The 72,089-nt window shown below is 30.4% G+C and overlaps 1 protein-coding gene and 1 long non-coding RNA gene across 2 annotated transcripts; one reads left to right on the forward strand and one right to left on the reverse strand.

Annotated features, from left to right (window-relative positions):
• Window positions 1-26,255: 26,255 nt before the first annotated feature.
• Window positions 26,256-29,361, forward strand: LOC100244203 (laccase-15-like). The gene is made up of 6 exons (XM_002264666.4): window positions 26,256-26,453; window positions 26,705-26,856; window positions 27,119-27,363; window positions 27,455-27,583; window positions 27,895-28,845; window positions 28,977-29,361. Exons 1-6 carry the CDS (start codon window positions 26,352-26,354, stop codon window positions 29,105-29,107), a joined length of 1,710 nt encoding a protein of 569 aa, XP_002264702.2. The 5' UTR covers window positions 26,256-26,351; the 3' UTR covers window positions 29,108-29,361.
• Window positions 29,362-30,666: 1,305 nt separating this feature from the next.
• LOC104877943 (uncharacterized) lies at window positions 30,667-33,115 on the reverse strand. The gene is made up of 3 exons (XR_784894.3): window positions 32,981-33,115; window positions 32,114-32,300; window positions 30,667-30,951 (listed from the first exon to the last, which is right to left on the reverse strand). It is a non-coding gene; the product is annotated as an uncharacterized LOC104877943 (long non-coding RNA).
• Between the last annotated feature and the right edge of the window lie 38,974 nt (window positions 33,116-72,089).

Here is a 72,089-nt window from a genome sequence, read left to right on the forward strand (position 1 = left end):
TTTGCCATGGAAGTCTTGATTTGACAACTTTTGACCATTCCAATTTTATTCATCATGATAAAATATCATGTTGTGAAAAAGGTCATGAAATGATTTGTTTAATTTTTACTTTTACAACTCAAAATATTTTGCAAATAAGAAAATTTTAATGAAGTCTTTCACAATTGAGATAAAATCAGTTTTTTTCTACTTATTTATTTCAAATTAAAATAAGCACTTTTTTTTCCTAAATTTAAAATAATTGATATATAATTTATATTTTTACCTCCTATTTTAGTAACAATATCACAAGACCACACCAAGATAAAGGAAAAGGAAAAAAATAAAAAATAAAAAATAAAAAATCTTCCATTTCCATTGCATGGGGACAAATTGAGTTTAACTGCACACTGAAGGAACACCAAGTCTATTTTTAGTGATTTAATTACTTTTCAGCCCTCATTTTTTTTTTTTTTTATTTTACATTAGAGCAAACCCTTTCCTGCTTCCTTAATTTAAATAACTAGTAAAAACAAATCATTTTAAATTTTTTTGTTTTTTAAATGTAAGTTAAAAAAACTATTTAGAAATTATTTTTAAGTGTTTTTTTGGATTTTTAAAAGTGATTTTCAAATGTATATATATATAAATTTTATTTGGATTGACTTTTAAGAGTTAGATCAAAGTTTTTATACCTATTTAATTATTATTTTTTTAAAACTTATAAGTTAAAAAAAAAGGTTTCATGTAGAAGTCATAAAAATGTTATTTCTTATAAGAATTTTATAATTCTATTTTTGTTTATATAAGAAATTATTTCATGTTTAATAAAAGTTTTACAATATCAATATTTCCCCTTAAAAATTATTACTTTAATTTTGATTTTAATTTTCAATTAAAGCAAAAAATATGAAGTTATCCTGAATTTTACCTTACCATCCACCTAATTAATTTTTATAAGAAAGTGTTACTTTTTAATATTTAGAAGGGATTTTATTTATTTATTTTTAAATCATTCCCAAATGAAATTTATAAGAAACAAAGAAAAAGTTTGCTCCAATATTAGAAAGAAATACAATTTTTAAAACATGGATTGAGGCGATTATAGAACTTTGTTACATATTTAAAATTAGGATCTCCTAATTTCTTACAACTCCAATCTCCAATATCCATTCTTTATCTAAAATCCAACATAAGGAATGGTTGTCTACTCATAATACAGGACATGAAATATAATTTGTTTTAGGCAACATCAAATTCAATGCATTAAAATCAAAGAGCAAGTGAGGATCTGGATTTCTCCCTATGCATGGTATTTGATAGTGGTCCATATGAAATTCATTTCTAGTTAAAGCATTTTTATTATATAAATTTAGATATGTTTGCTTTTTTATTGAATAAAAAAAGCTAAAATATTTTTTTTTCTATTCAACTAAAAGTAACTTGTTGATATCAACCAACATAACTAAACTAAGCCTATTAATAATAAGTTCACTTTAGTTATGTTGGTTGATATCAACAAGTTACTTTTAGTTGAATAAAAAAAAATCAAATATTTTGATTTTTTCTATTCAATCAAAAAAATAAATAATAATACAATAACCTTTTTATTTCAATAATACAATAATACAATTATTATTATTATGGCTTAAAACCGGCCTATCATTTGAGCAAACACACACACACACACACACACACACACACACATATATATATATAAAGCCAATATTTATTTTAGGCTATGGAATAAATCTTTCATGCAATCATTTCAATGATTCCTTTAAATAACAACAATAGATATTGTAAACACCCAGAAGCTCAAATGCTGCCTCCGCCATCCGACATGCCACCATGTTGAAGCTGCAAAGAATTAACATGCCAAAGATTTCATTATTTATTTTTTTTTGTTCAAAAAAAGTGTAGAATATTTTAAAGTTGTAGATTTCATTATTTATTTTTTATTCCAAAAAATTGTAGAATATTGTAAAGTTGTAGAATATTGTGTTTGGGATTATTATATAATTTGTCAATTTCTTGGATTGTTAAAAGTCTACAAAGATAATGTTGTAGAATAATATTTGAGATATGCAATGGTGGAATTTGCCATGGAAGTCTTGATTTGACAACTTTTGTCCATTCCAATTTTATTCAACATGATAAAATATCATGCTGTATTAGAAAAGTTTGAAATTATCTTTCATTTGACATCTTTTACTTATCCATATTTTATTCCAATTCCATACAAGGTTAGGTATGATAGTAATAATTTAAAAAATTATAAATGATATAGTTTAGAGTAATTGGATTATTCAAATATTTTAAAACTAGACTATGATCTAAATGGATACTTGTGAAAAAGGTCATGAAATGGTTTGTTTAATTTTTACTTTTACAACTCAAAATATTTTGCAAATAAGAAATTTTTTTTGAAGTCTTACACAATTGAGATAAAATCAGTTTTTTTTTCTATTTATTTATTTCAAATTAAAATAAGCACTTTTTTCTAAATTTAAAATAATGGATGTATAATTTATATTTTTACCTCCTATTTTAGTAACAATATCACAAGACTACACCAACATAAAGGAAAAGGAAAAAAATAAAAAAATAAAATATTGTCCATTTCCATTGCATGGGGACAAATTGAGTCTAACCGCACACCAAAGGAACTCCAAGTCTATTTTTTAGTGATTTAATTACTTTTCTCTCATTTTTTTTACATCAGAGTAAATTCTTTCTCGCTTCCTGAAATTTAAATAACTAGTAAAAACTAATCATTTTTTATTTTTTATTTTTTAAATGTAAGTTAAAAAAAGTTTTGGAAAGTATTTTCAAGTGATTTTTTGGATTTTTAAAAGTGATTTTCAAATATATATATATATATATATATATATATATATAAATTTTATTTGGATTGACTTTTAAGAGTTAAATAAAAGTTTTTATACCTATTTAATTATTTTTAAAAAAACTTATAACTTAAAAAAAAAAGGTTTCATGTAGAAGTCATAAAAATTTTATTTCTTATAAGAATTTTATAATTCTATTTTTGTTTATATAAGAAGTTCTAAATGGTCTCTAAATGATCAAATGGACCATAAGAAGCGATATGGGGTAGCCAGAGGATAAGATATACCAAATTTTCTTAAAGATGTATTTAGGGTTTAAAAGTCCATTTTGGGGTGAGGAATAGCCTCCAATCACTTCCCGAGGATCCCTAAATGAACAAATGGACCTTGGGAAAGGAGATAGGGTCCCGATAGCTTGAGAATTTGATGTAACAAATTTTTTTAAGGATGTACTTAAGGTTTCAAAGTCCATTCCGAGATTAGAAACGACCTCCATTCACTTCTCAAGAGTCCCCAAAGTATCAAATAGACTATGGGAAGGGATATAAGGGTTTCGGTAGCCCAAGGATCAAATGTACCAAATTTTCTTTAGGATATACCTTGGGTTCTAATGTCTGATCCAAGGTGAAGAACAACCTATAATTCATTCTCGAGGATCCCTAAAGGAATATATGAACCATGAGAATTGAGATAAGGGTCTTGGTTCTCTTAAGAATGGATGTACCTAGGATTCCAAAGTTCATTCTGGGGTAGGCAAGGACCTCTAATCACTTATCAAGGGTCCCAAAGGAATATATAGACCATGACAAGGATGATAGGGGTCTCGATTCCCCTAGGTATGGATTTACCTATTTTTCTTATGGATGTACTTATTTTTTATAAAATTAATATGAAAGGTTAAACACAATTTTTTTTATGAAAATATATTTTCTTTTATATTTTATTTTAATTAAAAATTAAAGATTTTAAACAAACAAAATGTTAGATCCAAAATCAAATTAAAATCATAAGAAAAGAGATAAAAGCACAATAACTTATTCTGATTTTGATGTGATAAATTTAAAATAAAAATTTTAAAAATAATATAAATAATAAAATAGTATTATAAAGATATTTTTACTTTTACATGTGATAGAATTTACAAAATAAATAAATCTTTTGTTTAGCATTAATATAAAAAAATCTTATATCATAAACCTCTAAATAATAAAATAAAATATTTAAATTTAAACCTTAATTTATTAAATATATTCATATAATTAATATTTAAAATCATCAAGTACATTATTTGTGGGATAATATTTTCATTTTTTTCCATTATACATATATTTTATTTTATTTGTTATATTAACTATTTATTATACATTATCATTTTAAGTATAATATGTCCAAAAAATTATAATTGTAATAAATAAATATAGAGAAATTAGAGAGTGAAAAAAATTAAAATTAAAGAAGTTTTATGACAAAATATATGAGCTTATTAAAAAGAATATCAAAGGAAAAAAAATAGTAGTGAAAAATATAATAGGTGACTAAGGATTATGGTGGTAAAAGAGGGGGAAAAAAAGAAAGAAAGAAAAAAGAAAAAAGTGGAAATGTGGCAAGTGGTAAGTGAGACATGTGAGAGAGTTGATGTGAGAGAAATAAGAAAAATAAATTATTCATGTACTTGTCAATAGGTGGTATTAAAGTGATGTGTGTTTTGTCATTTACTTTCAAGAGTAATTATGAAACAAATCTGAAAGCACTATTGAAATACATGAATAGGCAATATTTTTTCTCATCTTACATTAAAATTAAAAAGGTAAAAGCAAAGTTCTAAAAATCTCATTTATTTATTTTATTGGTGATGTATGGTTACATGATTTCCCCTTTAAAATTTAGGAATTAAAATTTTAAAAATTAAAAATTAGAATTTATAGATTAAAAATTAGACTAAAAATAAAATTGAAAATTTAAAGTAAGGAATTTAAAACTTAAAATAAATATTTTATTAAACAATGTATGCAAGTAAAATAATAATAATAATAATAATAATCCTTAACAAATTAGTATGTACAACAATTACTACTTTTATGGCATAATTTATGATTTTATTCTTAATAACAAATCACTTTTGAAAAATTAGTTATTAATAATTAAAAATAATAAATACATAATTAGATTATTTAAAAATAAAATAATCAATTATTAATTAAAATGTGGTTGGATACTTTACACACAAAAACTTTTTATGTATATAATATATTACTATTATATAGTGTATTTTTTATTTTGTAAAATAGTAATGTATTACTTATGCATATAGTACAACATATTATACAATATAATATTTAACTTACAATATATATTTATTAAAAATATATGATATCTTTATATAGACAAATTATATTTGGAATTCTACATCAATGAAATGTCTTTAGAGAAACTATATACATATGTCAATATTAAAAATTTTAAAAAAACTAAGCAATAATTTAAAAATATTCCTACTAGTTTAAACTAGGTAATTAAATATTAGTATAAATTTACTTTTTGAGTGAACAAGCTTAGGGGTTACAATTTGTGTTGGTGGGTCATATGTGTGTTATGTCAAACTTGACACGAATAATAATTTGATTAAAAACGTAAACCTAAAATACTACATAATTACTAAACAAGTAACATATCGTATAACTCATTTGTCCCATTTAATAATTAGGTTGAGTTAGGTCTTGTGTTAATTTATATGATTAATATATTTATAACTCAATTAACCTATTTATTTAAAATCAAATTAAAAATGTGTTAAATATGAGTTAAATATTTTAAAAAGTATAATTAAACTAATCAACATAATTATTAAATGAATTAATTGATGTCCAATCTTGTTATGCATGTTGACTCAAAGACTACCTATATATATATATACCCATTTTCAATATATTTTCATATTTAAATATTCTATATATATATATATATATATACATATATTAATAAATTTAAAATATTAATAAATTTATATAAAATGAATAAATAATATTACAAATATTATTAATTTTTAATTATATATATATTTTAAAATTATTTTTAATTTTAATAAAATATAAATTATGTATTTATGATGTCACCAGTTCGGTCACTAGTCTGACCAGTGAACTATGAATCGATAATTTTTCTAATTCAATGTCTAATTCGGTTTTGAAAACATTGGGATTGACCAAATTCAATAAATAATTATTTATTGGGTTTGTTTTTGGGTACCAAGTGGACTGAGCCAACCTACTAAATAAAAATAAGGGAGAAATTTTTGGAAGCTTTAAAACTACTCTAAAACTATTATAAAAATATAAACAATGTGAATCTCCAACTTTCTCCCCATGAGAAAATAAAAAGGAAAATAATTCTTTCTTGGAGAAAGTCACCTCTTGAAAATGAGGGTCAAGATTTTTATGCCATGATTGTATTTTATTTTTAATCATGGAGAACATTTTGGCCCATTACTAATGGCCGGTACGCCCACAGTAGCAAATAGTGTATCTTTGATGGATTATGATTATATAGCGCTGACTTTTCTACATATATTGACTAATCTTGATAAAGGTACTGTATATATGCGAGGTCAAAATTTTAAAAATATTCTACATATATTTTAAATTTGTTCTAAAATACTGTGTTTGATTAATTTCTTGGTCAATTCTCAAAGTCAAACTTGTATTTTGAATTAGAAAATTCAAGAGATTCTAAGAAACTCATCTTCTATGGTACACAGCCTGATTGAAGCTGAGCTGTGAGAAATTTTCACAATTATTAGAATTCTTCAGGCATTTGGTTTATTTAAATTTTGGTGAGTAATCAAATATCATACACAACCTGCTCTAAACCTACGATATTTTGCCCGATGACTCGAACCTTGATCTTCACACACTTTCGATGGAGAGGAAAAGAGGGTGAAGGTTATGACTCTCTATCTCTCTAGATGATGGAAGACAAAAAGTTATGGAAACCCTAGCCCCTAGAGGGTATTTATAGGGTTCCTAAGTGGGCTTAACTTACTTGAGCCCACATGCACTTGGGTAACTAAATCTAGCCCAAAATGGGTCCTAATTGATTAATTAACCCAATAGGGCCTACTAATTAAACAATTAACCCAATCTAGAGACCTTGTTCACTTATCCCTATACAACTTTACTTAATTACCAAAACGTCCTTATGCACAAAAGTGAACCTAGAGCCAATCTGACCCTCATAACCCATGCCAACAAGGTAAATGAGCTCAGAGCGGGGACCATTGGGACCCATAGGAATACTAGCTCCCTTAGAATCTAATTCTAAAGTTGATTCAACATCCTACTATAGAGAATCAACTGAACTCCAGTATCCTATGTAAATAACAATGAGACACCAAGTGCTTGGGTCTATGATTTGCTATCCATTGTGTTCAGTCTTCCTATGAGCTGGTGTCCATAGTCTAACTAGGTGAAATCTATTAGCCTTTCAAGACCTTTACCATCCTTAAGTTACGGATCCTCCCATTGTATGTTCAATTTACATATCTTAACTCTCAAAGAGTTTATGTCAAGTTTTACTTAAGGAACTACTATGACCATAGTTTCCATGAACACACCTCCTTATGATAACCAAAGGGGACACACTGTCTCGATCCTAAAAGATATCATGGTGCCTCTATTGAGAATACCTATTGCTACCGGCTTCCATCAGTAGTGACCTAATCCATAGGGAATATATGATCAGCTTATGTTCTTACCCGTAGATCAAAGTCATTACTAACTTTAGCACAAGCTTAATATTCTCTCAAGGTTGAGAGACAACATAATGAAGCAGCTTGGTGAGGTCATGACTACTTGATAGCCTTAAGTCGTGACTCACTATAGGTCTTGTCCAATATGTAACCATACACACTAATGCACTCACCATGGAAAAACCATCCCGATAGCCAAGACTAGTCTAATCCCTCCAATTAGGAGGTGGTGCCCTTCTAATGGGTTGCTTAGACCCATGAACCAGTTGTGAACAAGTCATCTACTTGTAAGGAACCCATGACTTAGATCTTCTATGAAGCTCCTAATGTACCTAAGTCACATACAATGCAAAAGATGTAGGCAAGAATGCTCATAAAGTATAATACATGGAATAAGGATCGATAAAAGTGAAACTGGAACATCGTTAAATAAATAATGAATTCCAAATTTATTACATCATGCCATGCTTTTAAGGGCTATATCCTAACATTCTCCCACTAGCCCTCAAAACATCATGCCTATAAAGCATGTTAGACACTCATTTGAAACCTGTGTTATCCTTGTGACCATCAAAGACTCTCCCTGACAATGTCTTGGTGAAGAGATCCACTAGGTTCTTCACAAAAGGTATCTTGTCAACCATCATGTCACCCTTTAAACTATCTCAACACTTTGGAGCACAAACACAATCTCTCATTCTCCTAAGGTACTTGAGTAAATGCTTGACTGTTGTCCAATGTTTTGCAACTAGATTAGACTGATATCTACTCACCATACCCACTGCAAAAAAAATATTTGGCCTAGTACATAGCATCAAATACATAAGACTACCCACTACAGAGGCATAAAGTATTAACTACATGCACTCATTCTTCTCAAGTGTTTTAGCACACACTGATTTAGAGAAAGGGGAATTCTATGCTTAAAAGGTAACAAACCTTTCTTGGAATCCCACATCACACACTTGACCAAAATCTTATCTATGTAGGTAGCTTGAGATAGTGTTAGAAGAGCTTGAAGAACCTTGACTTCCATATGAACACCCTTCCACTCTTTGAGAATCTTCTTACCCATCCCAAAAGAATCTAGTAAGATCTCTAAGATAACATGAATCCTAGTGTTCATAATAGTCTTAAGGGCAAGTTGTTTAGTTGACTTGCCCTTATCACCAAATAACCTTTGCAACTTTGAAGAGAATATCATAGACTACGACAATAGACATGTGTTTCTTTTGCAACACATTATCTAAAGACCCAAGTATGAGAGACTTAGTCTTTTGATCCGTCTTATGCCACCTTTGATATGTTTCTCTTACTTGATGATAGGTTTGTTCAAAGGAAATAACAAACTCTACCAAAAACAGCTTCTATGCAACTAATACTATATCCAGATTATTTCTAATTTAAAATTAGGTCCAATTTAAACAAAAGATAAAATGTGATAGATTAAAGACATGATATCCATAATAAAAATAATAATTCCATGCATTAATAAAAGGAATTGAGCATTTAAGGCAAATTGGTAATTAATTTAGCAAAACTGTAGTGCTCTCAAACTATATGTATCTATGCAAGGTAACCTAGTATCATAAGAATCAAGCTTACTTTAGGCAGGTTATGACTCTTATTACTAGGTAGAGACCCTCTCTAATTAATCAACCTGCCTTAAACTTCCAAAGGTTATCCTAAGGCATTGATCAACATACCTTTATGTTGAGCCCTTAGCCCATGCAAGTGGGACCACTTTAGGTGATTCTACCACTTCATTTCTAAGTTAAATGAGTAATCAAGATCCTTAACATCAATGTTACGAAGTGAAGAGTTCTATCTTTAGGATTGGCCACTCTTACTATAAACATATATAGTCTTGTCCATAAAGGATAGTCCATATCCCTTGATTCCTTGGGCCACCCCATCTTTAGGATGGAAATCAAGATGGGCTCTTGCCTATGGCCCGCTCCCACTTAATATTTTGGAAGAGAGACTTTAAGATAATTTTAAAATAATCCATCTTAAAATAAATTATCTATCATGAAAATTTCCAAAACTTTTATTTATTACTTGAATTGGGACTCCTATGCCAATTAAGGATATCTTTCATATTCCTTATCCTTGAACTTTCATTTTCAAACTAAACGATTTTCTCTTTCTCTCAAGGAGGAAAAGCCTGGAGGACCAATGTACGTGTCATTCTCCTTCTCTCTAGGGGAGAGGGGGAAGGGGGGGGAGGAGAGAGAGAGAGAGAGAGAGAGAGAGAGAGAGCTTAGAAAACTATCTAACCCAAAAAAAAAAGTCCCAAAAGGAATTTGAAATTCCAAATGACAACAACCAATTTGTTAACTAAATAATAATGGAAATAAAACTCATGAAAATTTATTCTTTTAAGAAAATCCAAAATTACCATTTTAATTTATTTTATTTGAAACAATATCTTGGTAAGCTATCTTAATCATGAATTATCTATCATATATTTTTCCAAAAATAATTTATTTCTTTATTTTAGAATCTTGTGCTAAATAGAAATAATTTTATTTCAAAAAAACCTGAAAAAAAAAAAAAAAACTTCTTCCTTAAAATAAAAAGATTCTTAGAGATCTAAAATCTAAAAAGATTTATTTAAAAAAAAATCTCTAAAAGTTTAATTTTGAAAATGAAGTAGGTTCCTTATTTATTTCCAACTTGTCTTTACCTAAAATAAAAATTTCCTAAGTCCTAGCACATTCCAATTTAATAAATTATCTAAAAAAAAAAGTATAAAAGACATGAAAGAAAATTAAATAAATAATTCTCATGGCCTTAGGGATCTTGTTGCAAAATTGGTATCTAAAACTTGGATAGAATCCAAATTATCAAAATAGCCCTGCAACCAAAAATAGGGTTAGTAAAAAAAGAAAAACCCAACGGGCCTAATTGCCACTAAAAGAGCCCAAAAAGAGGCCCAAAAAATGAGCCCAAACAACCAAAAATAATTTGGCTTGAACTCCATCTCGTAATTACATGCCCTTTGTGCAACTTAGCTTCAATCAACCAAATCTCCCTTGTTTCTTCAACTCCAAATTGAAATCCGTTTGAAGTATTGGATTTCTGACTTCTTAAGCTTCAAAACCATATGTGGTTTGCCTCAAAAAGCTCATGGGAGGTAGCCCCAATTTTGAGTTGAAGTCAACATCATTGTGCTTCCATGCTCATTGTGCAACCTAGTTTCAATCGACTACAACTCCCTCATTTCAACTCCGAATTGCGATTCATTTTGAAATTTGTTTCAACTATGGAAAACCTTTTCAATAGTGATCATACTCAAATCCATCATATTACTACTATCTATTGCAGTGTGTCTCATTTGTAAGACATAACAACCAAACATTTTCATAGCAAATAGCCTTGTGTGTATAAAAAGACACAAGAAAGCATAGTGATGCTCAAAGATCTTACAGGTAGATGAAAATCTACTCATTAGATATGATGTAGGGATATTGTCATCAGTCAAGAACTAATAGTCTACTCAATTCTGGATGAAAATCTAGAGGAAGATGCAATATATTCTTCGGGTTATGATCCTTCAGGATTACAAGAATAGGAGAATTGCACCATGTCACCTACATGGATGAGCATTTGGTCAAGTATATGATGCAAAACTCTAAGAAGGTTTGTTACTATTTAGTTTTAGACTTGTCTTTCTTATGATCAATGACCTTAGACATCTATGGAGAGAGATCACATTAAGGCGATATCCAATGCCTCTATAATGAATTGCCTTAAATATGCGATGTTATGTGATAGACCAGATATTTGCTTTGTTGTATGAATAATGAGTGGATATTAGTCCATTTCCTTATTAGAGCTTTGGCCAGATGTCAAACATATACTCTAGTATCTTTGGAAAATAAGGAATTATATGTTGTGATCCTTTGCGATGAGTTAGTACTCATTTCATACTAGGAAATTGGACTTCGGTCTGATAAGGACTCTTATAAGTCTACCTCTAGGTATGTGTACACTCGAAGTGGGGTTTTTCTTTTTTGTTGTTTTTATAGCAACAAAGAAAGCCTTTTGGCTTATTGGTATTTCCCTTGGCTATATCATCTAAGATCCTGTTATGTGATAACAACGGGACAATGGCATGGTCTAAAGAATTGAAGTATCACCAGAAGAGGAAACACATAAATAAGAAGTGTTACTTTATAATGAGATAGTATAAAGATGTGATGAGACATGGAACAAAAATTTTTCTATGATGCCTAGTTTGCTTTTAGGGCTAGTGGGAGTTTGTTAGGATTGAGCCTTTGAAAGCAAGATATGATGTAACAAAGTTAGACTTAACCATCCCTTTGCTATCCTTTTAGTGTACTAACAATGATTTGAGCATTTAGTCCATGTCTCTTACATTGTACATGACTTGGGTGCATTAGCAGTTGCACAAAAGATACAAGTCATGGGTTCCTTGCAAGTAGATAAGTTGTCCACCGCTGGTTCATGGATTTGGGCAATCTAGTAGAGACTCTAGTGCATCACCTCCTAATTGGAGGGGTGACTTGTCTTGGCCATCTGGATGGATTTCCTATGGTGAGTGCACTAGTGTATGTGATGAATATTAGACAAGGCCTACAGTCAATCATGACACAAGGTTATCGATTATCATGATTTACCAAGTTACCATACTGCATGGACTTTTAACCTTAAAAGGATATTCAGTATATTCCAAAATAAATAGGAGGGTTTAACATTTGGGTGAGACCCTAAAGTGGTTATATATCCATATGGATTGGGTCATTATTGATAAAGGTTGATGGTAATAGGAATTCACAATATAGGCACCATGATATCTCATGGGATTGAGACAATGTGTTCCTTTGGGTGATCGAAAGAAATATGATCATGAAATATGTGGCCATAATAATTCCTTTAGTGGAATTTGACATATTATCTTTAGAGTAAGAGTATGTCAATTGATCACATAATAAGTGGGATCTATAACTCAAGGATTTAAGAGGTAATCTTGAAAGGTAATAATACTACCTTGTTAAATTACAGACACCAGTTCATGGAGAGTCTGCATGTAGTGGATAATAGGTCATGAACCTGAGCACTTAGTGTCTTGTTATTATTTACATAGGATACTGGAGTTTAGTTGATTTTTTATAGTGGGATGTTGAATCAAATTCAAAATTTGATTATGAGGGAGCCAATACTTATATGGATCCTAGTGATCCTCACTCTGAGCTCATATACCTTGTTAGAATGCATTATGAGGGTCAGATTAGCTCTAGGTTCACTTTTGTGCATAAGGGTGTTTTGGTAATTTTTCAAGGTTGCATAAGGGTAAGTGAATAAGGTCTTTGGATTGGGCTAATTTATTAATTAGTAAGCCCTATTAGGTTAATTAATCAATTAGGACCCATTTTGGGATAGATTAAGTGACCTAAGCCCGACCATATAGGCTCAAGTCACTTAAGCCTAGTTAGGTTCCCTATAAATACCCTATATGGATTAAGGTTTCTATAGCTTTTGCCTCTCACCATTCAAAGAGAAAGAGAGTCATAGCCTCCACCCGCCTTTCCTTCTCATTGTTTTCCAAGAACAAGGTTAAGTCATTGGGCGAAAGATCATAGGTTTACAAGACTTCTAACAACTTCAGGATCGTCTTCAACACTTGGAATTTAAGGTTTGGGAACCTCAAAACCTAAAGGTTAGTTCTTTAACCCTAAAATATTAATTTTTAAAAAAATGGTATTGCTTCTGTTGCTTAGATCTAAGATGCCAACAGTGGGTAGAACAAAGAAAATATATTTTTCCTAATTATCAAAACATTTTTTAAATATTTATGTGTATAAAATAAATTTCAAGAAGTCTAGAATGAAGGAAGAAAAGTCAAAATAATTTTTCAAAGTCATTTAGCAATTTGAAAATACAAAAAACAATTTGGGTATCCAGAATTGGGAAAAAACTGAACCTACCAAAAGATTAATTCATAATTTCCATTAAAAATATGATTTTTGATTCAATCAAACTTCTAAAATGAGGTTAATGAAGTTCATAATATCATCAACCACAAGAAAATTTTTAGGAATATCATAAATTATCCAAATCAAAATTTTATTCCAAAGATGCAACAAATCCAACAAGTTAACAATAAAAGGTTTTTGAAAAATAATTTTATGAAGGGGTTAGTCACCAAATCCTCATTTGTTATACACAAATTTAGGTTATGGATTCCCAACCTTGCATGAGAATTGACAAACTCATCAAAGCCAAGAATTGTCCCATTCGTTTGGGACCACAAGCTTGGATTCATATTTCACTAAAAATCACAATTTTTATTGAAAATAAAAGAAAGGTGTAAATATATTAAAACATGGTTGTATAGTTTTTAAGAAAATGATTTTTTTTTTTTAACCCTAAGGATTATAGAAGAAGTTTTTTAAATCCATTTTAATAAATAAAATTTTGGGAAAAGACTTTCTTTTTAAAAGAGAAAATAACATTAGAAAGTGATAATTTATAGCAACCTAAACTAGGTGAGAGTAGAGGCCAATCATCATGAGTTTCCAAGGGCCTAAAAAACAATCAAATTAAATGAAGGATCAGTAAAGCAACAAGCAAAGCATTTTATATTAGACAAACTAACAAGATATCGATTCATGAACTAACTACTAGGATCTTAAAAACATATAAATTAAGATAAGGATGATTAGGAACTAACATTAATGATTTTAAAATAAAAACTAAAAAAAAATGGGATAAATTCAGCTAAGAAACTAAAATTATAGAAGTACCTAAATTAATTAAAATGAGTTTGACTAAATTAAAGTAAACTAAAAACATGAACTTTCAAACATAGAATAACTAAAATTATAAAAGTACTTAAACTAATTAAAATGAGCTAGACTAAGTCAAAGCAAACTAAAAACATGAACTTTCAAGCATAAAATTAATTTTATTAATGAACCTAAACTTATGAAAGTGTCTAAACTATATAGGATGACTCAAAACTAAGATTAATAAAACTAACTAAGATTAATAATTCCCACTTTCAATCTAGTGGAATCAAAACAAATACAAAGAAAACTAACTTGCAAACTGAAAATTAAGAATTGAAAAAAAAAAAAAAACCTAACTTACCTTCTCCAAATGATGTGTGCACCTATGGTAAATCTTGAAGTGACAACTTTCTAGTTCTTCTCCAATATGCATGGTTGTGTGTGGGGCTATGGATGAGCTGCTATTATTCATGGCTATAAGTGATCCTCCATGTGCATTTGTATTCTCCCTAATCGACAACGTGTGAAGATCCTCCTCTCCTTAGGATGAAATGTGTGTTGTGGGGAGCGAACCCCCTTCTCAAGGAACACATGGCTGTCAACTCTCCTTCAATGGTAGACTATGCCCTCCCCTCTCCATGGAACCGTGTGGTCTTTTTTTTTTTTTCTTCTCCAAACCGGACTCCATTCTCAAAGTGGTCCTCACTTTTTATGCTACATCCTCATCCAAAAGAAAGAATCCCTTTTCTTTTTAGAAAGTGGCCCCTTGCATCCTATGTGTGCTATAAGTTTCTTTTTTAAAATAAAAAATAAATAATCATGAATAACTTTCCTTTAATAGTTTAAAGCCCTATCATATGGCAGCCTACACTTTTTTTTAGAAAAGAAACCTGTATCTATGTTGCATAAATGTCTCCTTTTGTGTAGACTGTGCATTTTGTAGAAGGTCAATGGGTGCATGTTGTTCACATGTAGGTTGTAGGTTGTATCACTTGAACTAAAAAAGAATCTCCTAAGTTTCTTGATCTCCATCCTATTATTGGGGCAGTCGTGTACGCTAAGGGATCTTCTCCAAAGTATACATTCAAATCTCATGCAAAATTAAAATAAAGTTTAAAATTAGTAAAAGTTATGAAATTGAAAATTAAAGCAAATTAAAATTATGCAATTAAAAATTAAAGGTCAATTGTATGCATATTTAAGATCAAGCATCAATTCAAGCAATTAAAAGTCATAACATTAGTCTCACATAAATTTTCTAAAATAAATAAATAAATAAAAAATAAATAAAAGAAATTTAACGCATGCAATCAAAATCCAAATATTAATCTTAATGTAATAGATAATAAGAAAATCAATGCATTGAACTCACATAACTAAAGATTGATACTCACCCCATGCATTCAAATATTGAAATCAAGTCAAGAACTCACCTAAACCTAAAACCTAGAAATCAAACTCAAGAAAACCAACCTAAGTGAAGTGTCCAAGTGATCCTAGTATAAAAAAGATCTAAGTGACCCTATCTTGGAAAAAAAATCTAAGTGAAGTCTAACCTAAAAACTAACTTGAGAAGTTGTCAAAGTCACATTGTGAGTCCAAATGAGCCCCTCAACAAAGTGTCCCAAAAGGTAGCTTAGGGAAAAAAATTCATATGAGTTTTAATGGGTCTCTAAGGGACAACCATAGGGTAAGAGAGAAGCTTAGGAAAACATAAAGTATCAGATGTGTTAGGAGGACAAAATGAGGGGTCTACAAATATGCACCTTTTATGAAAACCCTACAAACATAATATCAAATATAAAAGATATAGATAATGAGGCATAAGATTTGTATGTGAAAAACCCCCACAAACTTTGGAGAAAAAAACCCACAAGGTCTAAGACCTACCAATCTAAATCCACTATTCAAAATCAAGTTACACAAATTTACTTGGCTGCTTTATCCTAAAGACTTACTCTTCAACACCTACAACTTAATCCACGTTTGTGACGTAGCAACTTCCTGTTGCTCCCTAGTAGATCTTTTTGCCACTTCGAAGGGATTATGGTCTTCAACCCACAATTTAAAGATTCAAATCCTTGAATGAGAAATCATGAATTATATAGCAATTTAAGCTTTCTATCAAGGAGTCCCTCTTTTTAAGAATGAAAGGTTTTTAATCTCTAAGATCTCTTCAATCTTCGATCCCTAACCCTTAAGGGGTTATTAAGAAAGTATTTATAATCCAAAGAGTTTCAGTAACTTAAGTTTTCAAACTAGAGTTCAAGTGAAATTCATCCAAAATTTGTGTCTAAACTCGAAAGGACTGTTATGATTGCTTGAGTAGACTTAGACTACTTGAGTCATCCTTACCACTTGAGTAGTCTAACTGGTTGATCGGTCCTTTCCACTTGAGCAGCCCCTACTTCTTTTAAAAAATCATTTTAAAACATTTTAAGTCCAAAAATGATACTAAACCTTTTATACCTTAAAGAAGCCTTATATGCAACAAGTCAAACCTTTTTAAATATACGTATGACTTCTTGGTTGGACGAACAACCACCCTTGATCTTCAATGGGGAGCAAGCCATTATCTAAAAAGACTTCTATGATGAAACATAAAGTAAACAAAATTGCCAACATATAAATAAGACTCAATGTCCTAATAGAAAGCATTAGAACTTTCCTTATTTACTCATTTTGAGTGAAGAGACTTCAAGTGGGTGAAGTATTTGAAAGGATTGTGAGTGCCCATTGAAGACCATGAATCCAAATATAAAGCTTGAAGGCTTAGGTTGAAGGTCTTTGATAGTGGAATCCTCACTTACTTAGGAGGTTAAAAAGAATGGATATAGGTGGAGTTTTGAACCACAATAAAAGAGTTTGCATATATCTTCTCTTTATCTTTTACTTAATTATTGCCTTAATTAATATCTCTTATTCTTTTTGTTATTAATTGGTTGCTTTTGAAAAAATAAAATAAAAAATATAACACCTAATTCATCTCTTCCCACATTCCCCCCTCCCCCCCTTTAGTGATTTGCTTAATCAAATTGGTCATTTTCACAATTATTATTAGATACAAATGTGTTATGGAGAATGGTGGGTATGATTGGTAGTTGGAAAATGACTTTTCAAGAAGGTAGATGGGTTGGTGGTGAAAATGATGAAAGGTTGAAGAGGATATGGCATCAGGTACAAATGTGGTGAGCCATTGTTTGCGATGGTGGTTTTCTCTCTTTTTAAAAATTGGGTTTTTTTTTTTCAAACTTGCAATGGTGCTTAACTAGGTGAGGGTTTGAGAATTTTTTTTTTTTCATCTTTTTTTCCCAAAAAACACTCCACACAATTCCATCTATGTCATATATGCTACAAAAATACAATATGCTACTACAATGCATTTAATGCACTTCAACATGCCATGAGTTTTATATTATTTAAAATTTATAAATTAAAAAATTAAAAAATTAAACATTAAAATTTACAAATTTTTAAAAGAAGATTAAAATTAAAATTTAAAATTTATGATTTTTGTATTATTTAAAATTGGGATAATCATGCTTTGGTACATCACCAATTAAAAAATATGGTTTTTAAAACTGTGGTTTTACTATTTCAATTTTAATGTAAAATGGAATTTTTTTTATACCAATTCATGCACTCCAATAGTGCTTTTGAATTTGTTCCAAAATTACCCTCAAAAGTTGAGGGCAAGTACACTTACCACATTAAATGTTGTTGTCAAGTACACCAATAACTATTTTTTTCTTTGTATTATCGCATAAAACTTCTTCAATTTTATATTTTTTTAACTCTCTAATATCTCCATATTTATTGATTTTAATTATTTTTTGGACATATTAACTTTAAAATAATAATATATAATAAATAGTTAATATAACAAGTTATATAAAAACATAAATATATAATGGCCAAAAATGAAAATATTATTCCACAAATAATATACTTGATGATTTTAAATATTAATTATAGTAATACTTTTAATAAATCAAGGATTAAATTTAAAAAATATATTTTATTATTTATAGGTTTATGATATAAGATTTGTTATATTAATGCTAAATAAAAGATTTATATATTTTATAAACCATATCACACATCAAAGTAAAAATATATTTGTAATACTATTTTATTGTTTATATTATATATATATATATTTTTTATTTTAAATTTATCATATCAAAATCATAGTAAGTGATGATTCTTTTATCTTTTTTTCTTATGGTTTTAACTTGATCATGGATCTAATTTTTTGTTTCATTAAAATCTTTAATTTTTAATTAAAAGAAAATATAATTTTTCATTAAAAAAAAATTGTAGTTAACCTTTTATATTAATTTCATAAAAAAATAGATACATCCATAAGAAAAATAGGTGCATCCATTCCTAAGGGAACAAGGATCCCTATCTCCTTTATCACGGTCTATATATTCCTTTGGGAACCTTCGATAAGTGATTGGAGGTCCTTCCTTATCCCAAAACGAATGTTGAAACCCTAGGTACATCCTTAACAAAAATAGGTACATCCAATCCTAGGGAAATCAAAACCCCTATCTCTCTTCTCATGGTCCATATATTCTTTTGGAGACCTTTAGGAAAGGATTGGAGGTTGTTTCCCATCTCGGAATGGAGTTTGGAATCCTACGTATAACCATAAGAAAATTTGGTACATCCAATCCTTGGGCTACCAGGACCCATATATCCATTCCCATGGTCCATTTGATCTTTTGAGGACCCTTAGAAAGTGATTGCAAGTCGTTCCCTACCTTAGAATAGACTTTGGAACCCTAGATATATCCTTATATAAATTTAGTACATCCAATCCTCCGGCTAATTATACCCCTATCTCTCTTCCCAAGGTCATTTTGCTCATTGAGGGACCAATAGGAAGTAATTGGAGGTTATTTCTCACCCCAAAACAGACTTTTGAACCTTAGATACATCTTTAATAAATTTTGGTATATCTAATCATCAGGAAGTGATTAAAGGTCATTCCCCACCTTGAAACTAACATTGGAACCCTAATTACATCCATAAGAAAAATTAGTATATCCAATCATCAGGCTATTAGGACCCTTATGCCATTTCATCATTTGAGGACCATTGAGAAGTTATTGGAGGCCATTCCCCACCTGTAAATAGACTTTGGAACCCTAGGTACATCCTTAAGAAAATTCGGTACATCCAATCCTTGGGCTATTGGGACCCTTATCTCCCTTCCCATGGTCCATTTGTTCCCTTAGGAACTCTTAGGAAGTCATTATATGTCATTTCCTACCTTAGAACAAATGGAGGTCATTTATTCATTTGGAGACCTCGGGAAGTGATTGGAGGTTGTTCCTGACCTCAGAATGGACTTTGGCACCCTTGATACATCCTTTACAAAATTTGGTACATCCTTAAAAAAATTTGGTACATCCAAGCCTTGAGCTATAAGGATCGCTATCTTATTACCCATGATCTATTTATTCCTTTAGGGATCTTTGGGAAGTGATTGGAGGTTGATCCCTACTCTGAAATGGACTTTTAAACCCCAGGTACATCTTTAAGAAAATTTGGTACATCCAATCTTTAAGCTAAAGGGACACCTATATCACTTCCCATGGTCTATTTATCCTTTAGAGACCGACCCTCGAAAAGTGAATGGTGGTTGTTCCCCTTACCAGAATAGACTTTGACACCTTTGGTACATCCTTTACAAAATTTGGTACATCCTTCACAGAATTTGGTACATCCTTAAAAAAATTTTGGTACATCCAATTCTTGAATTATCGAGACCCCTATCTTATTAGCCATGGTTCGTTTATTCCTTTAAGGATCTTTGGGAAGTAATTGGAGGTTGCTCCTTACTTCGAAATGAACTTTGGAACCTTAGGTACATCCTTAAAAAAATTTGTTACATCTAATCCTTGAGCTAACGGGACACCTATCTCCTTTCCTATGGTCCATTGATTCATTTGGAGACTCTTAGAAAGTGATTGGAGGTCGTTCTCAACCTTGGAATGGATTTTGGCACCCTTGGAACATGCTTTAAAAAATTTGGTACATCCAATCCTTAAGCTATTAGGACCCTTATTTGATTACCCATGGTCCATTTCTTCCTTTAGAGATCTTTGGGAAGTGATTGGAGGTTCTTCCCTATTCCAAAACGGACTTTGGAATCCTAGGTACATCCTTAAGAAAATTTGATACATCCAATCCTTGGGCTAATGAGACACCTATCTCCCTTCACATGGTCCATTTATTCCTTTGGAGACCCTCGAGAAGTGATTGGAGGTCGTTCCTCACCTCGGAACGGACTTTGGCATCCTTGGTATATTCTTTATAAAATTTGGTATTTCATTTACAAACTTTGTAACATTCTTCACAAAATTTGGTACATCCAATCCTTGAGCTATCAGGACCCCTATCTTATTACCCATGGTTGGTTTGTTCATTTAAAGACCATTGAGAAGTGATTGGAGGTTGTTCTCTACCCTAAAATGGACTTCAGAACCCAATGTACATTCTTATGAGGAAAGGATGAACATCCTTGATTTTACTTTTTTTTTTTTAATACACACACACACACACATCAATAAACTAGGCATGTTTGTAAATATTTCCAATAATACATATATTCATCACAAAAATACTTTCAACATTTATAGAATAAGCATAAATTATTTTATTCTCACAGTTAGACCTCATTAGGTATTTAGTTTTTTAAATATATATTTTTAAATAACCCTGTCAAAACTAATTACTTATAACAATTGTCATGGTCACATATATAGTCATCATATATTAACGTCTCATTCAGATTATGAACAATCCAAGTTTGTTTCATTAACATTTTATGGTGTGACATTAATGTGCTAAATATTGAAATGTATTGTCTATACCAAACATCACACAATGCATTTACTTTTATTTATTTATTTGTTAGGAACTTATTTGATATGTAATATAAGTTCAGGCTCTACCTCTGAATACATGGGTTGACCACTATTTTCCTCACTGTCCATATTCTAAGGTTATAACGTCCATATTCAAAGGCCTACCTATTAAACAATGGGTCAACCTTTGTTCTGCCTACCACCCACATAAAACAAAACCAATATTAAAAACACGATGGGATTGCCTATGAACAACACCTTTATTTTTGTTACTAATCACTTCAAATAAAACTAATATCATGACTAAGGGTTATAAGCTAAAAAGGGTCAGCCCCTACATGAAAAGGTCGTCCACTATTATGCCTAGTGTTAACAATCTGTTTTTCATATAAGGCTCGACCTCTTTCTTCCATAATGCCCACAAAAATTCAACCCTTCTTTTCTACAACTATATTCCTTCATTTTTCAATTCAGCTATAATCCATTTGGAATTGACAAATTGTTTTAAGAAAACTATTCAAATGATTCATAATATAATACCATTAAAAGTGACAATAATTCCATTTGTTATTCATTTTCATCTGGTCATGAATAAACACAATTTGTTTTCCCTTGATGATTATAAATTGTGACTCAACCACCTCATTTCAATCAACAACATCAAACCATTACATAACCATAAAAATACAAAAAGTTTCTAAAGGTGTACCCAAGGTTCCACAATTCATTCCAGAGTAGGGAACAACCTCCAATTACTTTCTAAGTGTTCCCAAATGAATAAATGGACCATGAGAATGGAGATAGGTGTCCCAATAACTCGAGGATTGGATGTACCAAATTTTCTTAAGGATGTCCCTAGGGTTCCAAAGTTCGTTCCAGAGTGGAGAATGACCTCCAATCACTTCCCAAAGATTCTTAAAGGAATAAACAGACCATGGGCAATAAGATAGAGGTCTTAGTTGCTCAAGAATTAGATGTACCAAATTTTTTTAAGAATGTACCAAATTTTATGAAGATGTACCAAATTTTGTGAAGAATGTACCAAATTTTGTATATGATGTACCAAGGGTGCCAAAGTCTATTCCGAGGTGGGGAACGACCTTCAATCACTTCTTAAGGATCTCCAAAGGAATAAATGGACCCTGAGAAGGGAGATAAGTGTCCCGTTATCCCAAGGATTTCCAAAGTTTGTTTCGGAGTAGGGAACGACCTCTAATCACTTCCAAAGATCTCTAAAGGAATAAACGAACCATGAGTAATAAGATAGGGGTCCTAATAGGTCAAGGATTAGATGTACCAAATTTTTTTAAGGATGTACGAATTTTTGTGAATGATGTACCAAATTTTGTAAAGGATGTACTATGGGAGTCAAAGTTCGTTTTAAGGTGGGGAATGACCTCTAATCACTTTTCGAGGTCTCCAAATGAATAAATGGACCATGGGAAAAGAGATAGGTGTCCCGTTAGCTCAAGGATTGAATGTAACAAATTTTCTTAAGGATGTACCTAGGATTCGAAAGTTTGTTTCAAAGTAACAAATCTTACATGTCTTGAATTATTTGTTGTTATTATTTATATAAAAAAAATATAACATATTACGATATAAATATTAATTGCTTAAATAATTTACCTTTTTATTATTTCATAACAATACTATTATTACGTTACAAAACGTTTAAATTTAAATAAATCTGTATTGTAGTATTTCATTTTATGAATCTGTAATTATTTTATTATTATTAATAGAAATAAAATATTACAGTATAAATATTAAGTCTCAAAAAATACATATGTTATTTCACAATATAAATCATCTAGTTATTTATCAATATTACTTATTAATATCACAATTTAATAATGATAAAATTACTCAATTTGTCAAGAAATAATACAACCACTTAATGAAACCATTTTACAAGCAAATATATATATATATAAAAAGTTGTAACTTTTAGTCACCAAAAATTATAATTAGTGACAAATACTTTTCTGAGAAAATAGGTTTTTTCTATCAGAAAAGTGTTTGTGCCAAAAAAATGACGATGCCAAAATTTTCCCATCATGTCTTTTAGTGATGAAATTTTTAAATTCGTTAGAAATTTTTTAAAAAAAATTTGCACCACTGACAACATCTAAAATTCCATCAATAAAAGTTACTTTTAGCGATAAAAGTATAATTCACCCCTAAATTCCATTGATTTCTCCACATTATTAAAATTTGAAAAGATAAAATAGAGAGGAAAAAGAAACAAGAGAAAGGTATATAGAGAAGTTTGGTTTGAAGGGTTAGAAAGAAGAAACTTTTTTTATTTGCTTCATTATGAAATTTAAGGTAAGTTCTTCATGTATGATTTTCTTTTTAGATTCTTTTACCTTTCTTTAACCACGAGATTAATAGGAAGAAGAATTGAGGAAATGAGGAAAGTGGTTGTGGCAAAGAAATAATAAAGTTATAATAAGATTTGGGTTGTGGGTAGGAGATAAGTAAAAATAGTAGTAAATTAATAAATAATTACCTACTTCCTACCATGAAAAAAAGAAGAAGGAATATTAACATTAATAATTCAACAAAACCCATTAATGTAATTATGAGAAGTGAAAATGATAATAATAATATGGTTAATAAAAAATTTAATTCAAAAAATAGAACTTTAGAAAAGGGTTTGGAATTAAAGTAAGTTTTACAAAAAAATTAGGAAGTCATTAATTTAGATAATTAATCTTTAATGATTATTTTTTATTTATGTTTATATTAGGTGTAGATTAAGTCTTTCAGGATTTTGAATGATTTCTTCAAGGTAATGGTTAATAGTATAGTAAACCATTTTATAATTTCTTAATTTTTTTCATCTATTTTTAAACTATCAAAATGTTTAAGTTCCTTAAAGTGGATCAAATAATATTTTACTAAAAATGTTATGATTTGTTCCTTAGTTTATAAAATAAATTGGGAATATCATATGATTTGTTTATTGTTATGCAAATGAATTTTATCATTTAATTTATTACATTGGTTTAAGAGAGAAGTTGTTGACCTGCGTTACCTTTGGTGAGGATAGTGATATAATGTAACTCTAGCTAATAAGGGTGTTATTAGCCTTTGGTATATCATTGATTATAAATCATTTTGTCCATTGCTAAAAGGCACAAAGTGAGACTAGCCACCTAATGCAAGTTCTACTATTTGGGCACAATGTTATTATCAATGAGTCGGAGTAAAATGTTTGTTTATAATTTTTTTAATATAATTTAAGTATGTAAAGTATATTATTTAATTCTATCTTTAAATTGAAAGTGCATAATTTTTTGAACAAAATGAATTTAATTATTGAATTAAATGAACTCCTACTAATTGATTTTTTATTTTTTATTTATAAAGATGTGATATCTCCTAAGATTTAACTTTGTACTATACTTGATCTTCCTTATTGACCAATTTTCTTAATTGAGTTTTAAGTTCACTCTTATCTATTATTCCACTTTTGAAGTATCTTAGTGAGGGGAAATCGAGATAAGAAGGGTTTCCTTTGAAAACAACTTTACAATTAATTATTTAGGAGTTTTAAATCAAGATTGATTTTAGTATTGATTTCTAAAACTCTTTAAAGTGTTTGGGATGATCTTCCAATTTATTATTTAAAACTCTTTGTATATGGTACAATAAACCAAATAAGGAAGTTTGAATTATTTCTTATTTTACTTTTCTTTTCTTTTCTTTTTTTCCTTTTTTTAGATAATAGTTTTTATAAGCCGGCTATATATTGTATTTGTTATGAAAAAAGTTATTTTTAAATCTATAATTATTTATTATTATTTAAAAAAAAAAAAGTGGAGAAACACAAATTTGAAAATAAGGAGAAAATAATCTTCATTTTCAAGAAATGTTTCTTGTTAAGGTAAAAATAGAAATTCAAAATAGTTTAACCAAACATTGCATAAATATGTATAATATGGAGAAAAAAATTATATTAAAGCTCCACAAATAGTAGGGAATTTATTTCAAAGGTTTAAAAGGAAATGTGAGAAAAAAAATAGTGTGAAAAAATAGGAGTAAAAAAGTGAAAAAAATTAAAAGAAGTTTTTAAATTAACTTGATCAAATTTTCACGTCTCAAATTTTATTCATCATTTTTTCTGTTTATAAATAATTTTAAAATATATACATCTTTGCATAATTTATTTATATAATGATTTTTCATTATATATGGTACAATAAACCAAACAAGGAAGTTTGAATTATTTCTTATTTGTTCTGAAAAAAGTTATTTTTAAATCTATAATTATTTATTATTATTATTATTATTTTTTAAAAAGTGGAGATTTGATGTTTGAAAATGTCTGAATGTTCTCTTATCCGTTTAAACTAATTTATATGTTGAATGATTTGAATGTCTGGATTGACCCTCCAACCGGACAAGGAATTTTCGATCCGGTTCCTATAATTGAATGATTGTTTCTTTCCTATAATGGAATCCTATATTCCTTCTGAAAGCAGCGTTGACTTTTCCCTTCCTACCAAATACAAAGAGAAAATCTTGACTAATCTTGATAAAGGTACTGTATATATGCGAGGTCAAAGTTTTAAAAGTATTCTACATGTATTTGAAATTTATTCTAAAATAATATGTTTGATTAATTTCTTGGTCAATTCTCAAAGTCAAACTTGTACGATACACAACCTGATTGAAGCTGATCATACACAACCTGCTTTCTGAAGAACATTCAAATTACTTCTCTTATATTGATACGCGGCGAGGAATTGTTGTACCCCAGGAAAATCATCTTTCATGTATTTTGAATTAGAAAATTCAAGAGATTCTAAGAAACTCGTCTTCAGGAATTTGGTTTATTTAAATTTTGGTAAGTGGTCAGATATCATACACAACCTGCTCTTTGAAGTGGTCCTGGAAGAACTTTCAAAACCAATACACATTCAAATTACTTCTCTTATATTGATACGCGGCGAGGAATGGTTGTACCCCAGGAAACCAGCTGTTCAGCTTTCACCTCCAGCCTCTATAAATACCTTTAAGAATTCATCTATTCATGTCAGAGAGAAGATAAGTCGTGCTTATTAGAAATAGTAAGAAAATTGAAGCAGTTGTGTTTAGGACAAGAGAAGAGGCTTTTATTCCAAAGAAGATGTGGCTGATCATGAAGGTTTTCCTCTTGCAAATTTTAGTGTTTCTACTTTTTGGTGGTGGCATCCATTGCCAAGCTTCAACTCGTCGGCTTACTTTTGTGGTAAATACTATATATGATTATGGCCTTAACGCCACCTTTTGATCATAATATTTAGGGAGCAGTGTGGCTCTCATTTTCCACCGTTATGACCCTCATGGGGTCTTCGGGTACCCTGGTGTCATTGAGTCCTTCATGCATGCTATCAATTTCTAATTGGTTATACACTTGCATGAATGGATCGATGCAACTATTCATGCATGTAATATTTCTTTTGGGATGAGGTTGCATGGTTAACTTTTAATTGGTTGCAGGTGAAGGAGGCTTCATATACAAGGCTTTGTAGCACCAAGAACATCTTAACAGTAAATGGACAATTTCCAGGACCAACTATATATGCTAAGAAAGGAGAGACGATCATCGTCAACGTTTATAACAGGGGAAAAGAAAATATCACCATTCACTGGTAAGTCCTATGCATGTCTCGGAGAAAGATAGCAGTGGGCAACATGCTTGCATGACATACATTCTTTTATTTCTAAGAGGGGGCTGCAATGTATTGCTTTGCAAATAAAGTTAAATCTAAAATAATATTTTAGGGTTATTTGCATCAGTTCCATTGAAATATAGTTGATGCCTCTTGTTACTATGATAATATGTTGCTACATGCCATCTTTTGTTAGTCTAAAAATTAGTACTAGTTTTAATGTATAGTTATCGTTTTGCAGGCATGGGGTGAACATGCCTAGATATCCATGGACAGATGGTCCCGAGTATATCACACAATGCCCAATTCAACCAGGGTCAAAGTTTAGCCAGAAGATCATCCTTTCCTCTGAGGAAGGCACTCTATGGTGGCATGCTCATAGTGACTGGACTCGAGCCACCGTTCATGGAGCTATAATCGTCTATCCCAAGAATGGAACCAAGTATCCTTTTCCCAAACCTAACGCAGAAATTCCCATCATATTAGGTATAAGTGTAGTTGCTTTTAAAGGTTAATTTACATATCATGAATTAACCAACAAAGCAAAATCTAAATTATTGGAGTTGTTGAAATGCAGGACAATGGTGGAAGAGTGATGTGAATGCGGTTCGAGATGAAGGGCTTGCAACTGGAGCTGACCCCAATGCCTCTGATTCTTTATTGATAAATGGACAACCCGGTGATCTATATCCATGCTCAAAATCAGGTATAAAGTTTAACTTCCCATTTTAAAATTGTACACTGATCTCATTTTCTTGTATGTTAACCATATTACTTTTTCTTATTAACATCAACATATTTAAAACTTAATGCTAAGAAAGAGGAATATAGCTATGAGGATGGTAGAGCCATGATTTAACACATGAGCAAAAGCCAATCCAAATATAATTTTGAACTATGGAGCCAAATTTACACCCCTAATAAATCAATCACTTCATAATTGGTGGATCCTCATGGAAAGTTTTTCCTTTTCTTTTCTCTAGTCGTAAGTATACAACTTTCCTTTTCTAATTGCAGACACATTCAAGCTAACGGTGGATCATGGAAAGACATATCTACTTCGCATAATCAATGCTGCCCTGCACGAGGCTCTCTTCTTCTCAATTGCCAAGCATAAAATGACAGTGGTTGGAACAGATGGTAGCTACATGAAACCATTGACACAAGATTATATCACAATATATCCTGGCCAAACCTTCGATGTCTTACTAGAAGCTAACCAACACCCGGATCACTATTACATGGCGGCTAAAACTTATTCCATTGCCCCAGCAGCTCAAAATTTTTATGATAACACAACCACCACAGCTATTGTACAGTACAAGGGATACTACACTCCATCTTCACCTCCCTCCTTGCCTCATTTTCCTGCATACAATGACACAAATGCATCGGTTCAGGTCATGGCTGGCCTCCGAAGCTTAGCAAATGCAGAACATCCTTCCAATGTCCCGTTGAGCCCGAGCACTAAACTGATTTACACTGTTTCTGTAAACTCGTTCCTATGCCCCAATAATTCATGTGCAGGGCCCAATGGGACGCGATTCTCCGCGAGTATAAACAACATAAGCTTCCAATCCCCTACAATTGACATACTACAAGCTTACTATTATAACATCAGTGGTGTATATGGAGATAAATTTCCTAGCGTTCCACCACTGGTGTTCGATTTTACAGCTGATTATCTTCCATTAGAGTATCAAACGCCGGAAAACGGAACAGAAGTAAGGGTGCTTGAGTATAACTCCACAGTGGAGATTGTTTTTCAAGGGACAAACTTGGTTGCAGGGACACACCACCCCATGCATCTCCATGGATACAGTTTCTACCTTGTTGGATGGGGATTTGGGAATTTCGATAAAAATAAGGACCCTTTGCGCTATAATCTAGTGGATCCTCCCCTTCAGAGTACCATCTCTGTTCCTACGAATGGTTGGGCTGCAATCAGATTCGAGGCATCCAACCCTGGTATGTTTCAAGCACTCATGTCCTCTATTAAAAAAAAACCCTTGAAATTGCCAACCTGCATACCAAGGGAATAATTTTTCTTAATATTGCAATAAATTAGGTTTAATGTTGGTATATTTTCTCTGTTGCAGGGGTGTGGTTCATGCACTGCCATGTAGAACGCCATCTGACTTGGGGCATGGAAACTGCGTTCATAGTGAAAAATGGTAAACACCCAAAAGCTCAAATGTTGCCTCCACCATCCGACATGCCACCATGTTGAAGCTACAAAGAATTAACATGCCAAAGATTTCACTGATTGTTTCCATTATTCAGATTTCATTGATTGTTTCCATTATTCAGATTTCATTATTTATTTTTTTGTTCAAAAAAATTGTAGAATATTGTAAAGTTGTAGATTTCATTATTTATTTTTTGTTCAAAAAAATTGTTGACTTAGGATTCCTCTTGTATTAAAATAAAAAGAATAATGTAAAGTTCTAGAATATTGTGTATGGGATTATTATATAATTTGTCAATTTCTTGGATTGTTAAAAGTCTACAAAGATAATGTTGTAGAATAATCTTTGAGATATGCAATGGTGTAATTTGCCATGGAAGTCTTGATTTGACAACTTTTGACCATTCCAATTTTATTCAACATGATAAAATATCATGTTGTGAAAAAGGTCATGAAATGATTTGTTTAATTTTTACTTTTACAACCCAAAATATTTTGTAAATAAGAAAATTTTAATGAAGTCTCACAATTGAGATAAAATCAATTTTTTTTCTACTTATTTATTTCAAATTAAAATAAGCACTTTTTTTTTCCTAAATTTAAAATAATTGATATATAATTTATATTTTTACCTCCTATTTTAGTAACAATATCACAAGACTACACCAAGATAAAGGAAAAGGAAAACAAAAAACAAAAAATCTTCCATTTCCATTGCATGGGGACAAATTGAGTCTAACCACACACTAAAAGAACTCCAAGTCTATTTTTAGTGATTTAATTACTTTTCAACCCCTTTTTTTTTTAACATTAGAGCAAACTCTTTCCTCTTTCCTGCTTCCTTAATTTAAATAACTAGTAAAAACAAATCATTTTATTTTTTTTTTGTTTTTTAAATGTAAGTTAAAAAAAATATTTAGAAATTATTTTTAAGTGATTTTTTGGATTTTTAAAAGTGACTTTCAAATATATATATATAAATTTTATTTGGATTGACTTTTAAGAGTTAAATAAAAGTTTTTATACCAATTTAATTATTTTTTAAAAAACTTATAACTTTAAAAAAAAAAGGTTTCATGTAAAAGTCATAAAAATGTTATTTCTTATAAGAATTTTATAATTCTATTTTTGTTTATAAAAGAAATTCTTTCATGTTTAATAAAACTCTTACAATATCAATATTTCCCCTTAAAACACTACTAAAAAAAAGGCTTTCCTTGATGGTGTTTGACCATTATGGTAAGGGTTATATGTCATTATAGCATTCTGATTCTATATGTCATCTATCCGAGTGTCAAGATTGAGGTATAAGCAATCTTGACATATGTATATTTCATTACTTATCATATGTCATGATATCTCTAACATATGTTAAGTTATGAACCACATATGTCTTGGTGGGCACCATATATGTTAAGGATAGGTACCACATATGTCATGATTGCTTCCATATATCTCAAATTTGAGTATCATGTATGTCAAGGTTGGGAATAAGTACAATTGTCAAGGTTCCCCTAGAAAAATTTTAAAATTATTTTTTAATATGAAAAATTGAACCTGTTGCCATGTATAATCAATTTGATATTATTTAAGAACGATAATGACAATCAAATTATCATGATTTTATATATAATAAAAACATATTTAATATACATTTGATTATTAATTAAAGCACAAATCAATTAACTTGTTTAAAGTTGTCCCCAATTTCTCTATATAGAAGAAACTCATATAATATACAACGAAATTAAAAACACACTATAAGACAATATACATAAACTTAAATTAAGTTGTTCATGTATATATCTACAACCAAGCCTCTTGCCTCCGTCTTGAAGCATTACTTTATAGGAAAGCCTTAAATTTCCAACACCCAAACTCCGAATCTGTAGCAGAAAATGTAAAGCATATTAACAAATTAAAAAGAAAAATGTATAATGCGGAGCAATCAAATATCAAGCTTTATGAAGAATTTTAATAACAAGCTAGCCACTACACCTTTATTAGACAATAATAGATTATTTCTTAATAACACAGGTAAACAAACCAACTCTCAAATATTAAACTATTGACATATGCATAATAAGCAATGGAACTTTATAGCAGTTGTAATGGCCTTCCTAGTAAGAACACTCCCACATGAGTTGGATAGAGACTATGACATAATAACTCTAAATTCTCTCTCTCCATCCTATATTAATATAATACTAACCACTAAAAATTAAGTAATCAGTTAAAACTAAGAAAAATGTTTTTAAATGTAATTATAGTTTTTAAATATAATTATAATTACATATCATGGTGGACAACATATTTTCTACCCTCTACATGCAAAGCCAACGTGTTGTTATTAAATATTAAAACAACTCATTGCATCATTTTCAATGGAATTGTACTATTCTTAAAATTAACTAAAAAATAAGTGAATTGAAAAAATAAAAAATAATTTTTTTAACAAATACTGAAAGACTATGCTCACCCTTTCAGTATTTTTCCCATTATATGTTAAACTCTCAAACACTATTAAACTTTATATGATAAAATTGAAAGTGTCTTATTGTATTATTTTAAATATCAATTTAGATTAATTAAAACCAAACTTATTTGACATGAAGGACACGCCAAAGTGCACAATTTAATAAAAAAAAATAGTGTCTTTTTATTAATATATTTGAATATAAAAAGAAGTAACATTATTATAGTGACTTAAAATTTTACCTATATATATATATATATATCAAATAATTAATTACTAAGAGAAATTAATAATATATTAAAAAATGAAACATAAAAGGAAGAAAGCTTACAAGTTGCAAGACACGAGTTGGTATGAAATCTATGGATTTAAGTGAAAGGTCGTGGCTTTTCCTAGTAACTAAATATTTTCAACCATCACACAATCCATACTTTTTCCTCAATAAATCTCAAAGCAAACTTCCAAGTTTAATGTAGGCGAAACCAAAATCAATGATGTCCCACATGACCAAAAGAGGAAAATAGATTATTAGAATTTAACAAACAAGAACAAATAAAAACATGAAATATTACCATTTCCGCACCTTCATTTGATCGATTGCAAGAGGCAAAGACCCATTCAAAGCCACAAAATTAAGTGCCTAGGGAAAAAGAACCCATTTGATTTGAAACCCAACAAGCATGCAGTGTTTGAAATATCGAAAAATTTCGGCGATATTTCTCCGAAATTTTGCTTATCGGCCGGCTCGTCACCGATTATCTGTAGATGGAAATTTTGGTAATTTTCGGGAATATCGGTATTTTTACCCATTTTTCGGGAAATTTCCCGACATTTCCTACCAGTCCAGCCCACGCACAGGATACAAAATCTGTCCAATTTTTATTTTTTATTTTTTTTAAATCAAATAAGATGCTATTTGGTAATCTGATCATGATTTGCCGGCAAAGGTTGCGTTTTTCAGCCTTGGATTTAGGGTTCGTGAAATTTAAATCCAGTGGCAAAAATAAGATGCTATTTGGTAATCTGATTTGCAGACAAAGGTTGTGTTTTTCAACCTGGCTCAAAAATCATGGATTTAGGGTTCGTGAAATTTAAATCCAGTAGCAAAAATAAGATGCTATTTGGTAATCTGATCATGATTTGCAGGCGAAGGTTGTGTTTTTCCGCCTGGCTCAAAAATCGTGGATCTAGGGTTCGTGAAATTTAAATCCAGTGGCATAAAAGCAAAGAGACCCCTAGAACAGATCCAGAAAACACAGGGAGCAAAAAAAAAAAAAAAGCAATTTTTTTTGTTTTGCTTGGGGGTTTTGCATGGATTTTCTCGGAAATCAAACGAGGATGAATTTTCCCGAAAATCAAATGGGGGAGAGATTTTCTTTGGGAATCAAACGGGGGTTGAAAAAAAAAATTAAAACAAAATAACATGATTAGATTAGTACCTGTGAGGATTGAGAGTGGCAGAGGAAATAAGGCATTTTTAGGGATTCTCTCGTCTGGACGGCAACTTCAAACAAGGGCTTCTCGGTGCCTCGAGTGACAGAAGTGGGTGGCCCTTTTGAGTTTTAGATTTAGTAGAGATAAAATGTATCATAATTCTCATTAATCCTATTCTAAAAAATTACTATCACTTTTATTTTTAATTTTTTTTATATTTATCCTTTTAATTTTGAATATTTTTATTTTAAAATATTAAAAATATAAATTTATTTAAAAAAAACTAAAATATAAATAATAATGATAATTATAAAGTTTTAATATTTTGTAAATTAAAATTAATTTGATATAATAAATAATACGAATATGAATGTAAGAAACCTTAAAAATTATTACTTTAATTTTGATTTTAATTTTCAATTAAAGCAAAAAATATGAAGCTATCCTGAATTTGACCTTACCATCTACCTAATTAATTTTTATAAGAAAGTGTTACTTTTTAATATTTAGAAGGGTTTTTATTTATTTATTTTTAAATCATTCCCAAATGAAATTTATAAGAAACAAAGAAAAAGTTTGCTCTAATATTAGAAAGAAATACAAATTTTAAAACATGGATTGAAGCGATTATAGAACTTTGTTACATATTTAAAATTAGGATCTCCTAATTTCTTACAACTCCAATCTCCAATATCCATTATTTATCTAAAATCTAACATAAGGAATGTCTACTCATAATACGGGACATGAAATATAATTTGTTTTAGCCAACATCAAATTCAATGCATTAAAATCAAAGAGCAAGTGAGGATCCAGATTTCTCCCTATGCATGGTATTTTACAATGGTCCATATGAAATTCATTTCTAGTTAAAGCATTTTTATATAAAATTTTAGATGTGTTTGCTTTTTTATTGAATAAAAAAAGCTAAAATATATATTTTTTTCTATTTAGTTAAAAATAACCTATTGATATCAACCAACATAACTAAACTAAGCCTATTAAGAATAAGTTCACTTTAGTTATGTTGGTTGATATCAACATGTTACTTTTAGTTGAATAAAAAAAAATCAAATATTTTAATTTTTTCTATTCAATTAAAAAAATAAACATCATCTTAGTGTTAGAAATATCCCCTGTATTTCAAATCAAAATTAAAGAACAACAACCTTTTCATTTCAATAATACAATAATACAGTTATTATTATTATAGCTTAAAATCAGCCTATCATTTGAGCAAACACATGTATACATATATATATATATATACATACATACATACATACACATATATATAATGCCAATATCATCATTTTAGGCTATGGAATAAATCTTTCATGCAAACATTTCAATGATTCCTTTAAATAACAGAAATAAATATTTAATTTACAAATTTTATGCAGAGATAGGATATATATATATATATATATATATATATATATATATATATATATATATATATATATATATATATATATATATATATATATATAAACTCCTCTAGCAAGCCTAATGATTAAAACCTAAATAATAATATTTTTAATACTTAAACTATATTCATTATTAATATTTGGTTTTAATTTTACCTTTTTGCTTTATTTTATATTAAGTCCCTATTTTTAGGTTTAATATGTTTTTTTTTAGTATTTTCCTCTTAATTTTTACATATGTATATCAAATGTTGGAAGATGCCTTTTTATATAATTGGATACCATTTTTTATTTATTTATTTATTGCACAATTACCATATATTCCCCACCCTATGATTGTCGTATGGTTCTATGGACCTCGCATTTCAGTTCATGCATTTTCCACTCGATGGTAAGCTCGATCTTTATTCGAAAATGATTTTTATTTATTAAAAAAATATGACTTGGAGTCGCCACTTATTTTTGTTTTATTTTTAAAAGGGTAAACAAAATAAGAAAGAAAACCCTAAGTGTGACTCCTTATTTTGGAAAAGGTGGTCTATGAAAAACCGAATCGGGTTCGGGGGTCAGGTTACTTATCAGGAAGGTACGGTAAAGACCGTAGCACCACTCTAAGTCCCTAAAGTCGGATATCTACTAATAAAATGAAGCCGACGTGACGATCAATAAGAAAACCAACGGATACTCAAATCGACCATGCACACATGAGAATCAAAACATGCATAGAGAATGACCAAAATGGGAAGGGATGCATACCTGGGCCACGAACGAGTAATGCGCTATCATAAAAATGGGGTCAATGTATAATAAAGAGCACAAAACATATCACATGCGTCATCAAATAGAAATTAAAACTGTTTGAGGGAAAACTGGATTTTTGAAATTTATTTGAAAATTGGAGTTTTAAAGATTATTTGAAAATTGGATTTTTAGAAATTAAATATAAGAATGAGAATTTTAGTAATTGAATTTGAAAGGAATTGGAGTTTCAGAGAACTAAATTTGGGAATCGGAATTTTGAAGAATTATTTAAATACGGAATTTTAATAAACAAATAAGTGAATAAATAAATGAGTAAATAATAATAATGATGAAATAATAAAGATTTGGTAAATAATTGCGAAAAATAGAATTTTAGAGATGGGAGATTGAATTTAAAGATTGAGATTTTGAGAAATTATTTGGAGATGAGATTTTTAAATATATGAATAAGTGAATAAATAAATGAACGGGATAATAATAATAACGAAAATAATCATTAAACAACTGAATGTGAATAGTGGAATTTTTTAGATTGAAAATTAAATTCGGAAAACGGAATTTTGAAAAATTGAACTTTAATTATTGGAATTTGTAAAATAAATGAATGGAATAATAATAATAATAATAATAATGAGAATAATATTTAAATGAATGAATGTGAATAGTGGAATATTTGAGATTGAAAATGAAATTCGACAGTCAGATTTTTCAAGAATTGAACTTTAATAATTTAAATTTTTAAAAGAAATAAATAAATAAATATGGAATGATAATAATAACAAAAATAATGTTTAAACGAATGAATGTGAATAGTGAAATTTTTTAGATTGAAAATGAAATTCGAAAGTCAGATTTTTTTGAATAATTAAACTTGAATGATCGAAATTTTTAAAAGAAATAAATAAATAAATATGGAATAATAATAATACTAACAAAAATAATGTTTAAACGAATGAACGTGAATAATGGAATTTTTGAAATATTGGAACTGAAAATTTGAATTTTGGGAAAATTAAATTTAAAGTTAGAGTTCTAGAAAATTAGTTCGAGAATTGAATTTTGAAAAATTAAACTTAAAATATTGGAGTTTTGGAAAATTGAATGTTAGATTTGAAGTTTCGTAAAATAAATTTAAAAATCATATTTTACGAGATTATTTTGGAAAGGATACGCGTATATATATATTCTTAAATAAAATAATAAATAAATAAATAGAAAAATAAAAAATAAATGAATAAAATAGATAAAATAAATGAATAAATGAATGAATTTGAAACGTTGGGATTTTTAAAAGAATTAGGACTTTCAAAAAAATGAAAATTTTAATATGTAAAGTGGAATTAAGAAGATGGCACGTGGGAGAAAAGAGAAAAAATAATAATAAACCACCTTGAAGCCTACGGGAACCATGCCACCAATGAAGAATAAAAAATAATATAAAAAACTCATGTCTTTGACTTTTATCCACCAATTTGTTTAAACAATGCCATCAGTGGGAAACAAAAAGGCTTCAGCAAATATAGAACGACATGAAGCTTCTTCAACGAAAACCTATTTTTTAAGAGTCGTGAGACCCATGTCACCATGAGGTCCATCAATCACAGAACAGCCGAACGGGTTGAGATGGAAAATGGGTGGTTTGCGGCTGCTGGGTGCAGGAGATGGGTGTGAATAAGTTTAGAGAGAGAAACGGGTGGTGACGGGTATGTTAGAAATATGGGTATGAGAGAGAAAAGGTGGTGAGAAGATGGGTATTATGAAAGGTGGATGTGTACGCGGGTGGATAGCAGTGGGTATGGTTGCATGAAGTATAAGCAGTGGGTTTGAAGAAAAAAAAATGAGAAGAATATGGTGAGATAGGTATCGGCTATGGGCAATGGGTTTGGGAACAATGGATTTGCATGCAGGAGGTACTGAGGGGAATGATGGAATGGTTTGGCTTGTTGGGTGATGGGAGTATGAGGAAAATAGGTATGAGAGGGAGGTGGTCGTGTAAATTGCAAATGGTCATCTCGCTAAAAATATTCCCACATTCAAACAATGGAATAATTTCTGTTGATGATCATGGTACCCATGCAGCGCCGTTATCACTGCTGCTGACCTTGAAGAATGGCTCTCTGAACTTAGATTCTCCTGTGCAAGGACCATCGTCCAGCTCCAAAACAGGTTTCAGCGAGTTCGGTACCCAGAAGATGATCTTCATAAGCATCAGAGAGGCTACTCATTGCATGGAGAGTCGAATTGGACCTTAGTGTTCTCCAATTAAGAGTGCCAGAGGGTTGCTAATATCGACTCTGGACCTGCCAGAAATTCCCAGAAATGTCTACAGGCGCATCATGCATTCTCTAGAGAAATCCATGCTGGATTTTTCAAATCTGGTACGTCCGTAGTTTGCACATAGGTGCTCGGTCACCTTGTCAATATCTACACCACCAGTCGTTCCATATTGTGTCTAAACAGACAGCAGTGGAGATCATTGATACACTTTCCAGCGAATGATTTCGTTCTTAGATGAAGAAACATTTCTTGGGCTGCTCTGTTAGCAACATATCCTTCCCATCCCCACTTGGCGACACCAACTCTGTTTACCCTCAATAAAGGAGAACTCGATACCACGGCATGACCGACTCATGAACGCAGATCTACATACCCCACAAACTGAGAGCGCGTTTCACACGGTGCCTTACCTTTCCATCTAAGGATAGGAAATTTGGTGTATGCCATGGATGGGTGCCCGGAACAGGGGAAGATAACAAAAAAACAGAGCATAAAAGAATGAAATAAAATGAACCAGCGAAAAGCCACGTTTCATATTACAATCAATGTACTTAAACGCAGGCGAGTGAGATCAATATATTTTAGACTAGGACCCAGGCATGATTTAGACATTTTATAAGAAAGCTGCAACAGAGACAGTTCATGCTCAAACAAAACTCCAGGGAATGTGACCAGAATCAACTATATCAAAATCACAGCAATAATAGAGAAGGAAGATGAAGAAGATCCAAAACAAAGAAATCCATGTTGGCCATACCTGAGCTTCTCAGGCAGTGCTTACTCAGCTTCCTGTATTTTCTCTTCCTCCCAGATCAGTAAAAAAACTTTTTCCCCCCCAGCTCCGAGTCTCTATCACGGCCACCATGAAAAGAGCCCTCCTCGCCTTTTCTATACCTCTCCCTCTCTAAAAAAAAAAATCTCTTTGGCAAGCCATTACCGGCTCTGCTGTTCACCCATCAGCAAGCATGGGCTCCTCAACAACCAGCATGGTCGCCCCTGCCTCTTGCCGTGTCCACGCGTCCAATGCAGCTCCTTCATGGCAGAAAAGGGGTCCCCCTCACTTCAAAAAAAATCACCCGAGTGGTCCCTCAAACCAACTGGAAAAACCCTTAGTCTTTTAAGGGGTCTACAGGTTCATACATCATTAACCATCTAATAAGAGAGCTTAACATATTCTAGTCATTTTCATGCTAAAGAGGGTCCACAAGTTGCTGCCCATGCCAAAAAAAATCAAGCAAAAGTTGACTTCAAATCTTGACTAGTTGCCACTAGTTGTCCAAATTTGCCCCAAGGTTCATTCACCTTTCTTATCTTATGAATTGGTGTGAAGATAACTCTATAATAAGGGAGGAATGTTGATTGAAGAAGGGAGTAAAAATATGATGTCAAATAGAGTAGTAGATGTAGAAATGCAAGAATAAAGAGGAAATATACAATCTTGTTGTAGTTCTTAATTTTTATTTATTAAGATTGTGTTTGGTTTTTAGAAAATGCAAGGGAAAGGAAAAAAAATACTATGGAAAGTTATTTTCCTTAGTTTGGGTGACATGAAAAATATGATGGAAAAAATATAAAAGAAAATACTAAAGAAAATATTGGTGACATGAAAAATATGATGGAAAAAATATAAAAGAAAATACTAAAGAAAATATTGTAATATTTTCTCTTCTACTTTCCTTAAAAATTAGTGAGGAAAATAAGAGAGAAAAAGAAAGGAAAAGTTGGAGGAAATTTTATCGAGCTCACATTATCTTCTTCATCAAGTCTCCAATTCACCTAACTTCCTCTTCACTAGTAGTTATGGCTTCCCACCGCCATCGACCCTTTCAATAGCCACTACCATACTCCAACCATCTTCCAGTACCTCCAAAAACCAACCCTCTTTAGGTACACAAATTCCCATGGATGAATTGCATTCTTCAAATCTAGTCAATGTGTTCGAATCCATGCCTTCATATTAGGTATGGATTGAATTCCTCTCTTAATGTCAGACCTTGATGTTTTATAGATGTAGGTCTTCTCCCAATGAACCCTATATATATATATATTTCATTTTTAGAAATCTTAACACTTGAATTTTGTAGATATGGAAATTTTGATACTACTCTTTGTAATTGGATTTCAATGTTTCTCTTGTGTTTGCATTTTTTAATTCATGTGCTTCCATTTGATTTTGAATACAAGAATTTTTATTTTTCGTTTCATACTATAAGACTTAATAGCAACAATGAGGACATTAAATGCTTGAGGAATTATCTATAAGGGAATTTAACACACTAATGATGCTATTGCTATAACCAAAGAAAACATAACTTAGAAAGCCAAAAAGAAAAGAAAAGAAAAAAACATGCAAAACAAGTATAATAATAGTATTGTGGATTGGGTATGAGAAAATTATAGAAGAGAGAGCATTCTTGATGTGGTAGATTTGCAATTGAATGAGATTTTCAACAAGGAGCAAGATGTCCCTTTTGTGCAACCTTTTATCTTACCTTATTAGGATTTGTCTTGTTATAGCTTTTGATGTTAGCTTGGGCAGTGAAAACTTCACGAACTAAAACTATCTTGTCCTTTACCACTAGATAGTTTCTTTCTTAATAGAAATGTAGTGAGTATTCTTAGCAAATACAACTTGGTTTGGTGGTACATTTTCTCCTCAATACTTTATTATCATGATAGAACTTGGTAAATGTCTCTTAGATCAATTTTGTGAAGTTTACAAATTCCCTCTTAAAAGTTCTAAACAACTTATCCAACTTTAGAAGCCTTCTTAATTAATACACAATCAATTACATATGTTCAAAAGATCATTCTCTCTTGTAGTAGCTCTTTAGATTATTCTTGCAAAATTTCCTTTGTTGTGGAAGTCTTTAGTGCATGCATGCAGTTAATCGACTTGAAGCATTGTACTAAGAAAGTGCTTGAGATAAGCCTCTATATTGAGCTAATAAACAATTCCATCAACTTCAAACTTGATTACTTTCATTTGACCCCCAAATCTTCAATTTCCATTGTTTAATAGATAAGCCTAAAAAGCCTTGGAGAATAGTTCATAGGCAACCCCATTAGCATTTGTCTCAAATTATACTGGAAAAATGTCTCCATATATTATTTGTAAACGTCCCCAATAGCAAAACTTGTCATGCATGTGCCTTTGGTTAATTCTACTTGAATTACTTTATTTTGGTAGTGCAGTGAAACTGGAGATCAAACTAGTTTAAGTATTTGGCTTATGAAAGGTTCGACCTAGATCACTTACTAAAAGTGGATTGGCAAACAAACCCAAGTAGTAGAGGAGTGGGACAAATATAATTGCTTGGATTTTGGAGTGTTATGGAGAATCTTGAGACTTTGTGAGTCAAACCATGCTCATCCAAAGCTAACTTAGCTAGGCTACAGTTTGATGTTGGAGGCCTAGAGCCTAACTCCCATGGCTTTATTACAAATTAAAAGTTGCTTATGGCATAAGCATGATCTAAAATTTAAAATCCTTGTACTGTGGGACTTAATAATGATGATAATATAATTTCAAGTCACAAGCACCCAATATGTCAATAATACTACTCATTATTTAGATAATTAAGGTAAGTTTTACATAAAAATTAGGAAGTTGTTAATTTAGATAATTAATCTTTAATAATTATTTTTTATTTATATTTATATTAGGTGTAGATTAAGTCTTTCAGGATTTTGAATGATTTCTTCAAGGTAAGGGTCAATAGTATAGTAAAACATTTTATAATTTCTTATTTTTTTTCATCTATTTTTAAACTATCAAAATGTTTAAGTTCCTTAAAGTGGATCAAATAATATTTTACTAAAAATGTTATGATTTGTTCCTTAGTTTATAAAATAAATTGGGAATATCATATGATTTGTTTATTGTTATGCAAATGAATTTTATCATTTAATTTATTACATTGGTTTAAGAGAGAAGTTGTTGACCTGTGTTACCTTTTGTGAGGATAGTGATATAATGTAACTCTAGCTAATAAGGGTGTTATTAGCCTTTGGTATATCATTGATTATAAATCATTTTGTCCATTGCTAAAAGGCACAAAGTGAGACTAGCCACCTAATGCAAGTTTTACTATTTGGGCACAATGTTATTATCAATGAGTCAAAGTAAAATGTTTGTTTATATTTTTTTAATATAATTTAAGTATGTAAAGTATATTATTTAATTCTATCTTTAAATTGAAAGTGCATAATTTTTTGAACAAAATGAATTTAATTATTGAATTAAATGAACTCCTACTAATTGATTTTTTTTTTTTTTTTTAAGATGTGATAACTCCTAAGATTTAACTTTGTACTATACTTGATCTTCCTTATTGACCTATTTTCTTAATTGAGTTTTAAGTTCACTCTTATATATTATTCCACTTTTTAAGTATCTTAGTGAGAGGAAATCGAGATAGGAAGGGTTTCCTTTGAAAACAACTTTACAATTAATTATTTAGGAGTTTTAAATTAAGATTGAATTTAGTATTGATTTCTAAAACTCTTTAAAGTGTTTGGGATGATCTTCGAATTTATTATTTAAAACTCTTTGAATATGGTACAATAAACCAAATAAGGAAGTTTGAATTATTTCTTATTTTACTTTTCCTTTTTTTAGATAATAGTTTTTATAAGCCCGCTATATATTGTATTTGTTATGAAAAAAGTTATTTTTAAATCTATAATTACTTATAATTATTATTATTATTATTTTTAAAAAAGTGGAGAAACACAAATTTGAAAATAAGGAGAAAATAATCTTCATTTTCAAGAAATGTTTCTTGTTAAGGTAAAAATAGAAATTCAAAATAGTTTAACCAAATATTGCATAAATATGTATAATATGGAGAAAAAAAATTATATTAAAGCGCCACAAATAGTAGGGAATTTATTCCAAAAGTTCAAAAGGAAATGTGAGAAAAAAAAAATAGAAGAAAAAAAGTGAAAAAAAATAAAAAAAAGTTTAAATTAACTTGGTCATATTTTCACGTCTTAAATTTTATTCATCATTTTTTCTGTTTATAAACAATTTAAAAAAAGTGGAGATTTGATGTTTGAAAATGTCTGAATGTTCTCTTATCCGTTTAAACTAATTTATATGTTGGTGCATGCAATTTATCTGTGCAATATATCTTATCAAGATTAAAGCCGGTTTGGAGGAAATATGCAAAGGAAACCAATATTTATTTGATGGTGAGCATGTTGAATGATTTCATCGCTGACCTAATGATTTGAATGTCTGGATTGACCCTCCAACCGGACAAGGAATTTTCGATCCGGTTCCTATAATTGAATGATTGTTTCTTTCCTATAATGGAATCCTATATTCCTTCTGAAAGCAGCGCTGACTTTTCCCTTCCTACCAAATACAAAGAGAAAATCTTGACTAATCTTGATAAAGGTACTGTATATATGCGAGGTCAAAGTTTTAAAAGTATTCTACATGTATTTGAAATTTATTCTAAAATAATATGTTTGATTAATTTCTTGGTCAATTCTCAAAGTCAAACTTGTACGATACACAACCTGATTGAAGCTGATCATACACAACCTGCTTTCTGAAGAACATTCAAATTACTTCTCTTATATTGATACGCGGCGAGGAATTGTTGTACCCCAGGAAAATCATCTTTCATGTATTTTGAATTAGAAAATTCAAGAGATTCTAAGAAACTCGTCTTCAGGAATTTGGTTTATTTAAATTTTGGTAAGTGGTCAGATATCATACACAACCTGCTCTTTGAAGTGGTCCTGGAAGAACTTTCAAAACCAATACACATTCAAATTACTTCTCTTATATTGATACGCGGCGAGGAATGGTTGTACCCCAGGAAACCAGCTGTTCAGCTTTCACCTCCAGCCTCTATAAATACGTTTAAGAATTCATCTATTCATGTCAGAGAGAAGATAAGTCGTGCTTATTAGAAATAGTAAGAAAATTGAAGCAGTTGTGTTTAGGACAAGAGAAGAGGCTTTTATTCCAAAGAAGATGTGGCTGATCATGAAGGTTTTCCTCTTGCAAATTTTAGCGTTTCTACTTTATTTTGGTAGTGCAGTGAAACTAGAGATCAAACTAGTTTAAGTATTTGGCTTATGAAAGGTTCAACCTAGATCATAGTGGATTGGCAAACAAACCCAAGTAGTAGAGGAGTGGGACAAATATAATTGCTTGGATTTTGGAGTGTTATGGAGAATCTTGAGACTTTGTGAGTCAAACCATGCTCATCCAAAGCTAACTTAGTTAGGCTACAGTTTGATGTTGGAGGCCTAGAACCTAACTCCCATGGCTTTATTACAAATTAAAAGTTGCTTATGGCATAAGCATGATCTAAAATTTAAAATCCTAGTACTGTGGGACTTAATAATGATGATAATATAATTTCAAGTCACAAGCACCCAATATGTCAATAATACTACTCATTGACTTACTCCCAATAAGAAAATAATCCATTGGTTTGCTCCTACACATTATTTTTAAAATTTTTAGTTGTATTATTTGTGTGTATATATATATATATATATATATTTATCTAAAACAATTTGATCATTTTGGTTATGTGGTCAATGTGGAGAAAAAAACATATAGACTCAATATTTTGGTCTAAATTGAGTTAACTAAACTGAATCAAACTAATATTAAGTTGGATTAGTTTGAGTCAATAAATAAATTTGTTATACTTTAGTTAAAACCAATCAACTTCTATTTGATTCTTGGATTGGTTATAATCCAACCTAGCTAAATGTATCTATCCCTAACTTTGTGTTCTTGTCATAAATCCTTTAGGTTACCCCATATACTCTTAATTTATGTAACCATTCAAAGAAAGATAATCTTAACATCCATTTGATAGATTTCCAAACTCAATATGGAAACTAATAATATCAAATTTCTATTTGATGTTATCAAACTAAAGCATAAATATCAAATTACCTAAATCCCTTTTATCTACTTAATTCATTAATGTATGCAATATTTCTTTTGAACTTTTTTCTACTAAATAAACTATAAATTCATGGATAAAAGATTTCTCTATTTAACTCCTACCATATCACCTTGTTTCATTGTCTTTATTGTTAGATTTTCCATTTTAAACATTTTTATTTTCCTTTTGAAAACTATTTGTTCCATTGTACTTTGAATCTTTTATGATCAAAGATGTAAAAACTCACAACATTCGTTGATTTAGTAATTGTATTATATTTTAAGTCTAAGAAATACAATTGTGAACTCTCATTTTTCATGTGCGTCCCCACTTGATGGTGAAATTTGTTTTTGTTATAAAAAAACTGATTTTTTTTTTTTTAAAGTTGGAGTTGTCACTCTTTTTATTTTTTAGAAAAAAATAAATAAGTAAAGCCCTATCGTTACTCGTTTTTAAAGAAAAAACATGTCGGTAAAAATCGAATTCGAATCTCGAAGTCAGGTTACCTATTGTGAAGGTACCATAGGGTAGCACCCTTTTAAGCCTTAAAAAGGTTTCTAGTAAGCACGTAAAAGAGAATTATGATAATTAATTAGTTAATCATGAATACTGAAAAAAAAAGAATAATACAAGTACATGGAATAATGCAAAAGCAAATTATAAGGATATGTAGAAATGATACATGAGAAATGCACAGAATAATTTATTAGAAAGATTTTATTATTTCAAATATCATAATACAAATTCCATAAATTTTCAAAGAATTCTTTTAGTTTAACAACAATTTCAAATTAGTGATTTGAATTTATTTATTCACAAGGCTTCAATTTATTAAAAAAGATTTGATTTGATTTACAAGAAATGATTTTTGTTTACCTTATTAATAAGAGGGGTGAATTTTACTAATTTATTTTAAAAAGTGTTTTGATTCAATCTTTATTTTTTTTTAAAAAAAAAATCTACAAACTTAAAGAAATATATTTACAAGTTTATAAGAAGGAATTTCAACCCAATTTTATTAAAAATATATATACTTTTTATTTTACCTAGAAAAAGATTCTTTATTACTAATTTATTTAGAGAAAGAATTTCACAAATTTGTTCCCAAGGATTCCAATTTTATTAAGAAAGAATTCTGGATTTCATTTAGTAGGAGATTTGTTTACCAATTTATTAAAAAAAGAAGGTTTTTCAGTTCTATTTCAAAGTTTACTCATGCTATTCTTATTTAAAAAAATTCTTTAAGACATCTATTTATAAAAATTACTTTTAATCCCTTTCTTATCAAGGAAAGAGAGTTATATTTAAAAATCAATTTTAGACGACTGTATTAAAATTAACTTTTTGGACAATTTTATTTAAAAATCAATTTTTCTAGAAAATTTTGTTAAACAAATGAATTTCTAGACTACTTTTTATTAAAAACAAAATTTTGAATTATTATTATTATTTTTTCTAGATTCTTCTAAAAACATTTGTTTGAACTTTCTATTAAGAAAACTTTCTTTTATTAAAAATAATATTTTTTGAATTGTTATTTCATTAAAATAAGATTGTTGGAGTATTTTATTTTATTTAAAAAATATTTCTTAACCTTTTATTTATTTATTTATTTTAAAATTCTAAACTATTTCTTTTATCAAAACAAAATTTTTGGACTATTATATCTAAAAAAAATGTCTAAAACCTATTTTTATTAAAAGAAATTTTTGGGTCCCTTTTTCTTATTTAATGGAAATGTTATATTGAACCTATTTCATTAAAAAAAAAACGATCTTTGGATAACTTAGGGCCTATTTTGTAGTGTTGTTAAAAATTTGTTTTTTTAATTTTTTTTTTGTTCAAAATAGAGAACAAAAAACAGTTTTTACCTTTTTTAAAAATAAGAATGTTTGGCAAGATGTTTTAAAAATAGTTACTGAATCAAATCTACATGGTGAAGATGAAGAATGAAATCACATAAGTCTCATAAACCTACGATCTTTCTCCCGATGACTTGAACCTTGATCTTCACACACTTCCAGTGGGGAGGAAAAGAGGGTGAAGGTTATGGCTCTCTATCTCTCTGGATGGTGGAAGATAAAAAGTTATGGAAACCTTAACCCCTAGAGTGTATTTATAGGGTTCCTAAGTGGGCTTAAGTGACTTGAGCCCACATGTGATTGGGTAACTAAATCGAGCCCAAAATGGGTCTTATTTGATTAATTAACCCAATAAGGCCTACTAATTAAACAATTAGCCTAATCCAAAGACCTTGTTCACTTACCCCTGTGCAACCTTACTTAACTACCAAAACGTTCTTATGCACAAAAGTGAACCTAGAGCCAATCTAACCCTCATAACCCATGCTAACAAGGTAAATAAGCTTAGAGCGGGGACCACTAGGACCCATAGGAATACTAGCTCCCTCATAATCCAATTCTAAAGTGGATTCAACATCCCACTACAGAGAATCAATTGAACTCCAGTATCCTATGTATATAACAACGAGACACCAAGTGCTCGGGTCTATGACTTGCTATCCATTGTGTTCACTCTTCCCATGAGCTGGTGTCCATAGTCTAACTAGGGGAAAGCTATCGGCCTTTCAAGATTACCTCTACCATCCTTGAGTTACGGATCCTCCTATTGTGTGTTCAATTTACATATCTTAACTCTCAAAGAGTTTATGTCAAGTTTTACTTAAGGAACTACTATGGCCATAGTTTCCATGAACACACCTCCTTATGATCACCCAAGGGGACACACTGTCTCAATCCTAAAAGATATCATGGTGCCTCTATTGAGAATACCTATTGCTACCGGCTTCCATCAACAATGACCTAATACATAGGGAATATATGATCAGCTTACTATCTCACCCATAGATCAAAGTCATTGCTAACTTTACTACGAGCTCAATATTCTCTCAAGGTTGAGAGACAACATAATGAAGCATCTTGGTGAGGTCATGACTACTTGATAGCCTTAAGTCATGACTCACCATAGGTCTTATCCAATATGTAACCATACACACTAATGCACTCACCATGGGAAAACCATCCCGATAGCCAAGACTAGTCATCCCTTCAATTAGGAGGTGGTGCTCTATTACCTCTAATGGGTTGCCTAGACACATGAACTAGTTGTGAACAAGCCATTTATTTGTAAGGAACCCATGACTTAAATCTTTTGTGCAACTCCTAATGAACCTAAGTCACGTACAATGCAAATGATGTAGGCAAGAATGCTTGTAAAGTATAATACATGGAATAAGGATCGATAAAAGTGAAACTGGAACATCGTTAAATAAATAATGAATTCCAAATTTATTACATCATGTCATACTTTTAAGGGCTCTATCCTAACATTTTCCCACTAGCCCTAAAAGCATCATGCCTATAAAGCATGTCAGATATTCATTTGAAACTTATGTTATCCTTGTGACCATTAAAGACTCTCCCTGACAATGTCTTGGTGAAAAGATCCCCTAGGTTCTTCACAGAAGGTATCTTGTCAACCATCATGTCACCCTTTAAACTATCTCAACACTTTGGAGCACAAACACATAATCTCTCATTCTCCTTAGGTACTTGAGTATATGCTTGATTGTTGTCCAATGTTTTGGACCTGGATTAGACTGATATCTACTCACCATACCCACTACAAAGAAAATATATGGCTTAGTACATAGCATCAAATATGTAAGACTACCCACTGCAGAGGCATAAGGTATTAACTCCATGCACTCTTTCTCCTCAAGTGTTTTAGCACACTGATTTAGAGAAAGGGGAATTCTATGCTTAAAAGGTAAAAAACCTTTCTTGGAATCCTGCATCACATACTTAACCAAAATCTTATCTATGTAGGTAGCTTGAGATAGTGTTAGAAGAGCTTGAAGAACCTTGACTTCCATATGAACACCTTTCCACTCTTTGAGAATCTTCTTACCCATCCCAAAAGAATCTGGTAAGATTTGTAAGATAACATGAATCCTGGTGTTCATAATGGTCTTAAGGGCAACTTGTTTAGTTGACTTGCCCTTATCACCAAATAACCCTTGCAACTTTGAAGAGAATATCATAGACTACGACAATAGACATGTGTTGCTTTTGCAACACATTATCTAAAGACCCAAGTATGAGAGACTTAGTCTTTTGATCCGTCTTATGCCACCTTTGATATGCTTCTCTTACTTGATGTTAGGTTTGTTCAAAGGAAATAACAAACTCTACCAAAAACAGCTTCTATGCAATTAATACTATATCTAGATTATTTCTAATCTAAAATTAGGTCCAATTTAAACAAAAAATAAAAGGTGATAGGTTAAAGACATGATATCCATAATAAAAATAATAATTCGATGCATTAACAAAAGGAATTGAGCATTCAAGGCAAGTTGGTAATTAATTTAGCAAAACTGTAGTGCTCTCAAACTACATGTATCCATACAAGGTAACCTAGTATCATAAGAATCAAGCTTACTTTAGACAGGTTATGACTCTTATTACTAGGTAGAGACCCTCTCTAATTAATCAACCTGCCTTAAACTTCCGAAGGTTTTCCTAAGGCATGGATCAACATACCTTTATGTTGAGCCCTTAGCCCATGCAAGTGGGACCACTTTAGGTGATTCTACCATTTCATGTCTAAGTTAAGTGTGTAATCAAGATCCTTGATATCCATGTTACCAAGTGAAGAGTTCTATCTTTAGGATTGGCCACTCCCACTATAAACATATATAGTCTTGTTCATAAAGGATAGTCCATATCCCTTGATTTATTAGGCCACCCCATCTTTAGGATGGAAATGAAAATAGGCTCGATCTTAGAGGCTATGGGCTTGCCTATGGCCCGCTTCCACTTAATATTTTGGAAGAGAGCCTTTAAGATAATTTTGGTAACTATCTTAAAATAAATTATTTGTCATGAAAATTTCAAAAACTTTTATTTATTACTTGAATTGGGACTCCTATGCCAAATAAGGATATCTTTCATATTCCTTATCCTTGAACTTTCCTTTTCAAACTAAACGGTTTTCTCTCTCTTAGGGAGGGAAATCCTAGAGGACCAATGTAGGTTTAATTCTCTTTTTTTCTGGGGGTGGGGGATGGGGGAGAGAGAGAGCTTAGAGAACTACCTAGCCCAAAAAAGAAAAGAAAAAAGAAATTCCCAAAAGGAATTTGAAATTCCAAATGACAACAACCAATTTTTTAAATAAATAATAATGGAAATAAAACTCATGAAAATTTATTCTTTTAAGAAAATCCAAAATTACCATTTTAATTTATTTTATTTGAAACAATATATTGGTAAGCTATCTTAATCATGAATTATCTATAAGATATTTTTCAAAAAATAATTATTTCTTTATTTTAGAATCTTGTGCTAAATAGAAAATATTTTATTTCACAAAGACCTGAAAAAATAAAACTTCTTCCTTAAAATAAAAAGATTCATAGAGATCTAAAATCTAAAAAGATTTATTTAAAAAAAAAAATCTAAGAGTTTAATTTTGAAAAGGAAGTAGGTTCCTTATTTCTTTCCAACTTGTCTTTACCGAAAATAAAAATTTCCTAAAGTCCTAACACATTCTAATTTAATAAATTATCTAAAAAAAAGGAAAAAAAAAATGAAAATTCATTAACTTAAGAATAATAAAATGTATTCTATGCCAAAAATAAAAAAGTATAAAAGACACGAAAGGAAATTAATCCTTAGGGATCTTGTTGCAAATTTGGTAACTAAAACTTGGATAGAATCCAAATTACCAAAATAGCTCTGCAACCAAAGATAGGGTTAGTGAAAAAAGAAAAACCCAACGAGCCTAATTGCCACTAAAAAAGCCCGAAAAGATGCCCAAAAAATGAGCCCAAACAACCAAAAATAATTTGGCTTGAACTCCATCTTGTAATTGCATGCCCTTTGTGCAATTTAGCTTCAATCAACCATATCTCCCTCGTTTCTTCAATGCCAAATTGAAATCCTTTTGAAGTACTGGATTTTTTACTTCTTAAGCTTCAAAACCATATGTGGTTTGCCTTAAAAAGCTCACGGGAGGTAGCCCCGATTTTGAGTTAAAGTCAGCATCATTGTGTTACCATGCTCTTTGCTCAACCTAGCTTTAGTCGACTATAACTCCCTTGTTTCAACTCCGAATTGTGATCCTTTTGAAATTTGTTTCAACTATGGAAAACCTTCTCAATAGTGATCATACTCAAATCCATCATATTACTACTATCTATTGCAGTGTGTCATATTTGTAAGATATGACAACCAAACATTTTCATAGCAAATAGCCTTGTGTGTACAAAAAGACATAAGAAAGCGTCGTGATGCTCTAAGATCTTGTAGGTATATGCAATCTACTCATTGGATATGATGTGGGGATATTGTCATAAGTCAAGATCTGATAGTCTACTCAATTCTGGATGAAAATCTAGAGGAAGATGCAATATATTCTTCGGGTTATGATCCTTCAGGATTGCAAGAATAGGAAAATTTCACCATGTCACCTACATAGATGAGCACTTGGTCAAGTACATGATGCAAAACGCCAAGAAGGTTTGTTACTTTTTGGTTTTAGACTTTTCTTTCTTAGGATCAATGTCCTTAGACATCTATGGAGAGAGATTGCATTAAGGCGATATCCAATGTCTCTATAATGGATTGCCTTAAATATGCGATACTATGTGCTAGACTATATATTTGCTTTTTTGTAGGAATAATGAGTGGATATTAGTCCATTTCCTTATTAGAGCTTTGGCCAGATTTCAAACATATACTCTAGTATCTTTGGAAAACAAGGAATTATATGTTTGTGAGCCTTTGTGATGAGGTGGTACTCCTTTCATACTAGGAAATTGGACTTTAGTTTGATAAGGACTCTTATAAGTCTATCTCTGGGTATGTGTACACTCTAAGTGGGTTTTTGTTGTTTTTATAGCAACAAAGAAAGCCTTTTGACTTATTGGTAGTTCCCTTGGCTATATCATCTAAGATCCTGTTATGTGATAACAGTAGGACAATGACATGGTCTAAAGAATTGAAGTACCACCAGAAGAGGAAACACATAAATAAGAAGTGTTACCTTATTGTGAGATAGTATAGAGAGGTTATGAGACATGAAACAATTTTTTCTATGATGCCCAGTTTGATTTTAGGGCTAGTGGGAGTTTTTTAGGATTGAGCCTTTAAAAGCAAGACATGATGTAACAAAGTTAGACTTAACCATCCCCTTGCTATCCTTTTAGTGTATTGACATTGATTTGAGCATTTAGTCCATGTCTCTTACATTGTACATGACTTGGGTGCATTATGAGTTGCACAAAAGATACAAGTCATGGGTTCCTTGTAAGTAGATAAGTTGTCCACCGTTGGTTCATGGATTTGGGCAATCCAGTAAAGACTCTAGTGCATCACCTCCTAATTGGAGGGGTGGCTTGTCTTGGCCATCGGGATGGGTTTCCCATGGTGAGTGCACTAGTGTATTTGATGCATATTAGACAAGGTCTATGGTGAATCATGACACAAGGCTATCGATTATCATGATTCACCAAGTTACCATACTACATTGACTCTTAACCTTAAGAGGATATTGAGTCTATGCCAAAATAAATAGGAGGGTTCAACATTTGGGTGAGACCCTAAAGTGGTCATATATCCTTATAGATTGGGTCATACAACCTACACTTTTTTGAGGAAAGAAACCTGTATCTATGTTGCATAAATGTCTTCTTTTGTGTAGACTATGCACCTTGTAGAAGGTTAATGGGTGCATGTTGTTCACATGTAGGTTGTAGGTTGTATCACTTCAACTAAAAAAGGATCTCCAAAGTGTCTTGATCTTCATCCTATTATAAGGGCAATTGTGTACGCTAAGGGATCTTCTCCAATGTATACATTCAAATCTCATGTAAAATTAAAATAAAGTTTAAAATTAGTAAAAGTCATGAAATTGAAAATTAAAGCAAATCAAAATTATGCAATTAAAAATTAAAGGTCAATCGTATTCATATTTAAGATCAAACATCAATTCAAGCAATTAAAAGTCATAACATTAGTCTCATATAAATTTTCTAAAATAAATAAATAAATAAAACAAAAAGAAAAGAAATTTAACGCATGCAATCAAAATCTAAATATTAATCTTAATGTAATAGATAATAAGAAAATCAATGTGTCGAACTCACATAACTAAAGATTGATACTTAACCCAAGTCAAGAACTCACCTAAACCTAAAACCTAGCAATCAAACTCAAGCAAACCAACCTAAGTGAACTAAGCTTAGTGAAGTGTCTAAGTGATCCTAGTATAAAAAAGATCTAAGTGACGTTATCTTGGAAACAAAGCCTAAGTGAAGTCTAACCTAAAAACTAACTTGAGAAGCTGTCAAAGTCACATTGCGGGTCCAAATGAGCCCCTCACCAAAGTGTCCCCAAAGGTAGCTTAGGAAAAAAAAAATCTATATGGGTGTTAATGGGTCATTAAGGGATAACCATAGGGTAAGAGAGAAGCTTAGGAAAACATAAAGTATCACATGTGTTAGGAGGACAAAATGAGGGATCTACAAATATGCCCCTCTTTAATATAGATCACTAGTGAAAGGAATAGGATTAGAAGTAAGAGTAACGAGTGGAATGAAGTGAACTATGCTGAAGAACTAAAAGGGACTAGAAATTTTGTCCTATCACATGATTCAGTAAGCTCAGAACTCAAGATCACTAAACTAGGTAAAAGAATAACTTTGCATACAAAAGATGACAAGGTATTGAGAATGTATATGCAATGAACAACTAAGGGTTGTGGATATAATGAATAGCTTAGGGTTGTGATGCAATGAATAACTAAAAAATGTGGGCTTTGAATGCCTAAAATTTAGCTGAAAGGGGGAGTGTGGTGCACAAAATCTAGGTTAAATAACTCAAAGATAATTGAAAATGATGAACAACTTCAGGTTATGATGCAATGAATAACTTAAGGTTGTGATGCAATGAACAACTCAAGGTTGTAGGCTCTAAACACTTAAAAGATGGGGGCTTTGAACACCCTAAAATCGGTCAAAAAGAAGAATGCGATAAGCAAACTCCAAGACAAACCACTCTAAGGTGACTAAATAATGTAAGGCTCAAGTTTGTGCAAGAATAAACAACTTAGAGTTGTGATGCAATAAACAACTTAGGGTTGTTGATGTAATGAACAGCTCAAGGTTGTGATGTAATGAACAACTTAAGGTTGTGGATGTAATGAATAGTACCGTCTGTAGTGTTAGCCTAAGGGATCAAGATTGCAATCCACAATTTTGAGTCAAACCTCTAAAAGGTGACTAAAATAAGAATGATCAACTGAATGAAAATGAAGATCTAATTATCTCAATGAAGGAGGTATACATCAAATGATATACAAAGATAAGGATGCAACAAAAAAATTTGAAATGAAGGAATGCCACAAACAAAATGAAAACGATAATAAACTTTGAACTAAGATATAATGAACAACTCCAAGCTATGGGCTTTGAATGCCTAAAAACGATCACGATCCATGACTCCAAGTCAAACCACTAAGGGTGACTACGATAAGGATGATCAACTCATTGAAAAGAAAGTGGTATACCTTAGATGATACTCAAAGATAAGGATGCCATAAACAAAATCGAAATAAAGGAATGCCATAAATGAAACAAAAATGACAATAAACTTTAAAGTAAGATATAATGAATAGCTTCGAGTTGTAGGCTCTAAACACATTACCAAAAAATTAAGTATTGTCGATCCATTTATATTTACTTTTGCGACAAATTTAAGCTATCACAAAATTCTAACACACCTATTCCATTGCTAATTGAATTGTCTATCACTTATATGCAACTATTTACCAACAATAATTGCAACAACAAATACTTGTCCAGAAAAGTATTATTGCGATGGATTTAAACCGTTGTAAATGCTCAACTAATATACTTTGTCACAAAAGCAATTTACTTGTAAAAAAAAAATGAAATTTCATAAACAATTTTTCTATAAAAATTACTAGTCACTAAAATAGTGTTATTATAGTCAATAATAATACCTCACATAATTGTTGTCTTATGAATATGAAATCTTTTTACCATAGTTATATGATAAATATGATCTAGCCAATGACAAAACAATTTTATGATTTTTTTTTTTTTTAGTTTCATAAAATATTTATAGAGAACATATATATATATATTTTATAATCATAATAGTTTTAACATTTTAATAATTTTTAACTACTTTATTATTATTATTATTATTATTATTATTATTATTATTATCCATATATATATATATATATATATATATTGGTTTTGAAGTGTATATCTGGAAATATTGATGGATATTCTGACACAAAACATCGATGAGATGAAAATTGATCAAAACTTATGAAAATGTTGAGAAAAAATGTAAATAAATGGTATAAAAAGTAATAATAGAAATTTTGAGGTTGTTTTATTAAAGAAATTAGTATATGTATAATATAATTTGTGACGTCCAATAATAATATTTAGAATTTTAAAATACATTTTATAGAGATTTATCTAATTTGAATGTACTCAATAATATAAAATAAAAAACGATAATGCATGTGTAAGTATTTTTTATTTAAAATGTTGATAATTTTATTTTAATTAATTTATTATCTATCTATCTATATATATATATATATATACACATATATGCATTAATATTAATTCATGCATATATAATTTATAATATGTATTTATATATAGATAATATTTATAATATAAACGTGTAAGTATAGGATATTTACACTTATGAATCTTATATCTATTCTTTATCTTGCAAATAACAAAGTTGGCTTGATGGCATAGTTTCTTCCTTTCAAACTTGGCGTCATGAGTTCAATTCCAGGAAAAAAAAAAAAAGCATCCAAGTCAATATCCAAAACTAGCAAAGAGTGTTGTGGTTAGCCAACAACCAAGTAAATATCGAAAACTAGCAAGGAGTGTAACAAGGTGCTCTATGTTGAATATAATGAAATCGAGATTAAATGACATTCTAAAATATTTAATTATTTACATTTCCCCACCAACTTAATTTGTTGGTAATAGCAATGGTCCAAATCCATTGGATAGTTTATTGCTAATTTTTTTTTACTGGCAACGAAAAATTCCCATCAATAAACTTTTGCCAACACACCTTTCTCTAACTACCATGCGTCGAGATTATCCGTTAGTAAATGTTTATTTCAACTATGTATATTAGTCAGGAAAAGTAAAATTTCTTATAGTGACACCTAAGGGAGATTGCAATCTGCAACTCCAAGTCGAACCACTGAAGGGTGACTAAAGATAAGGATGAACAACTCACTGAAAAAAATGGGGTATACCCCATATGATACTCAAAGATAAGGATGCTATAAACAAAATCAAAATGAAAGAATGCCATAACCGAAACAAAAATAATAATAAACTTTGAACTAAGATATAATGAATAGCTCCAAGCTGTGGGCTTTGAACGCTTAAGGGAGATCATGATCCATGACTCCAAGTTGAACCACTAAGGTTAACTAAGATAAGGATGATCAACTCACTAAATAAAAGAGGGTATGCCCTAAATAATACTCAAAGAGGAATGCCATAAACAAAACTGGAATGAAGGAATGTTGTAAATGAAAAATGTAAGATAATAAACTCTTGACTAAGATAAAATGAACAACTCTAGGCTATGGGCTTTAAACGCCTAAGAGAGATCATGATTTGCAACTCCAAGTTAAACCACTAAGAGTGACTAAGATAAGGATGATCAACTCACTAAATAGAAGAGGGTATGCCTTAGATGATACTCAAAGAGAGGAGTTGTGGATTCTAAATGCCTAAGGGAAATCATGATTTGTGACTCCAAGTTGAACCACTAAAGGATGACTAAAAATATAAATGATCAACTCATTGAAAAGAAGAGGGTATGCCATAAATGATACTCAAAGATAAGAATGCAACAAATGAAATCGAAATAAAAGGAATGCCACAAATGAAACTAAAATGATAATAAACTCTAAATTGAGATATGATGAACAACTTTAGGCTATGAAAGGGGTATGCCCTAGATGATGCTCAAAGGAAACCAAATTGAAAGGATGCCATAAATATGCTCATCAAAGGGGTGTGCCTAAACAAATTGAAAGAAGGGTGAGTACAAGGATTGCAACTGAGAATACCTAACATAAGTGAGAACAAAAGAAATGAGGACAAGCCTAATATGATAACTCATAGGAATTAGCAAATGAATCAAGAGGCCACAAAGTCAACGAAAGATTGTATAATCTCAATGAAAGGGGTATGCCCCAATGTGCAAGGATAAAATTGACAAATCATCCACCAAGGTAAAATTGCAAAAAGGTATGTCCTAATATCAAATAACAATCAACCATCAACAAGGTCAAACTTTGCTTGTCTCAAAAGTGTCCTGAAAGTGAATAAAAAAATATGATCCTATATTGAAAAGTCATTATATCACTTGAAACTCTATCATAACAACAAGAGTCATATCAAAACTTTGTCTAACACTTAAACTACAATTGCCAAAATGACATATGAGATGCTCAACTGAGAAAAAATAAGATGCTGATCAAATGCTTTCAATAAGATGACATCAACCTAAACTCACTAATGAGATATCAACATATTTCTTAAGAAAATTTGTTTATGAGAAGAAACTAAACTCATCAACTACACTAAAAGCATAAACATCCTCATTTATTTGATTGGGTAAAGATACTCCTGAAGAAACTATGGTAATCATGATGTCTCTAACTTAATGATAATGCACTAAGAAATCAAAATTTAAATTTGTCAATGTCTGAAAGGAAATACTCCAAATTAAATCTCAAAAGTATGACCAAAATGACAAGAGGTTTGATAGTCTCAAGAATAGAAGCATGTCCCTAATGAAGTCCCAATTGAATATGATATGAATATAAGCTCAAAGTCAGGAAATATGCCCCAGTATAGGATCTTATGAACTCGTATTTTTCACATGCATTTCCACTCGATACCAAGACTTGCTTTTTATTTGTGAAAATTTTGATTTTTAGGAAAAAACTTGGAGTCACTTGTTATTGTTTATTATTTTTAAGAAATGAAAACAAAATAAGAAAGAAAACCCTAATTGTGACTCTTATAAGGGAAAAAGAAGTTTGTGAAAACCGAGTTAGGATTCGGGGGTCAAGTTACCTATCAGGAAGGTATGATGATAAGTCATTGCACACCTCTAAGCCCTAAAATCAGGTATCTACTAATCAAGTTAAAGCAAGTATGCCAATTGACTAGTTAATTGTTGGATACCAAGGAGCAAGAGTCATGGACTAAAACAAATCATGCATGATAATGAGGACTAAATAAATAGACAAGGTAGAGATAAGAGCATACCTATGCAACAAGAAAAGTGCCTCAAAGGAAAAAGATTAGTGTACCATAGAAAATAATCTCACACACTTCATGAATCGGATCAAAGTCAATAAATACCTAACCTGCATTTCACTTGGGTTATTGTGAAGGAAAATATCATGGATGTTGGGCTCCCACAAAGGCCCAATTTTATTTTTGCATGAATTGATCCTATAAATTCTAACTCTAATGATAGAAGAATAGGTATCAACTCAATGAAGTCATCACTTGTACCTTTAGATTGATTAGCTTTGTTAAAATCTCCCAAGGTTTGATCATCTTGGAACACCACATCTTTACTTCTCACCAATTTCTTCTTGGTTAGATCCCACAATCTAAATCCAAACTCTTCATCACCATACCCAATAAAGACATGTGGAATTGCCTTATCATCAAGTTTGGATCTCTGTTTTTTGGGAACATGCACAAAACATTTACATCCAAAGACCCTCAAGTGGGAACAGGAACCATCTTTTCTTGTCCATTCCTTATTTGGAACCTTAAAGTTCAATGGACCTGATGGAGATCTATTTATCAAATAGCAGGCAGTCTGAGTAGCTTCACCCCAAAATGCCTTAGACAAGCTTGTAGTCTTCAGCATACACCTAACCCTCTCAATGATGGTGCAATTCATCATTTCAGCCAAACCATTATGTTATGGAGTGCTAGGAACAATTTTCTCATGCTTTATACCATTCCTAGTGCCGTAAGTTTCAAACTCCCTTGAGGTGTACTCACCTCCATTATCGATCTGAGACACTTCAGTTTCCTTCTAGTCTTTCTCTCAACCATGACATGAAACTATAGAAAATACTGAATGACTTGATTTTTTTTATCTAAGAAAATAAATCCATACCTTCTTGGTAGCATCATCAATAAAAGTGACAAAGTACCACATTAAGGCGTAAATCTAGAACATGCCTTATATATTTCAATGTCAACTTGCACCTTATGTTAGTTTCAAAGAAAACATCACCCATCCCTACAATCTTGGAGTGACAAGAGTTTCCCATCTTGACTATGCCAAAGTCTCCAACTCTTTAATAAGAAAGCAACTCCAAGTGAGGAGTAGCATGGTAGGAGGTTGCGATATCTATAATCCACTCAACTCGTTACTCATCTACATGCAAACACTCATCTGAGAGCACTAAAACTTCATCACTGTTGGATACAAAGGCTGTGGTATTCTTGTCATCTTCTTTTCCCTAATTCTGCTTATTTTGTTCTCTTTTCCAAATTCGACAATTCCTTTTCATATGCCCATCTTTTCCACAAAGAAAAAATTTGATTTTATTTCTAGATTGGGACCTTCCCTCAAATTTGATATAACCTTTCTGTCATCTATTCCTATTTCCTCCTTTACTTTCTATGATGAGGGTCTATGCATTTTCTATCTCATAAGCCTTTCTTATTGTCTCTTCATTGAACAAATTTCCCTTCACAAGCTCCATACATAATGCACCATTCGAAACAGAGTTGCTAATAGTCACAACAAAAGTTTCCTAATTGTCTGGTAATGAACACAATAATAAAAATGCTTGCATCTCATCATCTATTACCATTTTCATAGCATCCAATTGATTAACAATGCTCTGAAAAGCATTCAAGTGATCTATCATTAGTGTTCCTTCCTTTAGCTTCATATTCACTAACTCTTTACCAAGAAAATTTTATTCCCAATAGTTTTTTATTCAAACACTGATTCCAATTTCTTCCAGAGATTATAGGCATTTATTTCATTTGCCACATGATGACGTGAGGATGTGTCAATCCATTGCCTAATAGAGGCAATTATCTTTTTCTTCATCTTATTCCATTCCAAATAAGAAATATCTTTGGGCTTAGATTCTTCACCCTCAAGAGTATCTAACAAATCTTTGATGGTTAGAAAATCTTCCATCATGGACTTCCATATAACCCAATTTGAATTGTTAAGTTTTATCATGGAGGTTGAATTCCCTTCTATCTTCATCCCTTTAAAGAATAAAAGTTCCCACAACCAAGCTCTATTACCACTTGTTGGGAAGATAAAGAGAGATATCTAGAGTATTAACTTGTCAAGATTAAAAGATTCCTCCACAATAATAACAATCACTGAACAATAATAACCACCTTCTCAAGAATAATAATAACATTCTCAAGAATAATAACAACCTAACAAGAATCAAGAATGGTAATCAAGAACATTAAACCAAAAAGAGGACACCAAATATAACATGGAAAAACCCTTCAAATTGAGGTAAAAAAACCACAGAGAAAATTTCTTCCACTTTAATAAATGGGGATACAATAATTAAGTCCTCAGGTTTCTTCTCCTTGAGAACTTATATAAATAACTAAATACTTGAGGTGAGAATCCATCATCCTAGGAAACATGAACAAAAAGAAATAAGGAGAAAACATACCATAGGATTTCCCTAAAAGGTTGATGAAAGGAACCTATAACTTCACCCTTGAGCCCTAGAATAGTGCCTAGAAAATAAACCCCGATCTTCTTTCATTTTCTCAATCAAATGCCCTTTTCTCATAATACCAAAGCCATAATGCTATTCATATATCCATATTTGGGCTTAGGGAATATCCAAATATAAAATAGTCAAATATATGGGCTCATGGGCTGGACAGACATAACCCAACATTTCAAACTCACTTCAAGCATATCTCCAATTCCATCCATCTAGGTTGTACCACTCAGACGAAAAATCAATATGTTACTTTTATCATTAAAAAAAATTAAATATTTTGACTTTTTTTGTTTAGTCAAAAAATTTTTTAAATGTTTTTTTTAGAAAAAAAAACAATCAATCTGAAATCTAAAAGCAAATTAATTTGAATGGAGCCTACAAGTTCATCAACTCACGAAATCAATGTCCTTACTCTCCCCTATGGTAGTTACCTTAGGTCTAAATTTCTCTAGAAAAGATCTTAATATTTTCCTAACTACCTTAGAATTAGGAATAAGTTCTCTAAGTTTAAACGAAGAATTTACAATATCACTTAATTCAAAATAAAAGGAAGAAAAAGTTTGATTTTCATGCGTCCTAATATTTTCAAACCTAGTAACAAGCATTTGTAATTTAGAAATCTTTACAGAGGACGTGCTTTCACAAGTGACTTGAAGAATATCCCATGCTTCATTTTCATGTTTGCAATTAGCTATCCTGCAAAACCTATATGGACAAACTCCATTACAAATATTAAATAAAGCCCTAGTATTGGCTTCACTACATTCATTATCGGCTTTGTCTCATTCTTTTTTAGGTTTAAGTTCACCTATTGATCTTCCTTGAGTATCAAGGATTAATGGTAGTCCCCAACCATATTCAATTAAGTTTCACACCCTTTCACCTTGCATTTTGAGGAAAAACATCATTCGTGCTTTCCAATAGGAGTAATTATTCCCATCAAAATAAGGTGGACTATTCAAAGGAGCACCATTTTTTTATTGTTCCACATTAGACATATAGAATCAATAAAATTTTGATTTTTATCCTATTTGAATAATAAAAAATTGATTTTTAAACCATCTGATCAATAAAAATTGGATTTTTAATCAATAGGATAAAGAATCGATTATTTATTCCACTCTAATACCAATTGAAAAGTGGGTATTGCTTTAATATCACTTGAATAACAACTGAATGTCCAATAACGAACATCCAAAGGTGGGATGAATGGGTGATTTAAAATTTTAAATAAAGATTTATATGTTATATCAAATTTTTATACATCTAAGAAATTTTCAAGGTTATCTTGGATATTAAAAAATGAGTTCACCTCAAATTTAGAATGGTAAAACTTGATTTTTATGGTTAATTGATATCCAAAGATTATTTGGGATAATATAAATTAATTATTAATATCCAAAGGATATCCTGAGAGATGTTAGGGATAATAATAATTAATTATAAGGATAACAATCATAACCACCAAGATAACAACCCTAATAACCTCAATAACAATCCCAAGAAATCAGTCAAACTTAATCAAATAAAATCTAAGCAAGAATATATAGATATGCACCTTTTATGAAAACCCTACAAACATAATATCAAATATAAAAAATATAGACAATGAGGCATAAGATTCACAAACTATGGAGAAAAAAAACCACAAGATCTAAGACCTACCAATCTAAATCCACTATTCGAAATCAAGTTACACAAATTTACTTGGTTGCTTTACCCTAAAGACTTACTCTTCAACACCTACAACTTAATCCACGTTTGTGACATAGCAACTTCCTATTTCTCCCTAGTAGATCTTTTTGCCACTTCTAAGGAATTATGGTCTTCAACCCACGATTTAAAGATTCAAATCCTTGAATGAGAAATCATGAATGATATAGCAATTTAGACTTTCTCTCAAGGAGTCCCTTTTTTTAAGAATGAAAGTATTTTAATATCTAAGATCTCTTCAATCTTTGATCCCTAACCCTTAAGGGGTTATTAAGAAAGTAGTTATAGCCCAAATGGTTTCAATATCTTAAGTTTTCAAACTAGAGTTTGAGTGAAATTCATCCAAAATTTGTGTCTAAACTTGGCAGGACTGTTATGACCGCTTGAGTAGACTTAGACTACTTGAGCGATCCTTACCACTTGAGCAGGCTAACTGGTTGAGTGGTCCTTTCCACTTGAGCAGCCCCTACTTCTTTTGAAAAATCATTTTAAAACATTCTATGTCCAAAAATGATACTGAACCTTTTATACCTCAAAGAAGCCTTATATGCAACAAGTCAAACCTTTTTAAATATACCTATGACTTCTTGGTTGGACGAACAACCACCCTTGATCTTCAATGGGGAGCAAGCCACTATCTAAAAAGACTTCTATGATGAAACATAAAATAAAAAGAAAATTTCCAACATATAAATAAGACTCAATGTCTTAATAGAAAGCATTAGAACTTTCCTTATTTACTCATTTTGAGTGAAGAGACTTCAAGTGGGTGAAGTATTTGAAAGGATTGTGAGTGTCCATTGAAGCCCATGAATCCAAATATAAAGCTTGAAGGCTTAGGTTGAAGGCCTTTGATAGTGGAACCCTCACTTACTTAGGAGGTTAAAAACAATGGATATATGTGGATTTTTGAACCACTATAAAAGAGTTTGCATATATCTTCTCTTTATCTTTTACTTAATTATTGCCTTAGTTAACATCTCTTATTCTTTTTGTTATTAATTGGTTGTTTTTGAAAAAATAAAATAAAAAATATAACACTTAATTCATCTCTTCCCCCCCTTTAGTGATTTGCTTAATCAAATGGCCCATTTTCACAATTATTATCAGATACAGATGTGTCATGGAGAATGGTGGGTATGATTGGCACTTGTAAAATGACTTTTCAAGAAGGTAGCTGGGTTGGTGGTGAAAATGATGAAAGGTTGAAGATGATATGGCATCAGGTACAAATATGGTGAGCCATTGTTTGCGATGGTGGTTTTCTCCCTTTTTAAAAATGGGTTTTTTTTTTTCAAACTTGCAATGGTGCTTGACTAGGTGAGGGTCTGAGAATTTTTTTTTTCATCTTTTTTTCCCAAACAACACTCCACACAACTCCATCTATGTCATATCTGCTACAAAAATACAACATGCTACTACAACACATTTAATGCACTTCATCATGCCATTAGTTTTATATTATTTAAAATTTAGAAATTAAAAAAATTAAACATTAAAATTTACAAATTAAAATTAAAAATTTATGATTTTTGTATTATTTAAAATTGGGATAATCATGCTTTGTACATCACAAATTAAAAAAAATATGGTTTTTAGAATTGTGCTTTTACTTTTTCAATTTTAATGTAAAATGAAATTTTTTTTTACCAATTCATGCACTCCAATAGTGCTTATGAATTTGTTGCAAAATCACCCTCAAAAGTTGAGGGCAAGTACACTTACCACATTAAATGTTGTTGTCAAGTACACCAATAACTATTTTTTTCTCTGTATTATCTCATAAAACTTCTTCAATTTTTTTTTAACTCTCTAATATGTCCAAATTTATTGATTTTAATTATTTTTTGGACATATTAACTTTAAAATAATAATATATAATAAATAGTTAATATAACAAGTTAAATAAAAACATAAATATATAATGGACAAAAATGAAAATATTATTCCACAAATAATATACTTGATGATTTTAAATATTAATTATAGTAATACATTTAATAAATCAAGGATTAAACTTAAAAATTATATTTTATTATTTATAGGTTTATGATATAAGATTTGTTATATTAATGCTAAATAAAAGATTTATTTATTTTATAAATCATATCACACATAAAAGTAAAAATATATTTGTAATACTATTTTATTATTTATATTATTTTTATTTTTATTTTATTTTAAATTTATCATATCAAAATCATAGTAAGTGATGATTCTTTTATCCTTATTTTTTATTTTTATGGTTTTACCTTGATCATGGATCTTTTTTTTTTTTCATTAAAATATTTAATTTTTAATTAAAATAAAATATAAAAGAAAGTATATTTTTCACTAAAAAAATTGTAGTTAACCTTTTATATTAATTTCATAAAAAATAGGTACAACCATAAGAAAAATAGGTGCATCCATTCCTAAGGGAATAAGGATCCCTATCTCCCTTATCATGGTCTATATATTCCTTTGGGGACCTTTGATAAGTGATTGGAGGTCCTTCTGCATCCTAAAACGAATGTTGAAACCCTAGGTACATCCTTAACAAAAATAGATACATCCAATCCTAGGGAAATCAAAATCCCTATATCTCTTCTCATGGTCCATATATTCTTTTGGAGACCTTTAGGAAAGGATTGGAGGTTGTTTCCCATCTCGGAATGGAGTTTGGAATCCTAGGTATAACCTTTAGAAAATTTGGTATATCCGATCCTTGGGCTACCAGGACCCATATATCCATTCCCATGGTCCATTTGATCTTTTGAGGACCCTTGTCGTTTCCTACCTTAAAATAGACTTTGGAACCCTAGATATATCCTTATATAAATTTGGTACATCCAATCCTTGGGCTATTGAGACCTCTATCTCTCTTCCCAAGGTTTATTTGCTCATTTAGGGACCATTAGGAAGTAATTGGAGGTTATTTCTCACCCCAAAACTGACTTTTGAACCCTAGATACATCTTTAAGAAATTTTGGTATATCTGATCATCAGGAAGTAATTAAAGGCCATTCCCCACCTTGAAACTAACATTGGAACCCTAATTACATCCATAATAAAAATTAGTACATCCAATCATCAGGCTATTGGGACCCTTATGTCATTTCATCATTTGGGGACCATTGAGAAGTAATTGGAGGCCATTCCTCACCTCTAAATAGACTTTGGAACCCTAGGTACATCCCTAAGAAAATTTGGTACATCCAATCCTTGGGCTATTGGAACCCTTATCTCCCTTCCCATGGTTCATTTGTTCATTTAGGAACTCCTGGGAAGTCATTATATGTCGTTTCCTACCTTAGTATAGATGGAGGTTGTTTATACCTTTGGAGACCCTCAGGAAGTGATTAGAGGTCGTTCCCAACCTCAAAATGGACTTTGGCACCCTTGATACATCCTTTACAAAATTTTGTACATCCTTTACAAAATTTTGTACATCCTTCACAAAATTTGGTACATCCTTAAAAAAATTTGGTACATCCAAGCCTTGAACTATAAGGACCGCTATCTTATTACCCATGATCTATTTTTTCCTTTAGGGATCTCTGGGAAGTGATTAGAGGTTGATCCTTACTCTGAAATGGACTTTTGAACCACAGGTACATCCTTAAGAAAATTTGGTACATCCAATCTTTAAGCTAAAGGGACACCTATATCACTTCCCATGGTCTATTTATTCCTTTAGAGGCCGACCCTCGAAAAGTGACTGAATGACCCCCTAATCATAATAGACTTTGGCAACTTTGGTTCATCATTTACAAAATTTGGTACATCGTTCACAGAATTTGGTTCATCCTTAAAAAAAAATTGGTACATCCAATTCTTGAACTATCGAGACCCCTATCTTATTATCCATGGTTTGTTTATTCCTTTAAGGATCTTTGGGAAGTGATTGGAGGTTGCTCCTTACTTCAAAACAAACTTTAGAACCCTAGGTACATCCTTAAGAAAATTTGTTACATCTAATCCTTGAGCTAACGGGACACCTATCTCCTTTCCTATGGTCCATTTATTCATTTGGAGACTCTTAGAAAGTGATTGGAGGTCGTTCTCAACCTTGGAATGGATTTTGGCACCCTTGGAACATGCTTTAAAAAATTTGGTACATCCAATCCTTAAGCTATTGGGACCCCTATTTTATTACCCATGGTCTATTTCTTCCTTTAGGGATCTTTGGGAAGTGATAGGAGGTCATTCCCTACTCCAAAACGGACTTTGGAATCCTAGGTACATCCTTAAGAAAATTTGATACATCCCATCCTTGGGCTAATGAGACACCTATCTCCCTTCACATGGTCCATTTATTCCTTTGGAGACCCTTCAGAAGTGATTGGAGGTCGTTCCTCACCTCAAAACGGACTTTGGCACCCTTGGTTCATTCTTTATAAAATTTGGTATTTCATTTACAAAATTTGTAACATTTTTCACAAAATTTGGTACATCCAATCCTTGAGCTATCGGGACCCCTATCTTATTAGCCATGGTTGGTTTATTCCTTTAAAGACCCTTGAGAATTGATTGGAGGTTATTCCCTACCCTAAAATGGACTTCGGAACCCAACGTATATTCTTACGAGGAAAGGATGAACATCATTGATTTTACTTTTTTAATACACACACACACACACACACACACACACACATACACACATATCAATAAGCTAGGCATGTTCGTAAATATTTCCAATAATACATATTCATCACAAAAATACTTTCAACATTTACAAAACAAGCATAAATTATTTTATTCTCACACTTAGACCTCATTAGGTATTTAGTTGTTTAAATATATATTTGTAAATAACCCTGTCAAAACTAATTACTTATAACAATTGTCACGATCACATATATAGTCATCATATATTAATGTCTCATTCAGATTATGAACAATCCAAGTTCGTTTCATTAACACTTTATGGTGTGACATTAATGTGTTAAATATTGAAATGTATTGTCTATACCAAACATCACACAATGCATTTACTTTTATTTATTTATTTGTTAGGTACTTATTTGATATGTAATATAAGTTCAGGCTCTACCTCTGAATACATGGGCTGACCACTATTTTCCTCACTGTCCATGTTCTAAGGTTATAATGTCCATATTCAAAGGCTTACCTATTAAACAATGGGCCAAACTTTGTTTTGCCTACCGCCAACATAAAACAAAACCAATATTAAAAACACGATGGGATTGCCTATGAACTAAAGGGTCGACCCTTATTTTTGTTACTAACCACTTCAAGCAAAACTAATATTATGACTAAGGGTTATAAGCTAAAAAGGGTTAGCCCCTACATGAAAAGGTCGTCCACTATTATGCCTAGTGTTAACAATCTGTTTTTCATATAAGGTTTGACTTCTTTCTTCCATAATGCCCACAAAAATTCAACCCTTCTTTTCTACAACTATATTCCTTCATTTTTCAATTCAGCTATAATCCATTTGGAATTGACAAATTGTTTAAGAAAACTATTCAAATGATTCATAATATAATACCATTAAAAGTGACAATAATTCCATTTGTTATTCATTTTCATCTGGTCATGAATAAACACAATTTCTTTTCCCTTGATGATTATAAATTGTGACTCAACCACCTCATTTTGATCAACAACATCAAACCATTACATAACCATAAAAATACAAAAATTTGTTAAAGGTGTACCTAAGGTTCCACAATTCATTCCAGAGTAGGGAACGACCTCCAATTACTTCCTAAGTGTTCCTAAATGAACAAATGGACCATGAGAATGGAGGTAGGTGTCCCAATAGCTCGAGGATTGAATGTACCAAATTTTCTTAAGGATGTACCTAGGGTTCCAAAGTTCATTCCAGAGTAGAGAATGACCTCTAATCACTTCCCAAAGATTCTTAAAGGAATAAGCAGACCATGGGTAATAAGATAGAGGTCTTAGTTTCTCAAGAATTAGATGTACCAAAATTTTTTAAGGATGTACCAAATTTTATGAAGAGTGTGCCAAATTTTGTGAAGAATGTACCAAATTTTGTAAATGATGTACCAAGGGTGCCAAAGTCTATTCTGAGGTGGGAACGACCTTAAATCACTTCTTGGGGGTCTCCAAAGGAATAAATGGACCATGAGAAGGGAGATAAGTGTCTCGTTATCCCAAGGATTAGATATATCAAATTTTCTTAAGGGTGTACCTAGGGTTCCAAAGTTTGTTTCGGACTAGGGAACAACCTCCAATCATTTCCCAAAGATCTCTAAAGGAATAAACGAACCATGAGTAATAAGATAGGGATCCTGATAGCTCAAGGATTAGATGTACCAAATTGTTTTAAGGATGTACCAAATTTTGTGAATGATGTACCAAATTTTATAAAGGATGTACCAAATTTTGTAAAGGATGTACTATGGGAGTTGAAGTTAGTTTTAAGGTGGGGAATGACCTTCAATCACTTTCCGAGGGTCTCCAAATGAATAAATGGACCATGAGAAAAGAGATAGGTGTCCCATTAGCTCAAGGATTGAATGTAACAAATTTTCGTAAGGATGTACCTAGGATTCCAAAGTTTGTTTCGAAGTAGCTAAGGATTGACCTCTAATCACTTCACAAAGATCCCTAAAGGAATAAACGGACCATGGGTAATTAAATAGGGGTCTCGATAGCTCAAGGATTGGATGCACCAAATTTTGTGAAGGATGTACCAAATTTTGTAAAGGATGTACCAAATTTTTTAAATAATATTTACATTTGATAAACTCCATTTTGAACAATTATTTAAAAACCAAGTAATAATTAAAAAAAAAACTCTATTATTTTAAAATATGTAATTAAAGTTAGTATAAGTTTACTTCTTAAGTTGACAAGGTATGATTTTGAATGAGAACAAATTAGTGGACTATAACTTCTTCATAACTAACTTAAATTCAATACTATTTTAGAGTTTTATAGATAAGTTTTACCGAGTATAATAAAAATCATTTAGTATTATTTATATTTGGGTAACATCATATAATAATATTGAAATTTAAATAAATTTATATTATATGAAATAATCTTACATGTCTTGAATTATTTGTTGTTATTATTTATATAAAAAAATATAAGTAACATATTACAATATAAATATTAACTGCTCAAATAATTTACCTTTTTATTATTTCATAACAATACTATTATTACATTACAAAACATTTAAATTTAAATAAATCTGTATTGTAGTATTTCATTTTATGGATCTGTAATTATTTTTTTATTATTAATAGAAATAAAATATTATAGTATAAATCTTAAGTCTAAAAAAATACATATGTTATTTCACAATATAAATCATCTAGTTATTTATCAATATTACTTATTAATATCACAATTCAATAACGATAAAATTACCAAATTTTTCAAGAAATAATACAACCACTTAATGAAACCATTTTGCAAGCATATATATATATATATATATATAAAGTTATAACTTTTAGTCACCAAAAATTGTAATTAGTGACAAATACTTTTGTGAGAAAATAGGTTTTTTCTATCACAAAAGTGTTTGTGCCAAAAAAATGACGACGCCAAAATTTTCCCATTATGTCTTTTAGTGATGAAATTTTCAAACTCGTCAGAAATTTTTTTTAAAAAAATTGGCAACATTGACAACATCTAAAATTCCATCAATAAAAGTTATTTTTAGCGATAAAAGTATAATTCACCCCTAAATTCCATTGATTTCTCCACATTATTAAAATTTGAAATTATAAAATATTGAGGAAAAAGAAACAAGAGAAAGGTCTGTAGAGAAGTTTGGTTCGAAGGGTTAGAAAGAAGAAACTTTTTTATTTGCTTCATTAGATTAATAGGAAGAAGAATTGAGGAAATGAGGAAAGTGGTTGTGGCAAAGAAATAATAAAGTAATAATAAGATTTGGGTTGTGGGTAGGAGATAAGTAAAAATAGTAGTAAATTAATAAATAATTACCTACTTCCTACCATGAAAAAAAGAAGAAGGAATATTAACATTAATAATTCAAGAATACCCATTAATGTAATTATGGGAAGTGAAAATGATAATAATAATAATATGGTTAATAAAAAATTCAATTAAAAAAAATAGAACTTTAGAAAAGGGTTTGGAATTAAAGTAATTTTTACAAAAGAATTAGGAAGACATTAATTTAGATAATTAATCTTTAATAATTATTTTTTATTTATATTTATATTAGGTGTAGATTAAGTCTTTCAGAATTTTGAATGATTTCTTCAAGGTAATGGTTAATAGTATAGTAAACCATTTTATAATTTCTTATTTTTTTTCATCTATTTTTAAACTATCAAAATGTTTAAGTTCCTTAAAGTGGATCAAATAATATTTTACTAAAAATGTTATGATTTGTTCCTTAGTTTATAAAATAAATTGGGAATATCATATGATTTGTTTATTGTTATGCAAATGAATTTTATCATTTAATTTATTATATTGGTTTAAGAGAAAAGTTGTTGACCTGCGTTACCTTTGGTGAGGATAGTGATATAATGTAAGTCTAGCTAATAAGGGTGTTATTAGCCTTTGGTATATCATTGATTATAAATCATTTTGTCCATTGGTAAAAGGCACAAAGTGAGACTAACCACCTAATGTAAGTTCTACTATTTGGGCACAATGTTATTATCAATGAGTCAGAGTAAAATGTTTGTTTATAATTTAAGTATGTAAAGTATATTATTTAATTCTATCTTTAAATTGAAAGTGCATAATTTTTTGAACAAAATGAATTTAATTATTGAATTAAATGAACTCGTACTAATTCAATTTTTTTTTTATAAAGATGTAATATCTCCTAAGATTTAACTTTGTACTATAATTGATCTTCCTTATTGACCTATTTTCTTAATTGAGTTTTAAGTTCACTCTTATCTATTATTCCACTTTTTAAGTATCTTAGTGAGGGGAAATCAAGATAAGATGGGTTTCATTTGAAAACAACTTTACAATTGATTATTTAGGAGTTTTAATATAAGATTGAATTTAGTATCGATTTCTAAAACTCTTTAAAGTGTTTGGGATGAGCTTCAAATTTATTATTTAAAACTCTTTGTATATGGTACAATAAACCAAACAAAGAAGTTTGAATTATTTCTTATTTTACTTTTCCTTTTTTTAGATAATAGTTTGTATAAGCCGGCTATATATTGTATTTGTTCTGAAAAAAGTTATTTTAAATCTACAATTTTTTTTTATTATTTTTTTTTAAAAAGTGGAGAAACACAAATTTGAAAATAAGGAGAAAATAATCTTCATTTTCAAGAAATGTTTCTTGTTAAGGTAAAAATAGACATTCAAAATAGTTTAACCAACTATTGCATAAATATGTATAATATGGAGAAAAAAATTATATTAAAGCTCCACAAATAGTAGGGAATTTATTCCAAAAGTTTAAAAGGAAATGTGAGAAAAAAAAAATGGTGTGAAAAAATAGGAGAAAAAAAGTGAAAAAAAATAAAAGAAGTTTAAATTAACTTGATCAAATTTTCACATCTTAAATTTTATTCATCATTTTTTCTGTTTATAAATAATTTAAAAATATATACATCTTTGCATATTTTATTTATATAATGATTTTTCTTTGTATATGGTACAATAAACGAAGGAAGTTTGAATTATTTTTTATTTGTTCTGGAAAAAGTTATTTTTAAATCTATAATTATTTATTATTTATTATTTATTATTATTTTTTAAAAAGTGGAGATTTGATGTTTGAAAATGTCTGAATGTTTAAACTAATTTATATGTTGGTGCTTGCAATTTATCTGTGCAATATGTCTTATCAAGATTAAAGCCGGTATGGAGGAAATATGCAAAGGAAACCAATAATTATTTGATGGTGAGCATGTTGAATGATTTCATCGCTGACCTAATGATTTGAATGTCTGGATTGACCCTCCAACCGGACAAGGAATTTCCGATCCGGTTCCTATAATTGAATGATTGTTTCTTTCCTATAATGGAATCCTACATTCCTTCTGAAAGCAGCGCTGACTTTTCCCTTCCTACCAAATACAAAGAGAAAATCTTGACTAATCTTGATAAAGGTATCGTATATATGCGAGGTCAAAGTTTTAAAAGTATTCTACATATATTTTAAATTTATTCTAAAATAGTGTGTTTGATTAATTTCT

Source organism: Vitis vinifera, chromosome 18, assembly GCF_030704535.1.
Source record: "Vitis vinifera cultivar Pinot Noir 40024 chromosome 18, ASM3070453v1".
In the NCBI taxonomy this organism is placed as follows: Eukaryota; Viridiplantae; Streptophyta; class Magnoliopsida; order Vitales; family Vitaceae; genus Vitis; species Vitis vinifera.

Bases quoted from the DNA above. Each gene is read 5' to 3' on its own strand.
- LOC100244203 (XM_002264666.4), top strand. From the start codon at position 26,352: ATGTGGCTGATCATGAAGGTTTTCCTCTTGCAAATTTTAGTGTTTCTA. The intron at 26,454-26,704 runs GTAAATACTATA...AATTGGTTGCAG, and splicing joins CTCGTCGGCTTACTTTTGTG to GTGAAGGAGGCTTCATATAC. The intron at 26,857-27,118 runs GTAAGTCCTATG...ATCGTTTTGCAG, and splicing joins GAAAATATCACCATTCACTG to GCATGGGGTGAACATGCCTA.